Source organism: Chanos chanos, chromosome 8 (genome assembly GCF_902362185.1).
Source record: "Chanos chanos chromosome 8, fChaCha1.1, whole genome shotgun sequence".
Taxonomy (NCBI): Eukaryota; Metazoa; Chordata; class Actinopteri; order Gonorynchiformes; family Chanidae; genus Chanos; species Chanos chanos.
In genome coordinates, this window is record NC_044502.1 from 23,093,867 (window position 1) to 23,157,277 (window position 63,411).

General features: G+C 40.8%; 3 protein-coding genes, 1 non-coding gene and 1 pseudogene across 4 annotated transcripts; all 5 read left to right on the forward strand.

Moving 5' to 3' along the window:
• Positions 1-17,615: 17,615 nt before the first annotated feature.
• LOC115819476 (odorant receptor 131-2-like) lies at positions 17,616-18,557 on the forward strand. The gene has a single exon (XM_030782985.1). The coding sequence runs from the start codon at positions 17,616-17,618 to the stop codon at positions 18,555-18,557; it is 942 nt and encodes a 313-aa protein (XP_030638845.1).
• An 11,807-nt stretch (positions 18,558-30,364) lies between these two features.
• On the forward strand, positions 30,365-31,288 carry LOC115819477 (odorant receptor 131-2-like). Its single transcript, XM_030782986.1, has one exon. The coding sequence runs from the start codon at positions 30,365-30,367 to the stop codon at positions 31,286-31,288; it is 924 nt and encodes a 307-aa protein (XP_030638846.1).
• A 5,615-nt stretch (positions 31,289-36,903) lies between these two features.
• Positions 36,904-37,795, forward strand: LOC115817914 (uncharacterized; annotated as a pseudogene).
• A 2,746-nt stretch (positions 37,796-40,541) lies between these two features.
• Positions 40,542-40,701, forward strand: LOC115819878 (U1 spliceosomal RNA). The gene has a single exon (XR_004025552.1). It is a non-coding gene; the product is annotated as a U1 spliceosomal RNA (small nuclear RNA).
• A 2,204-nt stretch (positions 40,702-42,905) lies between these two features.
• b9d2 (B9 domain containing 2) lies at positions 42,906-43,683 on the forward strand. Its single transcript, XM_030783387.1, has 3 exons — positions 42,906-42,993; positions 43,153-43,278; positions 43,370-43,683. The coding sequence occupies exons 1-3, from the start codon at positions 42,906-42,908 to the stop codon at positions 43,681-43,683; spliced, it is 528 nt and encodes a 175-aa protein (XP_030639247.1).
• The last annotated feature ends 19,728 nt before the right edge of the window (positions 43,684-63,411 follow it).

Genomic DNA, 63,411 nt, shown 5'->3' on the forward strand with positions numbered 1-63,411 from the left:
CTGAGAATCACTGGTTCTTTACAAAAGGTGCAGAGCTTTTAATAGGGATATTGCTCTCGTTTTAAGTATTATGATTGTTGACTGGTGTTTGTTTGATCAGTCCACTGGTTTCCTTTTATTGCCGTTTTTAATCGCTTCTTTTCCCATTGAAATGAATGGGGAAAGTTTTACGGCTCTGGTACGACGAGGGTTTGCACACAGCGGCTGTCAAGACTGGGATTCGATGATCTTTTGCTCACGAAACGAGAAAGTATGTTTTAATTAGAGGTATTAATGTGATTGCTGAATGTAAGGAGTCTGACGATTGTCAGCAAAGCTGGTGATCTGCTGCTTAAACAAGTTGACTTAGCCAACGTGTCGCTGTCTGTGGCTGAGTATCATTGGTTCTTTGCAAAATGTACAGAGCTTTTAATAGGAATATTGCTCTCGTCCTTAAGCACTATGATTGTTGACTGTTGCTTGTTTCATCGGTCTACTCGGTTTTTTAAATTGCCAATTGAATCACTTATTTTTCCCGTTGGAAGTAAATGGAGAAAGTTTCACGGAAGAGTGCACTGCCTACGGTAGCGCAGCAAGTTACGCTGCCGCCTCACGGCAAGAGGGCTTCGGGTTCGATTATCGGCTGTGTGCCCAATTCTTTTCTGTGTGGATGATGCTGCAGCGCAATCACATTCGCATTTTCTCGTGGAAATGCATCTCTAGTTTGCACTGTTATCTCAGGATGTGTTGAAGAAACACACATCGTAGAATTACACTCTCCATTCGCAATGGATCGCTGTTTAATAGCTCTAGGATTCCCCTGGTTAAGTGGATGGAATACATATACAGGTAACATATAGTAGAAGACTGGGGGCTAAGTTTCAGGGGCAGTTGAATTCCTCCAAGTAGAATTTGAAACTCGCTCTACAAATGCTCACCAAGGTCCTCTCCCAAAAGCAGGAAAAGTAACTCGCCCTATTCAGGATTCAGTGTTCAGCTTTCCACAGTTGTATGTTATTGGAGTTTGTAATGAGATTCCATCTAGGCTGCTCTGTTTTTATCATCGTTTTTAACATGTTTCTTGACGACTATGATAACCTAAAGCAACAAAGACCTAGCTGTTACTACCTAAAATAACTTACAAGAATTATGTAATGTTTTCAAAATGACATGTATTACTGTTTAAAGGAATATTCATGTCTGATCATCTTTTTTGTACATAATTTAATTTTGGTTATTGTTTTTAACTAAAGTAATTTTCTTACAAGGTTTTCCCAGGGTCTATATCTAAGACAGATTGATTTGATGAAAGACTGTGTTGCCAAAACTTCAACAACATTGTCGAGAAGGAACAAATTGCTCAGAAAGGTAGCTCAATTTTTGCCATAAGCATAAAAGGCCAGCCTTTGCATAAGACTCTTCAGTACTACTCTATGCATGTGTCTCTGCATACTTTCCTTGCCGAGGCAGGCAGATTTCTCAGTAACAGGGAATATTGTGGCAAAATAATGACCTATTTCAGACATAAAATACATACATACATATTGTGCTACTTGGCGGAGAAGAAAAGGCTGGGTGTTTGGGATGATGGAGGTTAAAGGAGCTTGCCGTCTACCAGTCTTGAAGATGGTAAAGGACCGTTCCAGGACCACATTGATGCCAGTTGTCACAAACCACATCAGAAGGGGGTCAACTACTAACAGTGAAAATTGGAGAGCATGTCTCAATGTGCAACATCTACAAGAAGACAGACACCTTACTGTAAACCACAGTGAATATTTTGTTGATCCCCAAAATGGTTCCCACACACAACATTGAACAGGTATCAAGATTCAGGGGTAACAAGACCAGAAAACTTTTAAGAGAACACTTGCAATTCATCTAGTGGTACTACTGGCTGGGAAGAAGAAATCAAGGGGTGAGAACCAAAGGGGCGCAAGTGACATTTTGGGTGAAATATATATATATATATATATATATATATATATATATAGATATAGATATAGATATAATCAAATGACAGCTCTTGATGAGCTCTTTCTACTGCCAAAAGGACACAAGTGAATTCTTAATCAGTTTAGAGTTATTTATCAAAAACCAAAGGACTTAACACTGAACATATTGATCCAGTTGGCGCCAAAAGGGCATTGGCGCACTCACGCCCTTTTGACATTGAGAAACGTATTGTGGGTAAAGCTTGTGGATAGCTCATGAGTCAAAATCGCTGACACCACATGTAAGCTAGGTAGGTCAACCAACAGAAGAGAACGGTTTTTAACTGCTGAAGAATTGTTACTAAGCATATTTCAAAATAAGGAAGAGCTGATGGGACAATTTAATAAAAGTCTTTCTCTCCCCTACCCCCCGCGCTCTCTCTCTCGCAAACGCACACACTGACTTGTGTTTTTTTTAGATTTATATCGAGGAGATTACTGACATTGCTTTTGCCAGATCTGTACCCTCCCTCTTTGAGTTGGGTGCTGGGGAGCACCTCTCTCTCTCTCTCACTCACACACACACACACACACACCGTAGGAAGAAATAATGGAGGGAGGCTGAGTGTGTGCGTGCGCGCACGTGTGAGAGTGAGCACGCGTGTGTGCGTATACATGTATGTGTGTAAGTGTGTGTGAAAATCAAAGGGTTGCGCTACATGAAAGAGGATCCAAAAGGTATTCAGTTCAAATATGAACTGTCCAACCAAGTTGCTTGAAGTTGGAAAACAAGAGAAGATTTTCTCATGGAATGGAACCTAAAACGTAACACACATGACAACCTGGGATCACTGCTGTGAAAAAGAAAGACTTATTTAATCTGCGCACGAATGGCAGTATCCCTCACTCTTATGTGGACTTCAGCTAGACTTTACAAGTCAGCCATTCAGCATAGCCTACTATCTCATTTCCAATTCCATCTGAAACTTTCATGCTGTTGGAAAAATACTACTCTCCTTTAAGCTAACCACTGTAGTAACCATGATAAACAATGTAACCATAATGTATTCATTATTATAGGGGTGAATCAATGTAATCGTTTATATTAACAGCTATATAACTATACAATCCTTTGTATTGCAAGAAACATCATGTTCTCGTTGTTCAGAAAGAAAAGGCCTGTGCGGCCCTATAGAGGACAGCATGTGAGATAAGGTTGGCGCCTCTGCCAGAGTATTGTGGTCAGTCATAATATATGGAGAAGGTGAAATATTCCTGGTTTGTGCTATATCTCGCTCCACCGCTTAGCAGGGCAGTAAATATGGTAAACGTCAAGGAACTACACAATAATGACGATAAGTGGAGTCTTTGAAGATGGGCTGGCCGAGGTGCCCCACATACAAAGAGACAAAGTAATGTGTATCTTTTTTGAGAAAACGTGTATAAAGGCCGGTGCTTTGTGAGAAGGAGTCAGTCACTCCCCGGGACCTGACTCAGTTTGTTGTATGCCTTTTGAACTATACAATAAACTTACACTGCATCTGACTCATTGTTAGACTCCTATTGTTTTGTCTCAGAACAGGTATCGTGTGGCGTTGGGACTCAGTCTCATTTGGCCCAGGTTGAGAATTTCACCCATAATGCTCTCTGTTAAATACATTGTTTTGCTGTTATGTTGTTATATCCTCAAAATTCAGTAGCTTACTTCGTATTCCCAATGTTCTGTAACCTTTCTTTCAGTGGGTAATATGGCTAAATGTTCCTATTTAGTTATTACTCTTTAATTATTAGTTATTAAATGTCATTACTTCAGTGTCACTTGGTTAATGAAATTTACTATCATATTTTTTATTATTACAGAGGACATCACATCTGTAATGTCTTTTCAATTGCCCTTTTGCCCAAAAGGTTAAGTGGCTAGGATTGCGATTTTAGCAAAATTAGTAACATTCAGTGAAATAATTTGATGTAAGGATTTTTTTATGTGATATTTCATTTTATCACAATGGATTGTTGTGTATTTTAAACTCATTAATGTAATGCTTTGTTCATACTGTCATCAGATGCGCTCATATTTTATATTCGAAATGGAATGAAACATTGGTGCCAAAAAGGCGCATGTGACTTTTTTTCAACTTTAAAAAAGTAGAAAAAATATTTTTTATGAATAATGATGGTATACTTAATGAACAATATTTTGTCATTCATGTGTGTAAAAACTTTTATTATTGGAGATTGAAATCAGTATTCAAAGCCAGCTCAAACTATGATCATTTTTTGTTTGTGAAGTTGGTGAAATGTCACTTGCGCCCCTTTGGTTCTAAGCCCTCAAAATAGGAAAGGTGCCTTGGCACAGTTGATCCATGATATTAGAAAGGTGTCTGTGTTCTGACATTTTTTTCTCGGATACTGAAATTTGCCTTTGTCATGCTAGCTTCTTCTGCTTTGTTTTGTTATGTTGATCACTTAATCAAACTGCTTAGGAGTATATGCAAAACAGAAGGTGACAGAGCAGATAGTAAACTTTAAAATATGATTTAATGGGCCTTTGATGTATTGTCAGCTACTGTTATTTTATGATAGCTACAGAGGTGTCATAGACATTTAGTGCAGTTAAGTTGTATTAACCATTAGCTGAAGTCACATAGTGTTCCTTTAAGTCCTGCTGTGATTAATTAATCAACTGCTTTGCTAGCATTGAAAAGGTCACACTTTGGGCTTCACACACATTTTTGTTGATGTTATGCCCAGGCTAGGGGAAACTGAGCATAACATAAAGTGACTCCCCTTTTCCCCACTCCCAATGATGACCATTGCGCCAAAACGAATACTGTCCAAACAAAATTTGATTTATTTACAAAAAGGGTGGTAGTGTTAGCATCGGGGTGAGCATGGCCAAAACAGCAAACAAAGCAGTCTATAATATTACCTATTAAATGACCTATTCCCATCAAAGAAGACAAAAGAAAATACAAGTTGCTAATGCACATTGTTTATAATACATATAACGAATGTCAATCAGAAAGCACAGAAGTAGTGATCGCTTCACAGCGAGCATGGTCAGGTTGGGAACCTGGAAAACAGGAGGGGGAGCAGGCATCAGAAACAGCATCTTTTTAAAATTGGCGCCATCAGTCTGCAGACCAGTCCCCAGCCGCCACCTGTAATCCAACACATTAAAAGAAATACAAAAACATACAGGGGACAACACACCAGACAGGGGAAATAGCACCACCCGCAGACGGGGAGAAAATCAAAACCACACAAAAGCAATAACACACATTTATGACTTAGAGTCATAACAGTTGATTATAGTGACAGTGAAGATGGGTGGCAGTAAGGCAAGCAAAGGGTCATAGAAACCTTTAATACAACGTGGGTACTTTTCCTTTTGTGAAAATAGATATTGTGTGTTCTGCAAAGATGTGTGTTGCTAGACCTGGTCAACTTATAGGCCTATCCACTCTTATTTCTATCTCCTTTTCTGAACTACTTTAGTGAGAATTGTGAATACAATTGCAGTTGATTTTATTCTATGGACCAGGTAATACAGGACAATCCCATTAAATAGAACACTGATTCTATTTTTTTGAATTTGTATTTTTGGTTATCATGCTCTTAGCATGTACACACTTCCTTTTTCTACAGTGTGCTAATGTACAAGAATTGTAGTTAGTTCCTGTGATATTTCTATGCTTTGATAGATCCCGGGATATTACTACACTGTAAATTACAGTGCTGTATTTCTGTGTAAGTACAGTGTAACTGTGCAATTGCATACATTCATCCATCCATTTTATGCTGCTTATCCGGGACCGGGTCATGGTGGCAGCAGGCTGAGGAGGGTAGCCCAGACATCCCTTTCCCCGGCTACATCCACCAGCTCCTCCTGGGGGATCACAAGGCATTCCCAGGCCAGCCGAGATACATAATTCTCCCAACGTGTCCTGGGTCTTCCCCGGGGTCTCCTCCCAGTTGGTCGTGCCCAGAACACCTCCACAGAGAGGCGCCCAGGAGGCATCCTGACTAGGTGCCCACCTCAACTGGCTCCTTTCAATGTAGAGGAGGAGCGGCTCTACTCTAAGCCCCTCCCAGGTGTCTGAGCTCCTCACCCTATCCCTAAGGGTGCGCCCAGCCACCCTATGGAGGAAGCTCATTTCCGCTACTTGTATCCGCGATCTCATTCTTTCGGTCACTATCCAGAGCTCGTGACCATAGGTGAGGGTTGGAACAAAGATCGACAGGTAAATTGAGAGCCTTGTCTTCTGACTCAACTCCTTTACCATGACGGTCCGGTACAACAAATGCATGACTGCCGCCGCCGCCCCAATCCGCCTGTTGAATTCCTGCTCCATTTTACCCTCACGCGTGAACAAGACCCCGAGATACTTGAACTCCTCCACTTGAGGCAGAAACTCAGTCCCAACTCGGAGGGGGCAAGCCACCCTTTCCGGCATAGGACCATGGCCTCGGACTTGGAGGTGCTGATCCTCATCCCGACCGCTTCACACTCGGCTGCAAACCACCTCAATGCGTGCTGGAGGTCACAGTTTGATGAGGCCAACAGAGCCACATCATCTGCAAAAAGCAGAGACGCAATCCTGAGGCCACCATACTAGACACCCTCCTCACCCCAACTGCGCCTTGAGATCCTGTCCATGAAAATCAAGAACAAGATTGGAGACAAGGTACAGCCCTGACGGAGTCCAACACTCACTGGGAACAAGTTTGACTTTCTGCCGAGAATACGGACACAGGTCTCACTGCGGTTATACAGGGAACAAATGGCTCTCAGCAGTGAACCTGGCACCCCATACTCCTGCAGGACACCCAAGGGAACACGATCGTAAGCCTTCTCCAGACTCCCACGCAACATTGAGGAGGTGTGTCAGCCATGACAGCTGTGGGGCCTAGCTGAATACTTTAACCGTCACCAGACCTCTTTGGCCTCTTAGTGAGGTGTAGTGGTAAAATACAATCACAGGTATATATTTTGTTAAGTGAATGGAATGTGTGAACATACTTTTCATCTTGTGTTACACTTCTCTCACTCAAACACTGGTTTATCAACCAAGCTCTCACACACCTGCCCCACTGTTTTAGAGAGCTCTCATTATCTATGGGCGTCAAGGCCGAAGGCCCTTGGCTGCACGGGTATATCTGTGTGTGTGTGAGACCTTGTTGTCAGTCTTCCACCATCGAGACTCTGTCTTCCACCATCAAGACTCTGTCTGGGTGCCTCTGATGACCTGCTCTCTGCTTTTGCTGTATACTCTACCTTTTGCTCAATAAAGACAAAAGAGCTACCTTAAGTCATCGTCGTGCCTGTTTATTATTTTCAACACTTTTAAAAACATTGATGCCCAACACAGCCCAACAACATCCAAAGCCTTCAGCATTTCAGGTTGGATAATTCAGCCATATTTAACAATGTTTTGACCTATGATTGGCATGTGTGCACGTATATCTTAAATTATTCAATGTAAATATTAATAGGGATGCCCTCTGAAAATCAAAGAGTCAAATCATCTGTCAGAGACCCGGATTCAAGTCAAGCAGTCGTTTTTTTCTTTTAGTCTGTCAGTGTGCATTACCATAAGATAAAACAAACAGAAGTTTATAAAAATGCACAGGAACAACATTTCAATGAGAAATTATAAATAAGGGGAATCATACATTTATTTTTATATTCTAGCAGGGATAGCTGGCGTGCTTGCTAAAAAAAATCCATGTGACAACATGAGCTGGTGTTTAACTGATGAGAGAAGCTGAGGCCTGAGGTGGAGTGGTTTGTAAACTAGGTAGGCTATAACCATGTCTCAGAAGACGTCTAAAGTATGGCGTCATTTCGAACTGTTGAAGGACAGCCCTAACAAACTCGCTTATCATTCAACAACATTGAACAGGGCAAACCACTTGAAACAGGTTGCATATCTAGGTGGCCATCAGAAAAAGAGACTGAGGACTTTTTCATCTTAAAGATTTCAAATCTTAAAAAAGTGTTTAATTAGTTTATTTATTTGTTTACACTGTGGGGCCTAACAGAATGTTTTCTGTGGTATTAAGGACAAAAGAATGCACTATGTTGTCTGTGGTGTTAAGGTCAGAAGAATAGACACAGACGTAATTACGTCCCTTAGTCCTCATAAATTCTTTACCCTTAAACATAGCAAAGATGACCAGAAATCTATCATTTTCTCTCAGATATGGGTTAAATGTATTTGCTATCTGTGGCAGACAAGGTCAAAGGCCTTGTGGAGCATGGGTATATCTTTGAACGAGAAATTGTTTTCTTTAGTCAGTAACATGATGACTCAGTCTGGGTAACATCGTGTCCACAGTGTGCAGGAGAGTCTCCTCTCCTCTCCTCTGCTCCTGTTTTAGCTGTATCATCATTGAACTCTAACTGTACGTTCACACTAAGAGCAGCGAGAGTGTCAAAAGACGCTCAAACCTCCCTACCAACAACGCTGTTGAACACTGCGGACGCTCTGACGTTGATGAAATAGGCAGGTACAAGTTCCTTCGGAAAGCTTGGTTATGCAAATGTTTTTTAAAGGGGCCACAAAGCAAAACAAACAAACAGGTCGAGCGGTATCTTTGTGCTGACTGACCACCAGTAGGCTATAAGTTAACCTTATGAAATATTTTAAATGTGAAGGTGAGAAATCGATCGATGACAGAAATAAATTAACAATTCTAATTACATATTTCGTAACAAAATAAACTAATGAAATACACTACTTAAAAGCCATTTTTGCTGTGTGTCTTTTGTGTTAATGCTAGGCGAGGTCAAATTCCAGCATGGAGTTTATAGGACACATTTACTAGCCTTGGTCTTTAATTAACACTAACGTTTGTGCATAACCTACATTACAGTAACTGTGGTCCTGTTCCTGATTGAAGTTTGGTGACTAATTAGTGTAACTGGTCAAGTCTGTATTGTTTTGAGCCAATGAATTGCACTCCCGCTTAAAATCGAGCGTTCTGGAGCGAAAATGTTGCCTATAAAATGTGTTCAGCTTCATATCAAATTCATCTTATCACTGTGGACAACCGAGAGGTCGTTGTGTTCGGTGCTGCTTTGCTTTACCTGAGGCTAAGACGTCGGAGATCCGACTGGGTTCACCCGATTCTTCAGGCTCGTGAGCAGCTCGGGGAATATCACCGGCTGGTGCGGGAGTTACGGCTAGATGATGACAGGTTCCAGTCATACTTTAGGCTTGACAGGAGCCAGTTCGACAGCCTGCTCTCAAAAGTCGGGCCCCAGATTGCCAGACTGGACACCAACTGTCGGCGTGCTATTTGTCCGGCTGAGCGCCTGGCAATTTGTCTACAGTAAGTTTATAATTTTTTTTTTTTAATTTTTGTGTGTTTGTGCTTTAAATGGTCCTGCAATTTCGAATTTGGTTTTGTGTTTTCAATTGCCTGGACAGTAATTTCAGTGTTTTATGCCTATTTACTGTTTGGCAATATAGCATAATGCTGTATTTTTGCTAGTTCATTTTGCCTTACTGTAATTTTTTTTTTCCAGATACTTGGCCACTGGTGATTCCTACCACACCATAGCTTTCAGCTACCGTGTCGGAGTTAGCACCGTGGCAGGTATTGTTGTAGAGGTTGCCAGGGCCATATGGGACGCCTTAGTGTCAGAGTTCATGCCAGTCCCCACCATTGAGGACTGGCAGAGCATCGACACTGACTTTCTCCATCGGTGGAACTTCCCCAACTGCTTCGGGTCCATCGATGGGAAACATGTGGTGATCAGGGCTCCTGACAACTCAGGGTCCCTATTTCACAACTGCAAGGCTAACTCCACCTTCGGCCAGGCACTCCGAGATGGGACCCTTGGTCTGCCACAGGATGCTCTGCTGCCAGGTGCAGAGCATTTGGGACCACAGCCATTTGTGTTTGTGGCAGATGAGGCCTTTCCGCTCCGTCGAGACCTCATGCGGCCTTTTCCAGGAACCAACCTCTCCAGCAGGCACAGAGCTTTCAACTACAGGCTGTCACGTGCAAGGCTGATTGTTGAGAGTACCTTTGGTATTCTAACAGCTCAATGGCATATGTACAGAAGAGTCATTGGCATCAGCCCTGCCTGTGTGAAGGCTACCTGTGTCCTGCATAACTTCCTGAGGAGGACCGCAAGCACCACCAGGACGCCCATACCATCGGCTGGAGACAGAGAAGCTGCTGGCCTACAGGAGGTCACCTGAGTGGGCAGCAACAACTCCACACGGGAGGCCATCCGTGTCAGGGAGACATTTGTTTCCTATTTCTCTGCAGAAGGAGCTGTCCCCTGGCAACCAGCGGCATAATTCATGTCTACAAACGGTTCTTTTAAGAGCCACCAATAACTCAGAAAAAACATCATTTCCATTTTCAGCACAATATTTTTATGTGATTAATAATTCAATTGCACAATTTACTAATTGTTTTGCACTGAAATATCATGTGACAATGTAATGAACGTGATATATGTGTCCAAAATTAAGTGGTTCCGTTTAGTACAATATTTTCTACATTGACGTATTGTTAGAAAGTGACAACACCCGCTCACCCTACACCTTTTAAATTAGAATATGATAGATTTGAAAATAAAACACATATAACCAGAAATGTTTTCAAAAAATTTATTATAATAACCACAAAATGGAGACAGAAGAACTGTGAGGGAGAGCACAAGGTGCAGCTGACCAGACTGCGAGGGAAATAAGCTTACTAACACCCCTCACAGCCTTATCAGCTGCACCCCGTTACTCTCTCCTCACTGTTCGGTGTCTCCAGCCTCCAGACATTTTGCTTGATAAATTAATGTGTATATTTGATATTTTAAGTCCTGGCGCCTCCTCAAAGACAAGGTCCTAAAGTCCTCCAGCACACTTCTAAAGAAGAGGCTGTCACTGTCCTCTGGAGCAGGGCTGGGAGGGCGAGCTGTGCTGCTAACAGCCTCAAGAGCTGTTAGCAGCCTCTCCTCAAACTCGGCACTGTTTGACCTCCTCCAGCGTTTCTGGCCCCGGTCATTCAGCTCTCTCTCTTCCTCTCTCTCTCTCTCTCTCTCATTCCCTCTCTCTCACTCTCTATCTCTCTCTTCCTCTCTCTCTCTCTCTCTCTCTCTCACTCTCTCACTCGCCTCCCACTGATCTTCAGTCTGATTGTGCCCGGCCATGACATCCTCTCTCTCCTCTGGAGTCATGGTTCCCTCAACCCCCCCGTCATATTACTGGAAGTTGCTCTGTCTTCCAGGAAGGGGTTGAGGAAGCCCATGACCCCACTGTAGCGCCATGGCCGGGCACCGCTCGCCCCTGCTCCACTTCTCTTCCTCTCTGCCTCCTTTCTCCTCTCTTTCCTATAAGTGTCCCTCAGCGACTTCCAGCGCTTTTTACAATCTTCAACTAGTGAAAAACGATAGAAAACACATATTCCATGAATACCTCATTACCTAATTACTCATATTTCAGAATAGCTTGTCTGCATGCTATGTCTAAAATGGCATAGCTGTATGTGCTACTGTACATATTTAAGCCTAATGCCATGCATCGTTATTTTTGCCAGCTAAGCAAAGTCTGTGTGAACTCTTGGCAATCTATGATGTGCTGGTAAAAAAAATTGTTTAACTAGGTTCACATCAACGGTGCTCACGTAGCAAAAGTTTAAAATGTGCATTTCAGATTTACCGTAAATGACTCAGTGTATAACACTGACACATTGTTATGATAAAAACACATTTTAAAGCATGAAAAAAGCATGAAACTAGGCCACGTTATGCATGTATGATGGCTAATAAGGACACTTGCGCTAAATTTTTTATGGCAGGTTAAAGTAGGCTATTGTACAGCTCCGCTATTACCTCACGTTTAACAGCATCATCTATATACGTCGCATTTAAGTAAGTAGCCGTATAATGTTTGTTCTAGTTGTACATTTAATTATAAGAAGACAAAAACCGATGTTATAAATTAGTAAAGTAAACATTACTGACTGATTAGCATCAACCAACTTTTCTGCTTGCTATGGCGCTAAAATTAAGATGCAATTCCATTCAACCTTCACAAAATATATATATATATATATTATCCACTTCACCAACTTACCCGGAACACCAACAATTTCAGAGACCTTGACCCATGCCTCCTCTTTTTTATTTTTGTCCCTGTATGCAAACAGGGACACGTCGTAGAGCATGGGGAAACCCACCACAGATCTAATTAGTTTCTCCTCCATTTTGCCTTGGACCAAAAGTTTTGTGGGAACAAAGATTTATTTCTTATGTTGAAAGAGAAATACAGTAGCCTAATAAGTCTGTCCTGTTGAAGATGAGAAGTTATTATTTCATAGCAGACAGTGCCATGAATTTATTTTAAACTGTTTCATTTGTTTATTCATTTACACATTGTTTTTAGTGTTTAAAGTGAAGTTAAAAAAAAAAATAGGCTACAAGAGCTTGATTTAAACAGAAATACATGTGTGCTGCCTGTCTATTCTTCCGACAAATCCACATGGTAGCACGACATTACATGTTGGCAATTCAAATGGGCCACAGTTCAAATCTTGCATCACGTGCAGCTGTCTTTTATTGATTTTTAAATGCTCAAAAATATGTTCTCATGACTTTCTTGCATTTGACTATGTTAGTGTGTTTGAAATTATCACTGAAACTCACGCCAATGGAATTTCTGATCGCCAGATATGAATATATGAAAAAAAGGAACAAATAGTCGAATATTCATATTAAACAGCCAAATCCAGTTTGACTGACAAAATTCTTGGGTACAGCCCTATATACCAAACCTTATAATTTCCAGAATACCATTATTTTATGTTATGTCTGGTATAAAAACATTGATGTAAAGACATAAATACTATTACAGATGTGCATTGAACATTTTATTTTCATTGAACGTTGTAACATCTTGTTTTCTGCTGTTCACGCACTCTCATCTCTGAACTCTAGAGAGCGTCAGCCACCTTAACCTTTTTAACCTGATGATATGATCCTTTACTGTCATCACACAATTGGTCACGTGGCAAGCACATCAACACTACATTCAGTCAGAGCATGGAGTGCCCGTGGCCAAAGAGCATGGCAAAAAGATCGTCCTATTATTCTTGTATTAATTAACAAATAAAGAAAAAAAAATAAAGAACCCAGCTCTCAGATGGGAGCCGGCTCCCATCTTTCACAAAAAGGAACCAACTCACAGAGCCGACTTGTTCATGACGACACATCACTAAACCAAAGGACACTACTGTTTAACACCAGTGTACTTACATAGTAACTCCACAGGAACTGTCAATTTAATGTAAAATGTAAGACATCAGTTGTCACTGTGTAACCACTGTGTAAAATCAGTGTAACAGCATGGTAACTCCACAGGAACTGATCATTTAATATAGTCACCAACCACTGCGTAATATATAAAATCAATAACGTGCTACACTACAATGCTCTTATTCTACTGTAATTATTCATATAAATACAGTGTAGCAAGATTGTATATATTTATTATTACACTTTGTTTTGCTGCATTACAATGTTAACCCTAACCTTATTTCTAAATGCTCAGTCATTTTAATTCAGCACACACGGTATAGCAAGCACTGCAATTGCACACCCCTCCTGGAATCGCAACCTTATCATGGTGGAGGGGTTTGTGAGCCCCTGTGATCCTGGGAGCTATGCTGCCTGGAGCATGTAGCTCCTGGCAGGGTCACCCAAGGCAGAGAGGTCCCAGGTGAGGGGCCAGAAAAAAAGCGATTCTGAAAGCCCTTATGATCAGCACCCACATAGAAACAGGCATCTCGCCCGGAATAGGGAGACCGGGGCCCCCTCCTGGAGCCAGGCCTAGGAGGGGAGCCTGCCACAGGGTCCAGCCAGGCTCAGCCCGAATGAGCCACGTGGGGCCGCCCTCTCGTGGGCCCACCACCTGCGAGAGGAGAAATAGGGGCCGGGTGCGATGCCACACAGGTGGCGGGTTGGGGCGAGGGCCCTGGCGGACTGGACTTACGGTACAGAAACTGGCTTTTGGAGTGTCACCTCTCTGGGGGGGAAGGAGCCGGAATTTGTGCGGGAGGTGGAGCGATACCAACTAGATATAGTTGGGCTCACTTCTATGCACAGCCTTGGCTCTGGAACCAAACTCCTGGATGGGGGCTGGACTCTGTCCTGACCGCCACTGTGTTTGAGTTTGTCCCGGTGAACGAAAGGGTTGCCTCACTGCGCCTTCGGGTTACAGGGGGGAAAACTCTGACTGTCATGACGGCGTACGCGCCAAACGGCGGCTCAGAGTACCCAGCCTTCCTAGAGACACTGGAAAGTGTCCTAGTGAAGACACCATCTGGGGACTCTGCAGTTCTACTGGGAGACTTCAATGCTCACATTGGCAGTGATGGAGAGACTCAGAGGGGAGTGATTGGGAGGAATGGCCTACCAGATCTGAACCCGAGTGGTGCCTTGTTGTTGGACTTCTGTGGGAGTCATGGATTGTCCATAACGAACACCATGTTCGCGCATAAGGCGGCTTATAAGTGTACCTAGTACCAGAGCTCCTTAGGCCAACGGTCGATGATCAACTTTGTAGTCGTTTCATCAGATCTGCGGCAGTATGTGCTGGACACTCAGGTGAAGAGAGGGGCGGAGCTGTCAACTGATCACCACCTGGTGGTGAGTTGGATCAGATGGCGGGGGAGGCTGCCGGACAGACCTGGTAAACCCAAGCGCATAGTGAGGGTGAACTGGGAACAGCTGGCTGAAAGGTCTTCAACTCACACCTCCGGAGGAGCTTCTCCCTGATCCTGAGGGAGGCTGGGGACATGGAGTCTGAATGGACCCTGTTCAGAGCCTCCATTGTTGAAGCGGCAGCTTTGAGCGGTGGCCAGACTGTCGTCGGTGCCTGTCATGGAGGCAACCCAAGGACCCAGTGGTGGACGCCACCAGTAAGGGAAGCTGTCAGGCTGAAGAAGGAGGCCTTCCGGGCTTGGCTAGCATGGGGGAATCCGGAATTGGCTGAGAGGTACCGGCACGCCAAAAGGGCTGCAGCGACAGCTGTCGTGGAAGCATGGGAGGAGTTTGGGGAGGCCATGGAAAAGGACTTTCGGTTGGCCTCAAAGAGGTTCTGGCAAACCGTCAGACGACTCAGGAGGGGCAGGCAGGGCCTCATCCAGGCTACTCTTAGCAGGGATGGAGAAGTTCTGATCTCAACTGAGGATGTGGTCGGACGATGGAAGGAACACTTTGAGGAGCTTCTAAACCCGACAGACACGCCCTCCACAGAGGAGGCAGGGCCAGAATATTCAGGAGGCTCGTCACCCATCTCTCTGGCAGAGGTCACTGAGGCAGTTGGAAAACTCCGCAGTGGCAAGGTTGCCTCAACACTGGCCAGTAGTACTGCTTAAACATAAGTTTTGCTCAACTTTCCTTGTGGTAAGCAAATTTCTCAATTACTCTGGTTAAAGTCAGTCATCTCAGTCTCTTCCCAGTCTCTTTTCCATTGACAGTATGGCCAATGCATTCAGTCTCTCCTGGGTCATGATGTTTCTGAGAAAATTTTTAATTCTTTTCAAGCTCTCACTCTCACTATGTCCACGCAAGGCCAACTCAAAGGCTCGACAAAATTTTACATTGTCTGTTATTCACAACAGAATCATTTTTACGTGAACCAAGCAATCTGCCAAAAGTATTACCATGAACAGGTGAGCTTTTTTTAGATTAACCGTAACATTTCCTTTGTACACACGCAGGCGTAAATGAAAAGGCTTAAAAGCATAGTGAAAGGCACTGGCTGAACAAACTCCACAACCTGAAGCGGGATTTCCTTGCACCACGTCCAATATTTCCGTATCTGGACAGTTCGTCAACCTTCATCCCTGACAATCACCAAATTAACACAATACCACAATTTACAGAGGCAACAAAATACGATGTTGTGGTGTTTTTACATTTGCCTTTTTTTTTTTTTTTTTTTGGCTGAGCTATGAAGTACTTCAGCCCCCCCCCAAAAAAACGACTATGCTCCCCAAAAATGTTTAGCACCAGCCGCCACTGGTTGTGGCAGTTCATCACACACTCATTCATGACAGTTAAACTGCACACAATGTTTAGAATTTGAGCATTATGACTTGCATGCCAAAACTGTGTCCTTGTTTTTTTCCTTTTTAGCACACAAATGTTAAGTAAAGGCAATGTCTGACAATGAGAGATAACATGCAGTTCAGCGTCATACATGGAAATAAAGAAAATTTGTAGATGCATATTTACACAGCACATACAATGGGTTGTAGAACTATTGCAGGTTACATGACTAGGTGTTGTGTAAAGAAGTATTAGTGTATGCAGTCATTGAGCATAATGACATTTACATGTCAAAAGGTTTTTTTTGTAGTTTTATTTAGAATCATGACACTGGTGTCTATATTGACACACATGAACATTCAATTGACAGTAGTATTTGTTTTTGTTTGCCAATACCTCAGCAGTTGGGTTGGGCATATTATGTGGTTTTGTCGTTTTGAGCCCAAATCCTTTTAGCTGTTGCTATGACCATGTAATCTGACACACACATCAGATGTGAGAGCATAGCTGGATGACGAAATGTCATGGGTCTTGAATCGTCAGAGGTGCAAGGGCCCGCCAGCGCTGCTTGCGGCTATATTGTATTTGTTGGCTTTTTTGTGGCAGCTGAAGGCAATGTTTAATTAAAATGGAGGATAACATACTTCTGCAATATTTAATTAAAATGGAGGATAACGTACTTCTGCAATATTTAATTAAAATGGAGGATAACATACTTCTACGTGGAAATTTTACTTTTGTTTGAGAAGTCTGAGGTTTGGCCAGTGCAGTCTGCTTCTTTGGTTTGTATTTAAAGTTTTGGTAAACATGTCTTAGTCATCTTGAAAAAAATATAATGTGTGTAAGATGTAGAATATTCTACATTAATCATATGTGTAGTCCTTTCTCAGAATACTCAGCTGGCCCAAATCTATATATTTGTGCATTCTTCTATTTTGAAAAAGTACACATCCTGAGGACATTCAGAATACACGAAGTATCATGTATATGGGAAGACTCAAAATAAGTGCATGCCACTGCGTATTTAGAACAGGAGCATAATTTGAATGAGCTATAAGAGCTATAGTGTGTCATCATGAACATGTCTGATGTCAGAATTGGGTGTTCAGAACAAAAATGTTCCTGTATTACTGAGTACACATACACTCACACACACACACACAGACACACACACACACACACACACACACACAGGTAATGGCGGAGTCAAGCTTGAAATGACGTAGATGCCTAAATAAAGACAAGCACTTGTCAGGTTGTGATCACTGATTCTTTTCCTTCAGACAGATCATCAGACACCATTAGACCATCTCCACACAGCCTGACTGTAAGTACTTTGTCTGATAGTAAGTACTGACTCCTTGCATGTATTAGTGTTTTTGACTAGCCCGGAGGTTTTTAAAGGATGTTTATGATTACATTTTAAGGATGTTTATTATAACATTACAAAGATGTTTATGATCACATTTTAAGGATGCTTATTATAACATTACAAGGATGTTTATGTTAAGCCCTTGCAGTGCTCTCTGTCCAGCTGCAAAGCCAGAGCCTGACTCTCAGCTCAGTTGAAACTGAGATGCTTTTTATATTCAATCACTGTTTCATTCATCTGAATGTCTCCCCTTAGAACAATGAGGAACACAACAGAATTTCAAAATGCAACTTCTCTGAAATTCAGTGGAACACCAGCAAAAGCTTTTTTGTCCATGACACCATGTTTTTTCTTCCTGTATGTGAACATTGTGATGCTGTTCACACTGAGGTGCAAGGCAATCTTTCAGGACACTTCCCGTTATATCCTCTTTGGCCACCTGTTGTTTTCTGACTCACTCCATCTCTCACTGAGCATTCTTTACTATATGTTTGCTGTGTCTAAATTATACTTTGTTAGTTACGTCTGCCTGATTTTTGTCATATGTGGGGAGATTGTTACCACAATATCACCTCTCAACTTGGCTGTGATGGCACTAGAAAGATATGTGGCTATCTGTTTCCCTCTAAGCCACGCAGAGATTGCCACCTCCAGCAGAACTGGCATTGCCATCATTATAGTATGGATCCTGGGTTCACTAAATGCTGTTTCAGAACTGCTGGTGTATTTGATTTATGAGGTCCCCTCTGTTTCCATGAGGGTTTTTTGCTCCAGATACACCCTGTTTCAGTTGGTAATATATATTAATATCAATACAGCATTCATTGTGTTTTATTTTGTAACTGTGGGTATCATTATAGTGTACACTTATATTGGCATAATTATGGCAGCCAAGTCTGCTTCCTGTGATAGTGTCTCATTAAAGAGAGCAAACGGCACAGTGCTATTACATCTGATCCAGTTAGGTCTCTGTCTCACATCCACACTGTTTAGCATGATTAACACAACAATCACTTGGCACATGGATCCTTTTGCTGTTATACAGGTGCAGTACGTTTTGTTTCTTAGTCTCATCATCTTCCCTAGATGTCTGAGCTCTCTAATATATGGACTCAGGGACCAAGCTTTCAGTGGCCTTTTTAAATACTATTTCTGCTTTGGTCTCAGGAGCACAATGAAGCCTACTGTCATTGTAAATTAGCTTTTGATTCAAATAGTTGTATTCCTGAGGAAATGCAAGGACCAAATAATGGTCATTATATTTTTTCATCCTGCTCATTTTAAACCGAGATTTTGACAGTTTGTTAGTTTCAACAACAACAAAAAAAAATTTTTGCGTAAGAATTCTGGAACAAAGAAACCTCTCAAAAAGATCCTGTGTCTACGTTAGTTTGTAAATGTGTGTTTTTGTGACCTATGTTAATTTCAGCTGAAAGTTTAAAACAACACCATCAGTATTTGCAGAGGTATGTTTTTTGACTAATCACTAGCCTTGGTGTGTTCTAATGTGCTAATTCTTCCCTTAAACCAGCTTTAGGTATGTGTATTATAACTTGAGTTATAACATTCCTAATTTTGCAGACAGAAAAAATGCAAACTCAGGATGGCCTAGAGCCTAAAATGTATTTTCTTAATGAAAAAGAACTGTATAAAATGGAAGAGATGTGTAGGACGTTTCCTAAGCTAAACATGCCTGTTCTTTATACTGTAAACCCCAATGCCTGGGGACATCCCTGTCTTACTTGTCAACAGTCATCTCTGCTACAGACATCTCTGTTACAGTCATCTGTCTTTAGCTTCTGTGGATTGCTATCAGACTAGCATATGTAAGGGGGGGGGTTTAAAAAAGAAAATATCAGGACAGTTTATAATGACTATTTTGATTTGTCCACTTGTGAGCTGCTGTAATCAGTGCATCCCAAAGTAAACTCTTAAATTTTACTTTGCCTTATAAAAGGAGTAACAATTCATTGGTTGTTTTGGGGAGAAAAGCAGGAACTGTGAGGGGTAACTAGAAAAACATAGCTGGACATAGCATGCATAGCATAACTAAGGCAAAATACAAAATGTGCAGTTACTGCATTCTGTTTTAGTTTACTCATGCAAGTTATTGTATTACTTTGTATTGCCTTGAAACACAGACACAGATGCTTGCAAGAATTTTAAGTGGCCTGTTTGGTCCTCTCAGGCACTTAAAGAAATAAATAGATTGCTATAGTAGATTGAACACTTAATAAAAGATTCACGAGTGTATACATGTTGTAGCTGCCCCATTTTGCTAGCCTCCCAGATTTTTCCCAGAATTATGAAATCCAGAAGTCCGATCTGCAATACACATACGCACTTGATTTTGAGCACTGCCCGATTTTGCCGGAAGTACGAAAGTCCAGAAGTCCAGACTGCAATATACATGTGCAGTATCCGAAGCATGCGCACACTATATGACATGTTCCAGCAGTGCCAGATCTGTACTGCTAATGCGTAAACATTTTACGGCACAAAGAACGCGTAGTGTTTTAGCCTTTACAGACAGCTGAGATAAGTTCAGAACTCTACTATAAATAATGTGAATCAGGTGATGAGTTATGCCTTATACCCTGTACCCCTATGCTTTTTCAGTACAGCAGCTGTAAATATTGCTCATTGTAACATACTTACTATAATCTATGTGCAAAGTAGCTACAGATAATACAATACAAAACATCAAAAATCACAAAAATTTATCTTCGGAATTTTGGAAGCATTCCTATGTGATCAAACAAAATATGGTGTATACTATACTATATGAGGATAATCACACTTGATGAGGAGACTTGTGTGTGGAGCTTTGCAAAAGTGGTGTTACAATTCTGTGAGAAGCAATTGTTCTGTATAAACAATTTGTGTGAACAAACATGAAAAGTGCTTAGTTTTATAGATAGAGCCTTTCTTTTGAAAGTTAAGTAATGGTTTTAGAAGTTTAGTTCCCAGAGCCAGTTTCAGTGTGTGAGTGACTGAAAAACTGTAAAGATACCACATTTATTAAAATCACTTTTTGAATACCAACAGCTGATCCACCTGCTATTTTATGGCTAGACCATAAAACATTTTAAAGTCATTTTTCTCAGTTTCACTCAGTTTGCTGTGATCATCTCTGCTAAAATATTTTAACAAGCTTACAGTGCAAATGACATCAGTGGATAATGGACATCAGTACCACCTGACCCTGGTAAACATTTATGGATGCAGGAAACTCATTGAATTTTTCCATTGAATCAAAGCTTTACCTCTGTAAAACAAATACGTTTACATTTCTGTAAGAATAGGTTTAGGACAGTGGTAAGCCATGCTCGCTGTTTTTCCTTAGTTTATTGAATGACACCAGCTTATCTCCAAAGTTATCTAATACAAAAACAGACGAACGTGCAGCAAAACCAAATTGCTGTGTGTAAATAATTGATGTGATTTCTAATAATGAGACTGATTTCTTACCAGAGATCTTGCTAATGATGCCCGGGAGGTTTATAGCCTGATAGTCCTTGCAGTCTGCCCATAAATTCTACTGGGACTGCAGAGCAGGGTATCAGTTAAGTCTACTCCAACCTCTACTTTCCTATGCCATCCGACTCTTCTTTGTCATAAAGCCATGTTAATTCACTACTAAACCTAACCATGCAGTTGTAACAATCAGCTATATAAATATTGATTATTACCAAAACACACACATTAAATTGGATTATCCTTTAAGATATTATTGATGTGTTTCTGTGTCTTATTCAGCTCGGTAAACAAGAAACATACAAAGATAAAGCACTAAGGATAGCGTTTTCATAGTCTATATTATATAATCAAACACAAGCATATATTCAACCCTTCCCATTCACACACAGCAGCCAGTCACAGTTCTTAATGTCCCAGCCGCTGTACTGTTGACCTGTCCTATTAATAAAGTGAATCCTATATCAACTTGTGTAGCAGTGCTACACAGTATGCCAATGGTTTAGAAAAGTTCTAGTTAATGGTTCACAGTCTAACACTAATATTACTTAGCTACGACTGTAACCCTGCTGGACAATCAGAATTTGGCCACACATGATTGTTACCTTGAACACCTCAATTTATTGCCCAGTGTTCTGAACAGCACCATATTCAGTAGCCTAAGCAATAATTCAAGTACCCAAATTTTGGAAAAGGAAATGTCACTGTTTTTTCAAAAAACAAACAAACAAACAAAAAGCAGCTTTAGATAGAATGGACAAAATGCTGTTTTTGAATACAGTAAGCCAGATGTATGAAACATAAGCTGCTTTCCACTGCGGAAAGTTCAGGACGCAGAATTTTTTTCAGAAATTCAGGAACTTTACCCCCTTTTCGACTGCAGCAACCCAGGACAATTTTAGTTCCTGAACCATAGTTCTTAAACCTTGAATTGAGTTCTTGAAGTTCTTTTTTCAGTACCTACTCCAGAGTTGATACTTTTCAACAGCTCGGACAGAATTGTGTTTTTTGCCTCAATTAGTCCTACTTTACATAATCTTTATACTTCCTGTAGTTTGATGGCAGAGCAAAATACAAGTGCGTTCTGAGTAGCTCCGGAAAAGTTCCTGAAGTTCTGTGGAAAAGTGCCCTCTCTGGAGCTGAAGCTTACATACTACTGCAAATTAAAAAAAAACTTGGACATCTGTATTTTTGAAAAAACAGTACCATGAAAGGTTAGAAAATAATTAAGCATGATCCTTAAAGTTAGGCTGCCAGTTATGGTGACAGCAACCAAAATGTCTGTACTGAACTGTGTCAGCAACAGATATGATGGCCCAGACTTGGTGAATAGGTAGGTCTCTCAAGGTCAGTCCTAAAATAGTTTCAAAAAGGTAGTTTTATGTTAGCTTTGTGTAACAGGGAGAAGGTTTCCCCCTAATGGCATGCTCTGTGTATCCTTCCAAATACTGTTACTTAGGGAAACACCTACTCAATTATCCATTTTAACTCCGTCTTATAAATAGCCATACCTCATCCAGTTTTATAAATGTTCCTTCCGGTGTTGCGCTGTGTATGATGTCTCAGCAAACAAGTTGTTTAGCTAAAACCTCCAACATCTAACTTCATGTTCTGGGTCGAGTGTGAGTTTTAACGTAGGTGAGCGCAGTATAGCCATCACTTTCTTTAAATGGGGTTTATGCCTTGAGCTGACCACCAATGTTTTACAGGATCTGTGATTTCATTCACATCTTGGTTTTTGCCGGTAGTCCTGTTGGATCAGGTATGTTTTAAGGTTTATTGAGGTACCTCATGTTGGTCCAACTCATTGCTCACCCTCGTCTTGTTTTAGCCAACCTAGTTCTATCAAACATATGCTCAGAGCAGAGTAGCATCTGCTACCCTCCGGGACCCAGGTAATGGTTTTACCCCCATATTAGTGTTTTTGTATTTTATCGGGACTGATTTATAAACTCTTAATCAGCTTTGTGTTGTCTTCTAAGGTCATAGCCACAGCTATTTTGCCTCTTAATTGTTTTGCCTATTAATTGCTCACTGTTTTGCCACTAGCGTACTGTTTTGCCCCTAGCTATTGTTTTGCCTCTTGCTCACTATTCGTTCTTAGCTTCCTGTGTCATCTTGAGTTTGTTTCTTTACGTTTTTTCCGTTTTGGCTTTTTTTTTTGTTACGTTTTGTTCATGGTGTATTGTTTGACCTGATCAGGCATTGCTTTGCCTGCTTGACTGGTTATTGTCTTGCATGCTCTGCTGTTTACTGCTTTGCCTGAGATTTGTTGTAAACCTGCTTGTTTGGTAAACCAGCTGCTCTTGTTTTCAGTATTTGTTCCTTCCTCTCCAATAGAAGTGATCAGTGATGTGTCTGGCGGTCGTGCTGAGGGGGGAGGTCTCATAGCTGGGTTCCCTACTATTAACTCTTGCCACTGTGAGCTTAATTGATGTGCTTTTCTTGCACCTAACCCCTTCTTCCACCTCTTTTGCAGTGTGTGTGCCATGTGTGTGCCATGTATGTGTGAATGCGTGCATGTTCACAATCATGTGTGGCAGTGTTAAGTATTCCCCTCCTAAACTAGGTAAACCCCCATTAGTCCCCACTGCAGTCGGCATGCCTCACTCTTTCTTGACACCCCCTTGAGGCATCCTAGTAATCTTAGTGGTAGTTGTTGGTACGGAAACACTTTGTTTAGACCCCTCCTTTATGCTCGTATTAGGTAGTAAATTAAATTCTTTAGTATCTAAATAAAGTGCTGTTTCTTGTGCATTAACATTTCTTGCAGCTCCTTGTCTCCCATTACAGCAAATTTAATAAATTTTACTCTTATGACATTAGAAAACCACGTCTCTGCTCTTGTTTTACACTAAAGGACCTGGGCAATACTTGCTGTTTACTGAGGGATCAGGTACAAAGCTATCTCTTCGGGCGAAATTCCCGGAATGACGTTGTCGGTATATACATTGTACGAGGGGGACCCTTTAACTACCCTCCTACCTGCCCAACCCCTCCTGCGCCCCCCCCCCCCCCCATCACTCTTGGAAATCACATATGAAATAAAATTGAAATCACTTGTGGTGTTACACAAGGATATATCGTAGGACCAGTACTTACCCATTGCAAATGTTATCACAAAGCATGGGATTAGTTTTCATAGTTATCTTGATGACATGTAACTGTGTGTATCTGTTCCATCTGATGATCACTAACCCATATACAAACTAATCACTTGTTTGGAAGACATATCTTATGGGATTTACAACTGAATCATGGCAAATGGAGACATCATCAGTCATAAGGAATACTTTTACAGAAATCTACTCTTTCCTTCTATACCGGCTAAAAATAGTTTAATAGAGAATTTGGGTGTGTTGAAATGCACAAGGGATTCTTTTGGATGGATGAGAACATATAACGATAAACACCGTCAATATTATCAGGCTAAAAGCCAGCACTGGAGGTGGAAGAAAAAGGCTCCGCGGATTTTCCAAACCCACAATAATTATAAACTTTACATCGGATCTCATTCATACCACATCCTGTAATGAATGATACGCCCAACAGGTAAGCAACAAGATGCGCAAAGCATTGTGTATTGAAGAATGAACTTATAAATCACACAGAACATAAAACACTCAACCCTTAAACCCCCTTTTGGTGATCCCAAAATTAAACTAATAGTCTGTGTAAAATGAAATATCTTCAGCAATTTACTCTCTCCAAGCGGGACGCCCAACTGCCGGAGACACGTGGCTTGGGTGCTTCATGGCCAGAGATAGAGCCACACAAACTCGTGCACAATTCTGGTGCTTCTAAACTTGGCATGCACACTCTCCACCAACAGGGGATGATATGCACCAAAAATCAAGACCATCCTCTTCTCTGGTGAATTTATATGAATTTTTGAAATCTTTATTGTAGGCAACGTTAGGCAAATGGAAGGCCTTGACATGATATTTGACCCCACAGTCACAGAAAGCTGATGAGCCAGGGCTTAAAAACTTGCTATGCATTCTCTCCACCAACAGGATATGACATGCACCAAAAATCAAGACCATCCTCTTCTCTGATGAATTTATATGAATTTTTGAAATCTTTCGAAATCTTTACCTGAGAGGGGCTGCGGGTAGGCACGGGTTAGGATTAGGATTAGGGTTAGGGTTACAATTATGGTTACGGTTACAGCTAGATGTTTAATGTCTCAACTCCTATGACGACAGGGGGCTGCAGAATACTTTACTGGACTTATGCAAGATGGAGGGGTTTTTTTTAGCCTAAATGAGAAGGGCAGCTACTAGGCAAGGGAAACTTTAGGGCCTGGGCAAGGGCTAGGGCTAGAGCCAGAGCTAGGGTTAGGGTTAGGGTTAGGGTTACGTTATGGTCAGGGTTACAGCTAGATGTTTAATATTTCAACTCTTATGATAACGGGGGGCCGCAGAATACTTTACTGGACTTGTGCACGTTGGAATTTTTTAGCTTACCCAGTGGGGCTAGGGCTAGGGCTAGGGTTAGGGTTGGGGTTAGAGCTAGGCGTTTAATGTCTAAGCTCCTATGACAATAGTGGGCTGCAGAATACTTTACTGGACTGATGGAATTTTTTAGTTTATTTGGTGGGGCTAGGGTTAGGGTTAGGGTTTGCTCGTGTTTAAATCAGGTATGTTCAGGGTTGGGTTGGGGAAATCTCTCTCTGTTAATTATGGTACCCATTTTATTTATTGACTTTAATGTATTTTCATCTTATCTTCCACAACAGTTTCAGAAACAAAAAGGAACTAAACAAAAACTATGTATACCACTATGTATACAGGATAAACATAACAAATAATGGTGAATATCTTAGTTGAGTGTATTTCATGGAACTGTAGAGGCTTACATAAACTGACCAAAGTAAAGCAGGTTATGAACAGGATAAAACAGCTAAAAGCCAGGTGTAACAAAAGACTTTCAGTATCGTCTCCGGTTTCCAGCAGCGACCAATAGCGCAAGCAGTCACTCACTATTAGTTGGCCTTCTCCATCAGATTAGCCAATCGTAGCCGCACGAGTCTCCCTAAATACCACTGCAACAGCCGCCATCTTTGTTGGCGTGAAATTCAAAAGGGAGAAGACTTGTGGGGAGACTGCGATTGTTTATACACTTTTGGAGAGACTGCTGCTGTTGTTCATCCTGGAGTGCTGTTGTATTCTGCGTTTATCAGAATCTTTGTGTGCGTTCAGATACCAGTAAGTAAACTCTGCATTGGTGAAATATGCACGCATCTGAGTTTACTTTGTGTCCGATCGTTCGGTGATCATGCCCGCCATTATGTAGTTAAGTTTGTAAGATCCTCTGTTCTCGTAATGGCGGCATGTAGTAGTTTGTTTGTATGTCTGCTGTGTTTTCAGTCATTTCTATACATAGTATTACCTTTTACCATGTCTTATGTTGGTAAATGTAGCGTACCGTGAGTAATACATGCTTTATAATGCGGATATTATGTCTGTCGGTATCCGCAGTGACGTATGTTCGGTTTACTCGCTATGCAGATGCTAGTTTTGCCGTAGGCATGTGTATATTCGCACAAAACACAACAAACAAAACATATAAAACGATTACAAACACACCAATACATACACCCCCAAACAACAGCGCTGTACACATGTGCAATAGTTAGAGCTGTATGAATGCTGGAGTCCAACTGAGTTCACTCCAATCCTCTGTTAGAAGGATGATTAGGCGGAGATTGGGGGTACGTGAAATCCACCCTTTATTATAAATTCAAACGACAATCGAAGTGGAGTATGATAGGCGTGTGGGTGTGGTATCTGTACAAGGAAACACAGAGGAGTATAGACATTACAAATACGGTACACATTTCTAATATGAGCCGCTAGATGGCGACAAACCATAACAAATTAACTTTCTGGCTCAGGATGAGTCAGCAAGAACTGCATCGTAAACATCGTAGATAGGCACTCAGCGAAATATCAACATAATTTACTAAATTATAAAGGACGATTATATACAATGTCAAACATTTGTACGGGTAAGAAGAACAACATCGTTCACGGAGTTTGGCTTACTTATTCATTCTATCACTATACACATATTGCCGCGTGATTAACATTCCCGTTAATACTTTAAGAAATACTTCGCGGCAGGTCATCCCAAAAACAACATGCAATACATACACACAAAATGAACTGTAAGTCTCTTACTTCGCATTCACGCACACGAAGTTGGTAGAGAAATGAACTGCCGAACTACACATCACCGAGAAGCACAAAACCGAACTTGAAAACAGTGCAAAAAACATGGGAGGAGGGTTTCACAATGACGCAACGCACGTCATCGCCCCTTTCAGTTTCCTACTCTACTAATTCTAGAGGTATAATGATATTAATACACAAGTCTGTTACATTACAAATTGAAGGGGTAACTGAACATCCCAACAGTAGATTTTTAATCATACAAGGTCGTCTTTTCTCTACATAATTTAATTAATGTTTGGACCAAATAATGATGTTAATTTTTATAACAGTTTATTTCTGAGAATTTCAGCATTGCCAGGCAAGTGCATTATGGCTGGGGACTTTAATTGTGTCCTAGGTCCAAGAAAAGATAGATCTTTTGGAGTGGATAACACTCACATGAGATCTAGGAAAGCATTACACTGCTTTATAAAAGAACTGAACTTAACGGACATATGGAGACACCTGAACCCATCAAAGACAGATTTTTCCTGTTATTCTAGTGCTTACAAAAGTTATTATAGAATAGATGGCTTTCTGGTATCAGCAGAACTCCTCTCTAATATTAAAGGCTGCCATTACAACAGCATAGTCATCTCGGACCATGCAGCTGCATCTATGGTCTTTGTGGAGCCAAAGTTGATAAGTCAGTCCCCTAAGTGGAGATTTCAAGTAAAATGGATGCAAAGTTTCTACATTTTTAGGAGAACAAATTGATATTTATTTTGAGATTAGCACATCCCAGACTTCTACCACAACTAGGTGGGAAGCTTTCAAGGCATTTATTAGAGGTCAAATTATAAGTTATATGAGCAGAGGAAGCAGAGTTTTGGGGAAGGGCAGAATAAACATGACATCTGCAAGCAATCATTATTACGTAGAACTCAATACAATGAGTTAGCATCTGATAAGGCTGCTGTAAATTTAATGAGGCTTAAACAAACGTATTACGATCAAGGAGAAAAGCCTGGTAGACTCCTTGCATGGCACATCAAGCAACAGCAAACAGAACTGTCAATCATCACTATTGAGGATGCAAACAGGAATATTATAGTTGATCTGTTGGAAATTAATGCAACATGTAAACATTTCCATGAAAACCTCTACAGATCTGAGTACGCTATTAGTGTTGATATCCAGACTAAATTCCTAAACTTAACACTCTCAAGATTTCTGAAGAAAGTAAGAAAACTCGATAACTGGATAAACACTAAGCATCACTGAGATATCAGAAGCCACAGGTGCACTGAAAGCTGGAAAAACAGCGGGGCCGGGTGGCTTTCCAATTGACTTATATAATCATTTTCAAGATAAATTCATAACTCCTCTTTATGAGATGTACTTGGAATCTTACATTAATGGTCAGCTATCTATATAATGAGAGAGGCTTTGATTATCCTGCTTCCAAAACGAGGTAAGACTAATACTAAATGTGAGAATATGCATCCTGTAAGTCTAATAAATGCAGAAACAAAAATCCTCTGTAAAATCTTGGCAAAGAGGCTAGAGGTATTTCAGGTATTGTGGGGGATGATCAAAATGGGTTCATAAAGGGAAGACAGGGTTTTCATAATGTAAAATGGGTTCACAATATCCTATTTAACCAAAACGGAGAGAGGAATACGATTCTTCGAAGGCCTTCGATAGGGTTGAGTGGACCTGTCTTTTTGACGTTATCACTCGGTTTGGATTTGGAGACACTAATTGGACTGAATTATTCCAGCTTTTAACTGGAAGAAAACCGTTGCACCTACAATTGGTGCTTGGATCAAGACTATGGCACAATGTATGTCAATGGAGAGAATAACATATACCTTGGAAAACATGCTGGGTGTTCATGGGGGAATATGGAAACTATTTAATAATTTTATAAAATGTGGAGATATAGGAGGGCTTCTACAGGAGGAAAACTCAGAACAGGATACTTAAAGAATCATAGTTGTAAACCCCAGAAGAGGATGGAGGCATGTTTTGAAAATGTGTTGCAATGATGTAACTTTTTGTTATGTATATCCTTACTTTGTTAGAGGCGCCATTGAATTGTATGAGTGATACTGATATATATGCCTTATATTGATTTTGGCTCTAAATGCAAGGGAGATGTTAAGAGAGAGTGAGTGTGTATGTGTGAGTGAGTGTGTGTGTGTGTGAGAGAGGAGGGTTGTTGATGTAAAAATTTGTAATGCAATATATTGCATAATGATGCTAGCATTTGTATAATGAAAAATTAATAAAGAAATTGTTAAAAAAAAAATAGTAATCACGTGTATGTTATACTGACAATTCACTTTCTACTAGTTAATCAATTAATTTTCCAATCAATTAATTATTCAATTAATCTCATAGAATTATTTAATATTCACAAATTGTGTGCCCTAGTAAAGTACACACATGTACCATGTACTACTTGGAGAGACATGGGAGTGTGAGGTTTCATGGCATAACATTTTTCTTATTGTAACGACCTTATCTCCTCCCATGACAGTCTCAGCCATTGAGCACTCAGTGTCACTTGTTTACTAATCACCGGTCTGATCACTCTCATCCCTCACACCTACCCTCACTGTGATTCACTCTGATACCCTTCTCTATTTAATTTCCTCCGTTGGTGCATTTCCCCGCGAAGTCCACACTCCTGTGTGTCCTAAGCCGATTCTCACTCCAAGCCATTGTATTCAACTTGGTCCCCTGGTAATCCCATACCTTTACCGAGTGTTTTGTGTGTTTGCTATTTTGTGTATCCCATCCATATCCTGTTTGTACACCCACCATCTTGTGATTAAAGAACCTTCTGTTACTCCGCACTTGTGTTCTGCTCTATGGTCCTTCCTGACACTTATCCGTAGACTGTCACCTTGGGTGGTAATACAGCTTAGTCTTTCTCTCCAGTGACCCTGAGCTGGGAGGAGTATATTCATGCTATTAAATGAGGGGGTCACACAAACATCTAAAACTCTTTCAACCCAAGGAAGGCCAGACATTGTGAATTTATTTGGAAATGAGAGAACTGTTGTGTTTATTTGTGGAGCCATTCAGCTCAAGGAAGGTTGTTTGAACATTTCCAGGTAAAAGAGTTTTTCAGTTTTACATTTTCAGTGGTGTAGTTATTGTGTGTTTTAATTGTTTTATTTTATTAACATCTTTATTACTGAAGTGTCTCATTATGCAAACTCAGTTAGCAATCCTTTGGCACATAAACAAATGTCGTACTTATCTTCACAATATATTTTCATTATCTCTCATACTGACAGCATTTGTGTCTCCACAGCAGTCAAAAATGTCTAACATATCTGAGCCAATAAGTGTGGTAGACATGCAGGCCCATCGATTGCCCTTCACAGAAGATAGAATTTTCAAGATGTTCCTGGTACTCTCTACACATGTGCTTTTCATCTACATCAACATGGTAATGCTGGTTATAGTATGGAGCAAGTCTGTCTTCCGTGGCACAGCCCGCTACATCCTCTTTGCACACATGCTTTTCAATGATACACTCCACTTGGGCATCGGACTGGTGCTATATCTACTGGGGGCTTACTACCTGACTGTAGTTCGCGCTGCCTGTGCCTTTATTGTGTTACTGTCAGCCTGCACCTTCACCAATGCACCACTTAACCTGGCTGTCATGTCTTTGGAGAGGTACACAGCCATCTGCTTTCCACTGCACCACAGTGAGCTGGCTACGCCTAGACGTACACAGGTTGCCGTGCTGCTGGTATGGGCACTTGGTTGCATCAATGTGATAACTGATGTTGTCACTCTCTTCCTCGCAGAGCCATCCTTCTTTTTGTCACCTGCAGTGTGCACCATCGAGCAGCTGCAGATGAAGCCATGGCAGAGGCATAAAGGTGTGGTGCTCAATGTGCTGTTGTTTATCACGGTGGCTGCTGTCTTGCTCTACACGTATGTGGCAATCATGTTAGAGGCGCGCTCAGCCTTGTCTGACAGCTCCTCTGCCCGCCGTGCCCTGCATACTGTGCTGCTGCATGCCATACAGCTAGGACTGTCACTCATGTCCTTCCTTTACGTGCTACTTGAGTTTCTCCTGGCCATGCTCCCCATTGGCCTCTACGCACACCTGCGCTTTGTCAATTTCTTTGTGGTTCTTATCTTGCCACGCTGTCTGAGCTCACTTATCTATGGTGTAAGAGATGAGGCATTTAGACCCATTTTCAGAAAGCATTTTTTGTGTGGTGGTTTAAAAAAGGTTGGACCAGGGATTCCCATGAAAACCTGATATGCAGGACACTCTGTTGAACTAAACTGTTCTCAGTGCTGATGTAGGTGTCTTTTATGGGTTTGTTTATGTAAGAGCATATGTACCTGTGTGCACTCTTTGTTATGATGTAAGCTATTCTCACTGTCCTGTTTGTATGGCATGTGCATGCTTTCAGGATTGCTGTGATTGTTTTTGTACAACACTGCTGTCAGTTTGCATGTCACTTCATATTTAGCTGGTTACAAAAGAATTTTTTTTAGGCCTATTCCACAATATACAGATGTTGTCCGACAAGTGCATTTGGATAATCCTGCAAATTGGTTTCCACCTAAAAACAGTGCTATCGCAGTATGTTCAAATTCCAATATTTCTGACTATCTATATTAGGGTTTGCCCAATTAGCTGATTATTAAAGGTTCCTCAGGCAAGAAAATTATCAAAAAATTGCACAATTTTGCAAAAATCAGGAGTGCATCAGAACAAAACTGTAAATCCTAGAAAATTTAAAAGCTCTGTAAAAGCTCTGTGTGTGGCATGTATGATGGAGATGCTAATGAGTGTCAATGTCATTCTGAGTCTGTGACAAGCCTACTGAGTCTGAGACAATGTCGTCTCGCTGTTCCCCATAGCCACAAACCAGTGCATCAGAGAATAAGTAAATAAATAAACAATTAAATAAATGAACATTCCTGTCTCCCATAATTTGTGGCCCTTCTCAACACCTACACAACCATATTTACTATATGTGTGCAGTTCAGTAAGAGAAACATACCCAATTCAAATTACCAGCAAAGATTGCTCTTTTAATGCTCTACTAAAACATTAAGTGGTAATGTTATGAAAAAATTAAACAAACAGTGTACTGGAATAATTGGTGCATATTCAGTTGTGTCTGTCTGTTTAGGCTGTTAACCTGCTTTAGTTTTCTGCCAATTTGCCTGTTTGAACCCTGCCAGTTTTTTGGATTGTGATTTTTCTGCCTGCTGATTTGGATAGTTTGCCTGCCTTTGCCTGCTCCTTGATTTCTTTTGAACCGTTTTCGGGTTTGCCAATTTTTGCATTTTTTCCTTTGTTTTTTGGTCTACAGTGCTGGTTTTTGTTTTTTTTCCTGGCAAGACTGGAGTTTTTTGTGTTACTTGTGGAGTGAGATCTTTTCTTCATTAAATAACTGAACTAAATCTGCTTTTGGGTCCAGTTCTCCATTCAAACCTGACAAAGAACATCTGCAATCTCCCATTGATTTTAGAGTCAAAGGATACACAATGTACTCTCCTCATATTTGGTTCCACTACAAATGAAACATATAGCTAGTTATAAAAATGTACCTGAAATGCTATAGTTTCAGTTATACAATAGCTGTCACCTGGCATTTATAGTATATCCCAAGAAAGATGCTACATTAAAAATTCATCTGTTTCTATATTTGTCAGTGGTTCTTAGACTTTGTGTGTCTTTTAGGATCTACAACACACTATTTTTCTCTTACCTAGCTTGCTAAATTGTCTTAATGTCATCACTTGTCTGACCAGGTCTGACACTGTGGCTAAGTTGTTTTTAAACAAAGGTTTTCCATTATGCATGTTAAATATTCTTTGCGATGATATAATAAGAAATTAAGCATTTTTTCCGACGCGATCTCTTATACATATTCTGTATCAGATAGTGAGATAGTGGTAAATGTTTTAAGCTCTAATAGCGGCTTATAATCATAAGAAACAATAATGTTGTCCTGTATGGAATATTCATATATTTGAAAATATCTGACTACCTGCATGCCACCAATGATTTGTTTGGGGCCAAAAAAAAATTATACACACATTTAGTGTTATTGTTTTACTCACTGAAAAGGTCTATAAATATTACACTTAAAAGAACAAATAATCTGCATTTTGTTCCTTCTAATTCCCCTCTAGCCAATGAGAGAAAAAGAGGATTTAACACTTTGAACGCAGGACCTTCTTGCTGTGAGGCAACAGTGCTAACCACCATATCCTCTCTTTATATCTGACACGCCTAAACCCATTAAGTATGGACCACTAGTGGAGAACACACTTCAGCCAACACATCCACTGCGTCAGCTTTCCATTCAGACCTCTTATTTTGGGTCTATGTTTAAACTGGACAAATGTCTTTCCGACTTTTGCATGATGTTCTGAAATACAAAGCTGGATTGATGGTATGGTTTCAAGCATCAGAAGAATCATGTAGAACAGGTGGAGCAGACAACAATCTCTCAGACACAACACTATGAGGGCCACCTAAATGACATGTCGAATGAAGATACAACAAACCACTGCTGTCTAACCGTAACTCTAACTCTAAGGTAAAAGGAGAAAGGGGAATAAAAAAAATGTAAAAGGAGAAAGTGGAATTTTGATTTGCAGTTAAAATATTTTATTTATATATATATATATATATATATATATATATATATATATATATATATATATATATGGTTGTTTGGAATATTCTTTGTGATGAGGTGAAATAAAGCATCCCATTTCATATTATCTTTGTCAACTGTAAATCCAAATATAATAATTCACACTGAATTGGACTTAATGAATTCCCAGCCTCAAACCCACCTCAAAAGAAGAAATGCATCATATACTGTGCTCACAATCAAGTAATTACCACATTGTAGAGTGTTTCATATATTTTTAAGAGAGGATATAAGACACACAAGATCAGGTCAAATGCATTTATTTCTCTTTTTAACAGAAAAGGTAGAGAGGGAACACAGTTTATATGTGCATACACTGCAAGTGTACATGTTTGTACATATGTGTTTATGTGTAAACATGTATGATCGTAAGTAACAATTTCTCACATTCTATGAACAGAGGGCAGTGGGTCTGGCATGGCATGTATGCTAGGCTGTGTGTTGTCATTATGAGGTTAGTGGCAGGCTGAGTATTGATGGCCTGCTAGTCCTCTCACTGGTATGCTTCCTCCTCCTCCTCTTCAGTAAATGTAGTCACAGTGCCTCTGACTCTTTCACTGTCCTCGGCCTTACAGAGTTCCTTCTCTGCCTCCACAGAGAGCTGCTGCACATGCTGTACCTGGGACTTGAGACTGCTCTGCACTGCCACAGAGGCCTGGTCTGCTCCTACATGAGACCTCCGAACCATGGCAACCATACAACCACAAAATTTCTTCATTTCTAAAATCTGCACCCGAGAATTACTTGGCTTTTTCAGGCTTAAACACTAGCCCTCTACTGCTAGTTTTATATCCATGGGTGATTCAAGCAAAACTAGCAGATCTGGGAAACTCATGTGCTATTATACAAATACAATAAACAAAATGATCCTAAACAATAAATAACATGAACCAGCTCATCTGCATTTAATGCTGCTTCAGCGGCTAGCTCAGGGAGAGATACGGCAGTCATCCAGTGGAATTCATAGCCCTTGCATACCTCCCTTTGTTTAATCACCTACTCAAACACAACCGAAATATTAAGACCTCAAAATGGTAGCATCAAATTACATTTGTATACTCTAAGACTTCTACAAAACATCCTAAAAATCCTTAAAATATCAATTAATTTATGATATAATGAAATTTATACAATTACTTCGCATGTATCACACCTCCACAGTTGTTCATTAATTTATTCCATTATTGGGAGGGAAGAAAACAGAAAAATGTTGATTTTCAAATCCCCAGATGGCCTGTATTTATTCTACCTCTTGCCTTTGCTGAATGATCACTTGCCAAATGGCATTCTCTTCTGAATGGGTCAGTTTGGCGGCAGAGGCCACATAGCTCCTCTGGAGATCCATGAGACACTGCATTGCCTGCACATAAGAATACCCATGCATGCATATGGACAGATGACAATAACATGTATATGTAACCTGAGTTAGCAGCTTTCAAAAAAGCTTTAAAGGGCACTGTTGAAAAAAGCTGAAGGAGCAGGAGGCATTGCCACTGTTCTAAATATTAACAACACATCTTAATGAAACCAGCACTGAGTTTGTCTAGTGGGTCATAATGTTTGGGCATTTGTGCTCTAGTGTCTGTGTTGGCATTAATGTACAAACCTTCATTGGCTTCATCTTTGGTCACAGACAGTGTCAACACATATCTCTCACAGACCACTTTAGCACTGGTTGACACCCATACAAGCCGTGGTCTAAAGGTCAGAGAACTGGGCTTATGACTGGAGGGTTGGCAGTTCGATTCCCAGGCCCAACATCCACGGCTGTGTGCCCTTGCCCTTGACCAAGGTACTTAACCCCAATGCTTCCCGGGTCTAAGGAATGCTACTGCGTCTGGTGCGTGTGTGTTCACTACTGGTGTGTTGGATGGGTTAAATGCAGAGGACAAATTCATTGCTCTATGGATGTCACAGTGTGTGTGCAATCATGGAAACTTAAACTATACACAGTTACTCAAAAAGTGTTGTTGAGTAAAATCCATCAGTGACACTGAACCTGTTTTTCTCTGGAAAACAGGAAAATCTAACCCATTGAGCAAATGAAGGAGACACTGGGTTCAATATTTGTTAACTTGATGTCATTTAAAGATTTACTCACGACACTTTTTGAGTAACTGTCAACACACTGATACTGACAGGCAATTTTTAATCTCCAACTTTCAAGACTTTCAGTTTCATTTGGCAGTAGTATCGGTAATGTGTATGTGCATGTAAATATACTGTATGCTAAAATAAAAACTTTAAACATACATCTATCTAACTTCCTGTGAGCTGACTGAGCTAATAATCAAGAACCCCTGACCCAAACCTGCTGGAAAGGAACAGCACACAGGCCGTTGATGAACGCGAGGGAGATCCAGCTTTGCCACGTCGCTGGCGGGCTTCCGAGTCTCTCGCGCCGCACTGTTGTGCTGCTTCTCAGAGTTTTCGCTGTGTAGCTGCGCTGGAGGAAACATATTACTTAATCTGTCAAACAATGAATAAAACAACAACTGAGACAACACCATCTATCTCAGTCAACGAAATGTTTGAGCAATTTTCGAACTTCTGAGCAAGCTGAATGGACAGTATCAACAACTTGTGACCTCTGTTTTGTGTTATTACAATTGGTTCCAATTCTCTTAATGAGGAGGTAACATACCTATTCCTCACAATCGCACTTTTCATACAGGATGCCATATTGGTGCAGACAACAGGACGTGGAACCCGCTTGACTGTACTCTTGTTTTGGAATGAGTCTGATTTGAACACCGCCGTCTGTCAATTATCTTCTTCTAATCTCCCATTTCTTTCAAAAATACTTCAAAAAATTATAGCTGCGCAGCTGAAAGCCCATGTGTCCTCTAACACTCTGTTTGAAATATTTCAGTCAGGCTTCAGGTGTTTTCACTCTACTGAAACCACGCTTACTAGAGTAACTAATGATCTTTTATTAGCCATGGATGCTGGTGCTACTTCTATTCTCATTCTGCTTGATCTGAGTGCAGCATTTGACACAGTCGATCACACTATATTGTTAAAGCGCCTCGAAAACCAAATTGGCATTCATGGCCTGGCACTCTCTTGCTTTATATCTTATCTCTCTGAGAGAAAGCAGTGTGTCCACTATAATAACGTGACCTCTGAATACCGTGAGCTTAACTATGGTGTTCCTCAGGGATCAGTCCTTGCTCCTCTTCTCTCTATTTACATGCTCCCTTTAGGTGACATTATTCATAGTTACAACCTTCCATTGTTACGCTGACGATACTCAGATTTTCTTACCTATCCAGCACAATGGTCGCTCTGAATTGGCTAACCTTGAGGCGTGTCTTTGCGCTATTAAGGTTTGGATGTCTTCAAATTTCCTGATACTTAACGCAGGCAAGACTGAAATGCTGGTCATTGGTCCCCTTACGCATAAGCATCTTTTTAGCGATCTTACCCTAAATTTTGACAACTGCATCATCACTCAAAACTCTTCAGCTAAGAACCTTGGTGTGATTTTTGACTCTAGTCTCTCGCTAGTCACTAATATCAAAAACACAACCAAAACTGCTTTTTATCACCTCTGTAACATTTCTAAAATTAGGCCCTTTCTAAGTATGGCTGATGCAGAAACCATTGTTCACGCATTCATCACGTCTCGCCTCAATTACTGCAATGTTCTGTACTCTGGCCTGCCCGCTTCTAGTACCAAAAGTCTTCCGCTGGTCCAGAAAGCTGCTGCTAGAATTCTGACCAGAACGAGGAAGCTTGATCACATTACACCTGTCCTGGCTTCCCTTCATTGGCTTCCAATTCATGCAAGGGCAGATTTTAAGGTCCTCTTATTAACATATAAAATTTTACATGGGCTTGTGCCTTCCTACCTGTCTGACTTAATTACACCCTATAATCCACCTCGCACCCTGCCCTCTCAAGACTCTGGACTATTAGTCATTCCAAGAGTTAAAAAGAAGTCCGCTGGCAACCGAGCATTTCCCTACCATTCTCCCTTCCTCTGGAATGGTTTACCTACAGAAGTTAGGAAGGCAAACTCTCTCCGTACCTGTAAAACCAGACTAAAGACTTATCTATTTTCTCGAACTTATGCATAATATAATTTTGATTTGACTTTGTTATAGACATGTAAAGCCCTTTGCGACTATTCATAGTGATATATACTTATTATTATTATTATTATTATTATTATTATTATTATTATTATTATATTTGTCCTAGGGGTTTGAAGTCGAAGCAGATGCCTCAGCTTTCATGTCCTCCAACTTTTGCACGAGTCCTCCCAAAGTTCCGAAACAGAGCAGAGCAACAGCTGGTATATAGTCATGATCCCACTCCCCTACACGTGTGCTTAAAAGAAATTCAAATTAAGTTTTGTGCACCCATGGAAATCCATTACTAAACTCTGTAAGACCCCTAACTTTAACCAAACTACTGTCCAAGCACACTAAAATAATCTTTCACCAAACTATTCTTGACATTAACATGTTCAAAAAAGCATTTGCCACGCTCATGATTTCCCGTAATAACACAGTGATGAATTTCATACTGTATGTCAAAACCATAACTTATTTAGCATTCTAATTCTTCACATAAAGTGTCTCCATGTCACCACTTCCACTGTATCTCCTTATGCATTTCTCCTGCCACTTATGAACTTTCTTTCTTTTACTTTCTTTCACCTCACTCCCTCTAAATTTTATCTCATTGTTCAGAATATCAACTTGTGCAGGGATCCAACAGAATTTGACCATCACACCCACTATTATCAGTGTATACAAAATGGAAAACAGCTCCATCAGCATCCCCTCTCAGCCATCTTGACAAGATGACCAAGAAGACAACCTCTTTAGAGCAGAAGAAGAATCAGAACATAACACTGTTTTATCCAGGCTTACCTGTTCTGTCCATCGCAGTCCAATAAATAACATAGTTATTTCTGTGGAGCAGACTGCTAGATAAGCTGTTAGCTTCAGAGTCAGCCTCATATCAAACATAGAACTAAAAACCCCCAGCCCCACACAGTCAGTCAGAGGCTCTTTAGAACCAACTGAGTATAATATTAAAGATGAATGAAACAAGACAGCTAGCTTAACTTCCATTCAGTATGTTTCATTTTGGCATTTCCTTGTTTCCATTAAACAAAACACCAATACAGGGTAAAATGTGGCTGATTTGTTGTCCTTCCATGCCAAACCTTTGCAAACTGTCCAATCTTTCACCCAAAACTATTTCCATCAAGATCCATACCCTCCCAAAAATGTAATAGCGTGATGCCCCTACCACACAACCCTGTAAATCAGGGGTGTCCAAACTTTTTGCAAAGAGGGCCTAATTTGATAAAGTGAAGATGCCCGGGGGCCAATAGCTCCTTCTGACATTTTTTTCACCACAAAAGTTACATGAAAATACATACTGTTATAAAACAATTTTCATTGTCACAATTATCTTTATTTTTCAAATGGCAATGTAACCAAATATCAGCCACTCAGGCAGGCGTGAACAACTCTAAAGACACAATTCTGCCTTTCATTTATATCTGGAGAGTCAGATAACATTGAACAAACTGTATAGAATACCTTAAATTTCCATGAGTTTGATAAATAACTTTGCCTCATGAACATTTTAAACAGGAGTTATAAGTAATGCAAAGTGGTCAGTTATCATTAAAGTTTAAAACAAGTGAATTTTGCCCTTGTGTTTTACAAGATCTTTCAGGAAGCCAAAGTTTGTGTCACATCTACAGGAAGATTATACTTTATTAATCCCACAACTGGGAAATTCACTTGCCGCAACAAGAAATAAACACCTATGTAAATATACATTGAGGTCAAGCAGCTCCTCTGTCACGTTCATGTTGTCAACTCCTCTTAAAAATATCAGTAGTTGTGCAGTGTCAGATGCATCGGTACTTTCATCGCAGGCTAATGAGAAATCATCAAAAGCCACTCCTCTGTCCCCCAGCTGTCTCTGAATATCTGACGATATGTCCTCAACTCTCCGTGCCACAGTGTTGCGTGCCAGGCAAACATTCATAAATTCTTGCTTCCTCTCGGGGCAAATGTTCTCCACCATTTTCATGACACAGTCTTTGACAAACGTACCTTCAGTAAAAGGTTTGCCATGTTAAGCTATTAACATGGCCACTTCGTAGCTGGCTTTGGAGATATTTTCATTTGACTCACAGACCCGCGTGAAGAATCGCTGTTGCGATGCCAGAGCAGCTTGGAGTAGCTTCACTTTTTCAGCGCGGTCACTCCCTGTTAGCTTGCTATATGTTGTAGCATGTTTAGTCTCGTAGTGTCTCTTAACGTTGAAATCCTTAAGCAAACACAAACACAGACAAACACAATTGCCTCGATTTTCAGTGAAAAAGTATTGTAATTCCCACTGCTCCTGAAAGCGGCGGCCCTCACTGTCAACTTTTGTCTCTTTTTTTTTTTTTTTTTGCAGTCGCCATGGCAGAAATGAGCGGTGAAGGGTTGGCGGCACAGATGCAGAGGTAGATAGCATTAGAAAGGAGGAATTACATTTTTAAAGTTTTATGATTCTGACAGAGCTAGCGAGCCATAAATAACACATAGTAAGACTGAAGCTGCGGGCCCGCGGGCCGGACTTTGGACATGCCTGCTGTAAATGAACCCAATAAGCCAGTGGTTCTGATTAATATGCTAATATTCTGGGAAATGGTAGGCTCCTAGTTTATGCCTCTTGGCAAGAGCAGTGATCAATTATAAAAAAAATGTTTAAGTTGAGCAGAGTAATGTCTAGCAGAAACCATGGAGGAACTAAGTACAAGGTGCTTAGAAAAAGAGACAACATGTTGTTTTTAAAGATGACATGATACCTGGCAGGGGAGACACCATGATCACGAAGGTGGTTCACCCAGGGTGAGGCTTAGCCATTGCACTTGGGCTATGCTGACCTCTGCGAATTCTCCAAATGCGGGAATCTCGACTGCATAATTTGTGGTAGTGGGGGACTGCAGTCGCGCTCTCCCCTGATCTTGGGGCAGCCATGGCCTAAAGGCTAGAGAAGCGGGCTTTGACTGAGAGGTCGCTGGTTTTACTCCCCGGACCAGCAGGAAAATGTGGGTGGGGGGAGTGAATATGCAGCGCTCTCCCCCTTGAACAAGGCACCTAACCTCCAACTGCTCCCTGGGCTGCAGCTGTGTGGCTACCCACTGCTCCGGGTGTGTGTGCTCACTGCCTCAATGTGTGTGTGTGTGTTCACTACTCGGATGGGTTAAATGCAGAGATTGAATTTTCCATGGGATTAATAAAGTATATATAATTAAATAAATGAAAATGGAGCCTGTGGCAAAAAAGCAGAAAGTAGGAGCTGAAACTGTGGGAGGGATTCAAGGGTGTGAGTCTCAGAGACAGGCATGAGAACGCCTAAGATATAAGATCTTAAGAACTAATTAAGGGCAGAGATGAGTAAATTTAACACCAATGTAGTTATCAGGTGTGGTCAAGAATCAAGACTTAGCAGTAACAGTCAGTGAAAAGCAGATGTTCTCAAAGATTCAAGGGGCAAAAGACAGAGGAGTGGCACTTGCTAAAATAGATTTTAATTGTTGTCGTTTGATCAGACCCGGGCTGTCGCATAGGCAGTAAAGGCAAATGCTAATGCCGCTGCCCATCCATAGGGACGCTCTAAATGAAGGAAGAAAAAATCCAAAATATTTAACTTTTACTATTTTTTACTAATACTATTTTAATATCACTTTTTCAAAAAATTTTATGAAAAAAGCCAACAACAATATGATTACATAGTCTAGTCTATTAGTATAAATCATGTGGTTACACAACGACTGTCTTATGATGATGTCATAGATGACTTTGCTGCAAGAAAGGCAAGGTGAGCAAGGCTGTATGTTTGTGTGTGTGTGTGTGTGTGTGTGTGTGTGTGCAATACTCTTATTTATATTATATTTATAAATATTTTTATGTCTGCACTGGTTTCTTTAATATTTTATGTTGTGCAGTACCTTATTTGTATTGTATTTATAATTTGTATATGTCACTTGTTTCTTTAGTACTTTTTTTTTGTCTAAAATAAAGAAAATCTCAAAGACACAAAGCTATGCAGTTTTTGTGTATGACCACAATGGTTGGTGGTGGAATTGGCTGCGATGCAAGGGGCACCAGCTAAAATCTTGCCTAGGGCAACAAATTGGTCAGGGTCGGCTCTGCATCCGATTGTTGTTACAGCTAAGGAACGTAAGAAAGCAACATGTGTTTAACATGCAGGGTACCTAAGACTCCAGATGATGTGACTTTATTCAGTAAGAAAGATAGGGGAGAATAGCACTTCTTTGACAGCGTAGTTAAAGAGGTATTCTACGCATGTGGACTATTTTGAAAGAGTCAAAAGTGCGAGTTGGATAAGAGAATCAAACGTCATTACGTACCAGGAATGCTCCGTATGCCAGTACAGTAGGCGGCGGCATACAACTTTGTCGTCAGGCGGTAAACGGCAAAATCCAAACAGAAACAGAGAGGAAGAAGTGTTGCTAAGGACGGCAGGATCGCGGCTACGGCAAGGCATTGTAAACAACGAGATTAGTGGCCTGGCAAGTTATAGGTATGTTCTCTAAAATACACTTTCTTCGCTGATCCACCTTGGTATTATTCAAGGTTAAACATGAGGTATCTTAAACTATCTGGCGCAAAGTAATTTATGGAAAAGGGTAGTTAATAGCGTAGCATTTAGTTGCATGGTTAAACAGATTTGGTGATTTAGATGATTTAGTTTATTTGTTCTTGCTGTTTAGGCATGTTCCAACGACTGCTTTTTGTGAACGCAGCTGGTCTGCTCCCAGTCAGTATCTGTTAAGGAGACACCATAAAGCTGACTCACTACCTCTGCTTTATTATAAATCGCGTGTCATGTTTAATATGCCAGGAACTAAACAGCCTGTCACGTATTTACTAATCAGCGTTCGGCTAGGTTTTTATTTAGTCTTGTGTGTTTTGCTCTGAGCTATGTTTTAAATTAGGCTGTTATTTAGGCTAGTCATAAGAACTGAACATAAAGAGAATTTCATTTTGTCACTTTGCTTTGGTCTTAGAGCAACAGCTTAATTTAGTTGCAAAAATGTATATGCACAAAAATAGTGTACATCTGTAACAAACTCATTTGCTTGTCTATGGTGTTTATTTCAACTAAAATTTTGTCTTACAGCGGCACAAAACTCACCTTATGGCCGAGCTGCATATCATAGGCCAGATTGTTGGGGCCAGTGGTTTTCCTCAGAGCAGTCTTTTCTGCAAGTGGGGCATCCATACAGGTATTCAGTCTTACTGCATCCATACAGGTATTCAGTCTTGCTGCATCCATACAGGTATTCAGTCTTACTGCATCTTGTCTAACATCTTTGTCCGACTGCCTTAGGTCAGGGTGACTACAAATATAAAATGATTTAATTTTTTTAATGTTTATGAACAAGGAGGGGCATGGAGACTTCTCTCTGGTGTGAAGGAGGGACAGACTCAAGTCGATTTACCTGAGATGGGGGACATGGCATTCTGGAGTCATCCTGTTGACCTACATTACACCACGAAAGGCATTCAAGGTATTTGTTCAACCTTTGACATTTACCAGAATGAAAACTGCTATGGTGTTGAGGAACATCATCAGACTGTATTCTCTTTTCTTCTTTAAAGGTTGGCCGAAGTTCCATCTCCAGGTTTGGCATCAGGATTCGTTTGGACGTTGCCAGCTCTATGGTTATGGTTACTGTCATGTGCCTTCCAGCCCAGGACAGCATCGCTTGCAGTGTGTCACTTGGCGGCCACTGGGGTCTTGGCAGGAGCAACTTGCTCAGGAGTTTGTCGGTGGAGGTTCCCAGCTGCGTTTTCCAGACTTAATTTATAGTGGAGCAGATCGATACAGGTTGCACACGGTTGCCATGGGAATAGTGGAACTGGAGCTTTGCATCATTCTAAGGCACTTTGACAAATATGGCATAGAGAGCTGAAAAGTTGTCGAGAGAAGAACAGAAGGTGATGCTTCTCCTGAAAGTACTGGTTGTAGAATATGATGGTAGAGAAACTTATATGATATATACTTATATCTTTTTTGTGAATGCCTAACATACAAAATTTCTGTTCTTACTTGCACTACAAAGAGTGCATTTGAACTACCACAATATATGTTGTTTTTTTCTATTTGATAAATAATTTTGTATGCATGTATTCACTTTTTTTTCCTTTAAAGCTGAACCGTTTTATGTTAAAGTTTTTGAATGGGTGGTATATAATGTGTCCTTTTCCCAAGACAAACTGTCCTTAAATTAAGGAGCTGTGCTCACATTCATAACTGCCTTTAAAAAAAATATTACTGGTTCTTATAGAAGGAGTTATGTACTGGTTGAATGTAGTGGTAAAATAGTCTGCACTGTACCAATTCTGGGCCATCTTCTCAGCTGGGCCAGTTCTTCTCTGGCTTTTCTTCTGTCCTTTTCAACTTCAAGTTCATGTTTATTTGTATATTGCTTTTTACAGTAAACAATTGTCTCAAAACAGTTTTACAGCGATCAGTGTCTAAACCCCCAGTCAGTGAGCCCAAGGTGACAAGGTGCAGGAGTTCCGGGCAGGAGGGACAGAAGTATATAGACCTCATTCTGGGAGCAGATGCTTGGGACTGGAACCTTGTAGACTTCAGCATGGATATCCCAGTGTTGGGGCAGAAAAGTGAAAATAAAGGAAAAGAAGGAGCAAGATTATTAAGCAACTGAACCACGTGGTAGAATATTTTGAGATATTTTAGAATGATTTTGATTCTGATTCAAGTGCAGCACTAGTGCTTTGGCAGTCCTAATTAATGCATTGTTGACCCCAAAAAACAAAAAGATGGGGGGAAGCAGTGGGCCAAGTGGCCATTTGGGGTCCTTGAGACATCAACAACTTCCCATTCCATCACTAACAAACTTGAGTGATTGGATGTGATTAGAGAGGAGACAGCCTTGACATCTTAGTTTACTAAAACATTCCATTACCACGGTCCAACACCTCAACCCCTTTGGCTAAGATGATTAGCTATATGCTAGGCTGAATAGGTAGGTCTTTAGACTTAAACTGAGTGAGTGTGTCAGAATCCTGGACTTTGGTTGGAAGACTGTACCATGTAGGGGAGAGACCTGCCACCAACTGTAGATTTTGTTATTCTCACAAGGAAAGGTTTGCGTCTTGTGATCAAAAAGGATGGCGTGGGCTATAAATCTTTAAGAGGTCACTTAGGTCCAGGGAGGCTAGACTTTTCTTTTATGATAAAAGTTTTCAGTCATCCCAATAAAGTAACACCATAATATTTTAGTGTGTTATTGCTTTATCTGGAAATTCATTATGTTTTTTATGTACCTTATCAATTTATCCATAATTTATAATATATAATTTCTCATTACTTCAGTTTAGTGCCATGCATTACATTACATTATTATTGTATGTTAAAAGTACAGCGTTATGTACTTTTATGAGAAAATGTCCAAAAGTAGGCCATGCAGCTGCCATATTTTGCTTGCTCAGTCACTTTACAGTATACGATTTGTTCACAGTATAAAAGAGTTAACATACAAAGTTCTAGGAGTTCAAGGTGGGGCAGCCATGGGGCAGCTGTAGCCTTACAGTTAGAGAAGTGGGCTTGCGACCAGATGGTCACCAGTTCAATCCCCGGGACCAGGAAAAATGTGGGTGGGGGGAGTGGGTGCACAGCGTTCTCCCCTCCCACATCCACCACTGAACCGCCCTTGTGCAAGGCACTTAACCCCCAGCTGCCCCCTGGGCGCAGGCGTGCTGCCCACTGCTCCTCCTCGTGGTGTGTCTGTGCTCACTACTGGTGTGTACAGGATGGGTTAACTGCTCACAGTGTGTGTGTGTGTGTGATCACAGAGATTCTAAATTATTTGCTAATGTACAAACAAAGCATTACTTGTCCGTTTGTTCATCCAGTAACAAACACATTGAGAAATGTCGAGCTGGCTTTGTTCATTTACCACTGCAAAACCTGATTATTATAATAACTGAAAAAAGTGCAAATTAATTATCCCAATAAATAAATGAATAAAATAAGTAAATAAATACACAAACAAAAAATTAAGCAAACACACAGTAGGCTGAACTTACTGAAATAAAGTAACTGATTGAAAACTGATTTTCACATTTGAAAACAAGCATGAAAACAGTTAACCCTAGGGGCTGTGCTACATTTCACTGAAAAGAAGTCTTGGTTCTGCACTATGCATTACAGTTTTGTGTGAGCACACATACAGGTTATACTTACCTTATAGGCCTGTTTTAACAGAAGTTCTGCTACAATGATGGCATCCACAGGTACTTAAATAAAAGAAAAGAAACTAAACAAACCCTGGTAACTGACTGTGATCTTTTATTTGATGTTCAAACTATTCAGTCTGGTCTTTGATTTGCTGTTCATATCAGAGGCATTAGAAAGACTTAAGGAGCTTAAGGAACTCAAACTTATGAAACTGCTCTTTTTTTTATTACAGACACAGATTCAAGTTTATTTAGAGCCCAAAGGGCTTTACATGCCCACAACAAACAAAACAGGATGGCACCCCCTGACTTAATCCTCATAGCGGGCCAGAAAAAACTCCACAAAAACCCAGATGTAACAGTGAAAAAATGGAAGAAATCTTGAGAAGGACCACAGAGAGAGGATACCCCATCCTGGCCAGACAGGTGTGCAATAGGTGCCGACCCAGTGGACAATTACAAGTAATACAATAATAATGCTGAAAAGTAACAGTTATATGTTGTTGCCTAATACTTTACTTAAGATAAACTGTCTTCTCCTGTTGGCAGTATATTCAAAGGAGCAGGGCTGTAAGGTGATCAGTGACAGAAGAGATTCCATGCCATTTAAGGGTTGCAGTAATGACAGTACAGGTCGCCGAAAAATTCTGTCATTTGAGCATGTGTTAGTGTGTGTTAATTGACTGGATTGGTGGGGTCTAGGTATATGTCAGCTGACTTTGGGTTGGGTGCTGTGTGTGTTAGTTGACCATGTGTTGGTTGGGTGTTGGTGTCTGTTAGTTGGCTGTGTGTTGGTTGGTTGTTGGTCTCCTTTTAGCTGACTGTGTTTTCTGCTGGCCCTCCTTTTTCCTCTTTTCTTCTTTCTCATGATCCAGCTCCTCCTCACTGTTTCCCTGATGTACAGTCTCTCATGACAGTTCCTGACTAGATGCAGTGTTCTTGTCTATGTGCTTCCCTCGATCGTGGAACTGCTGTCCTGCATCCATGTCTCCATAACTGTAACTCTCTGTGAATCCATGCTGTCCATATCACCAGACTCTAGTATTAGAAATGTGTTACATGAGCACTAATGTCACTCTCTCTCCCTTTACACACCAGGGCTCCAAGGCGTTGAGCCCCAGACACATGTAAAACTCAATTCTTTGTTAATAATGAATCTTACCATAATTAAACATCACCAGTCATTACAAGCTATTTAGGAGTCTCCTGAGGTGCACTGCATATCTTTAGATCTGTTCTTTTGTCCCTTTAGAACCTGCCTGTACCATGAGCAAAGCACGCATATGCTTGCTGATAGGTAAGTCAAACTTTGAAATATTGTATGCTACATTTCACTGTTTTCATGAAAATAAAGGTCATCTTAACTTGTATTCTAAAGTACAGTTCATAAGGCAATAAGCTTTTCATATGAATACAATGTGTAATATGGCCTGGGAAGTCCGTTATATTTGCTAAGTAAACATTCCATAAATCCCAGTCATTTCATTCTGCTCTGCTGGAGATGTAATTGTAGAATTTTTTAAATTTTTTTTTAATTTTCTATGTGCAGGTATAGCATTAGCGGACACCACATTGCCAACTGTGTCTGTGTTTGTGTGATTATGTTATTTATATGTGATTCTGTTTGTTTCCTATAATGCAGACTGTGGTAGTTTTCTTGCACTCCAATAGAATGTGGTAGTTGTATGGCTGATATATTTCATATATTAACATGCTTATTTGATGTGTTGAATGTATAAGCTGAATGTATTTTCTTTTAAAACATAAAAAAAGAAAAGAGCTTGCTGAGAGGTCTAACATTGGCAGTCACCATAGTGTCCACAGTTTCTGTGTTTGGGTGCTATAATGTAACAGGGTCTGCTATTATAACGTCAAAAAGCATCACGTCTTCCCTGTGTTTGACCAACTAACCCCCTTTACACATGCACAGTGAACAATGTGACAGACATAGCTTGAGCCATCTACCAACATGATCTTTGGCTAGAACTGTGGAGTGATTTCTGTGACCCTGTGTGCCCTCTAACCTTCCCACTTGCTGGCCTGCACCTCTTCTTGGCCAGTTTCCCCCAGCCTTTCCTTGACTGAACGACCATTGAGACATCCCTGATAAAGAGTATGTCCCCACTGCCTTCATAATGTCCTCTGATGTGTCTAATCCCTCTAGATCATGTCTCATTCCTCAAAGAGTTTTACTTGTTCTCACACTATTTATAATCTAACCACCCATGTGCCAGTCGAAGCAGGACAGACTCCCTCTTTGGAATCTTGGTTCCTCCAATTACTCCAATACTAAGTCACTTTCATAGATCTACCTCACTTTCATGGATCTACCCCAGCTGTATTTTTCTCTTGTTTTTTTTATCTCTTGTTTTCTTTATAAGATTCTTTTACTTATTTATATTGTCTTCCATATAAGATTTTTCTACTTATTTATATATTGTCTTTATTCACACTCGTCTGGTAACGGAGGATTAGCAAAGTAAGAATTTCATTGTACAGTGTAACTGCCTGTTTTGCTGTGCACGTGACAATAAAACTCTTGAATCTTTAGTTTGTAGTGCACAAGCGATCATTGAGCGTGGTAATGGACTGATGGTAGAAAAATGGCTAGGCTGTATAAACAATGGTGTTCAAGCAACCATACCCTAAACCAGGCATGTCCAAAGTCCGGCCCGCGGTCAGATTTCATACGGCCCGCAGCTTCAGTCTTACTATGTGTTATTTATGGCTCGCTAGCTCTGTCAGAATAAATAAATCATAAAACTTTAAAAATGTAATTCCTCCTTTCACCACATGGTGGCAGGACCATTCTAATGCTATCTGCCTCTGCATCTGTGCCGCCAACCCTTCACCGCTCATTTCTGCCATGGCGACTGCAAAAAAAAAAAAAAAGAGAGAGAAAAGTTGACAGTGAGGGCCGCCGCTTTCAGGAGTAGTGGGAATTACAGTACTTTTTCCCTGAAAATCGAGGCAATTGTGTTTGTGTTTGCTTAAGGATTTCAACGTTAAGACACACTACGAGACTAAACATGCTACAACATATAGCAAGCTAACAGGGAGTGACCGCGCTGAAAAAGTGAAGCTACTCCAAGCTGCTGGAGAACATTTGCCCCGAGAGGAAGCAAGAATTTATGAATGTTTGCCTGGCACGCAACACTGTGGCACGGAGAGTTGAGGACATATCGTCAGATATTCAGAGACAGCTGGGGGACAGAGGAGTGGCTTTTGATGATTTCTCATTAGCCTGCGATGAAAGTACCGATGCATCTGACACTGCACAACTACTGATATTTTTAAGAGGAGTTGACAACATGAACGTGACAGAGGAGCTGCTTGACCTCAATGTATATTTACATAGGTGTTTATTTCTTGTTGCGGCAAGTGAATTTCCCAGTTGTGGGATTAATAAAGTATAATCTTCCTGTAGATGTGACACAAACTTTGGCTTCCTGAAAGATCTTGTAAAAGACAAGGGCAAAATTCACTTGTTTTAACTTTAATGATAACAGACCACTTTGCATTACTTATAACTCCTGTTTAAAATGTTCATGAGGCAAAGTTATTTATCAAACTCATGGAAATTTAAGGTATTCTATACAGTTTGTTCAATGTTATCTGACTCTCCAGATATAAATGAAAGGCAGAATTGTGTCTTTAGAGTTGTTCACGCCTGCCTGAGTGGCTAATATTTGGTTACATTGCCATTTGAAAAATAAAGATAATTGTGACAATGAAAATTGTTTTATAACAGTGTGTATTTTCATGTAACTTTTGTGGTGAAAAAAATGTCAGAAGGAACTATTGGCCCCCGGGCATCTTCACTTTATCAAATTTGGCCCTCTTTGCAAAAAGTTTGGACAGCCCTGGTCTAGATGGAAACAGTCAAGAGGCTAGGACAATCTGACAAACAGGGACGAGCAGAGGAAGACATAAGTAGGCTGAGTGATTCAAACAAAATGAGAAACAGGTGAACTCAGAAGGCAGGAAACAAACAATGGCAGAAGTAGAACACAGGTGAGGGGTGGGGTCAGAAGCACAAGGAAAACCAAAACAAACAAAAGCACATGGTAAAAGAAAACACAGAATGACCAGCAGGAGGCCACAGAGTGACTGAGTGCAAGCAGTGGTGCTGACAGTTCTTAATTGTTCGGCACCAGGATGGGTGACGTGGTGCCAACCTGGCAACAGTTGGTCATCCCAGCCACAGAACTATGGCTTGTAATATAAACCAACAAGATTCCAATTTTAATTTCAATGTCATAAAAACAAGTTTTACAGATATAATTAAATTGAGATAAGTGTCCACAACATTCTTTAAACTCAAATCAGAAGTTTTCTGGGTCAAAAAATAGCTATTTACAGTTAATTACAACCAGTGAATAATTATGAGGGGTTAAAGTTATGAATATTCATTAAAAGGAAAATGATGACAGTAAAATACAGTTTTTAGTTGTATTAGGTAGGTAGTAATTATAAGGACTGAATTAAAACAATGAAAATGAACCTGGATTTCATTAAAATAAAAATATGCCTTTTGAAAATGCAGCCGTGCTTTTAAACATTTCAGTCTGATGGTTAATTAAATGTGATTATTGTTTAAATCTTTACACTGTGGTCACTGTGTTTTCATTCACCACCATTTTTTCCCTCTCCTGTCATTCAGTGGTGTGACTACTTTTTATCTCAGTGCCTTGCAATTCCATTCAACACCTGCCTATAGACAAGTGTTCATTCTTGTCGATCAAGTGTTTCTCCCCATCAGTTACATGCTTGCCACCACTGATAGCTGCCTGGCACCACATAGACCAGCATGAATGGGATCATCGTCTGAGATTAGCTAGCCATTGGAGAGTGTATTGTATCTTATCTTTTATTGTCTCAACACTTTCTTCCTAGTCAACTGGTTTGCCCTCCCTGAAAGAGGTCTCTCACTCTTTAGTTCACATCCAAGCTTTATTTTCACAGAGCAATTCATGCAAAAACCGAGATGGCCCGACACAAAAGCGAACTAGGCGGCTGCTTAGGGCCCCCGTGGCTATCAGAGGGCCCCCAGGAGTGCTTGAAATGTCCCACAAGACAGCTTGAACATTTTTGGGGGTTTTTTTTGTTTGTTTGTTTGTTGGTCTGTTTTTGTTTTTTGGCCTTTTTTGTGATACATCAATGGTAATCATACAAAAACGAAATATTATGTTAATGGACTGGCTAGCTAATACTACTGGTTTAATCAATTCCTGTTGCCTCTGTTAGAGCTTGTGTCATGTTCATGTGTATGCACACTGTAATGGACATTAACTGAATTCTGATGCAAGCACAGTCAGTCAGACTAACGTTAGGTTAGAGTCCTCTCCTCTGCGTTGATGGAAAAAAGCAAAAAAGTAATGTTGCAAAAAGTACATATCCTTCTTTTTATCTAAGTTATTTGATTTTAATTGTAGTTGTCTGTTCTTACGACGGAGTATTAGGGCTACATTAAGGGGGGAAAAAATCTGAGATTTTGACAAAAAGATTATAATTTTATGAGAAAAATGTCATAATATTACTAGAATAAAGTTGTAATTTTAGTCTACATGTTATTTTAGAGGGGAAATATCACAAAAGCAGGCTGCCGCCTGTGTTAAAATGAGGAACAAAACTGTAAACCTGTGTTTGCTCATCAAGCAAACTACATTTATCAAACATTTAAAGATAAGATGATTAAATTAACTTACCTGTTGACTGATGTGTGTGGCACGGCACGAAGCTTGAGACAAAAATGGAGTTGCAAGAAGCAGGCTCAGACGGGACCGTCTAAATGCTTAATGTGAAAAATGCTTAAATACCAAATATGACAGGTAGACACTCCAAACTGCTCACATTTATAGCTATTCCACTGTACTATATATATCCAAAAGCTTGAGATTGTAGTCAGAAGGGATATATTTTAAATACTGATCATGCGTTTTCTCTGCACATCCGTAAAAAAGTTTAACGAGCTAGAACCTTCCTAAAATGATAGCTAGAGACTCAACCTTCCATGATTATAGTGTTCCTTCAGCACTAACTATATCCAAAAGCTTGAGAATGTAGTCGGAAGGGAAGTATTTTAAATATTGATTGTGTTTTCTCTGCGCATGTGTAAAAAAGGTTAACATGGTACTGAAAGACAGCCCTGATCTGGACAGTCTAAAACACTTAATGTGGAAAGCACTTAAGCCTAACACGCTTTAAAGTACCAAATGTGACACCCCAAACTGCTTACATTGATAGCTATTCCATAGTACTAAACATATCCAAAAGATTGTATGGACATTCTCAGGGAGACTGGAATACTTCACTGCGGCCATTCTCTACACAGAGGATCTGGCTGCATGTTTACATATTACACCTCGTCTCCATATTCAATTCCATCCCTATCGTCCTGTCGTGCACCAACTTCCACATTACATCATCACAACAAACAACACGTGAATCTGGCCAATCTTCGTCCCCTTCCCCGGTCCTCACAACCACCTTCAAAGCAATGCCACCTGAAAATGGCTTTGCTGAACATTGGTTTGCTCAACAAAAAAGCCTTATCTTGCACGAATTTATAACTGACAATAATCTGGGTTTCCTCTGTCTCACTGAAACCTGGCACAAACCCCTGGACTATTTCTCATTAAACCAGACAACACCAACAGGATTCACTTACATTGACCAACCCCGCACTGATGGGCGGGGAGGTGGCGTCGCTGCTGTATTCAGGGAGGACATCAAAACAACCACCATCTCCACTCCTGTTGCTCGTTTGAACATATTGCCTTCAAACTCTCAGGCCCCACTCCTCTGGTCACTGGCGTTATTTACTGTCCCCTAAGCCAAACGCTTCCTTTCTCTCTGAGTTTCTGACCCAGTTATGTGCCATCTCATCTTCTATTCTCCTCCTGGGTGATTTTAATGTCCACATTGATGACACTGACTGTAAATTCGCCACAGAATTCCTAGAACTATTACAATGCTTTAACTTCACACAACATATCAACTTCCCCACTCACAGCCATGGTCACATTTTGGATTTGGTCTGCTCCACTGGACTCTCAATTCATCACCTCTCCAGCCTCAAACTTGACGTCTCTGACCACCTGGCAGTCATTTTGGACATCGACATCCCTATCCCCATTCCAAAAGACAAATGAAATATATCCTTCAGAAACCTCAAATCTGTCTCTCCCTCGGCTCTATCTGCTCTTCTTGCTAGTAAACTGTCCACCTCCTCTCCCCCTCTGTCTGATAATCCCTCTGATCTCGTTAATTATTACAACAACATACTCTCCTGCTGTCTTGATCAGATGGCTCCTGATAAAACCAAAACCGTTTCATTCACACACTCAGCTCCCTGGTACACTCCTGAACTCCACCAAATGAAAACCCGCGACCGCCAGCTCAAGAGACTCTACAAGAAAACTGGCCTCACAGTGCATCTTCAGGCTTATTCAGACTACCTCCAATAATACAAAGAAGCTCTCACCACGGCTCGGTCCACCTATTACTCAGATCTCATACACTCTGGCTCCAACAACTCCAAGGCTCTCTTCTCCACAATAAACAATCTTCTCAAGCCCACTGACAACACTCTCAAAACCTTTACTGTCAATAAGTGTAACTCGTTCCTTTCATTTTTCCAAACTAAAATTGATACCATCTACAATAATCTGATCACCTCCCTTGCCCTCCTCAGCTCCCAAAGTGCATCTCTCCAATTCACCACTCAGCCCCATGTCTCAGTTCTCCTCCATTTCCCCAATGGAACTGGCCAACATCATGGCGGGAATGAAAAGCTCCAACTGCATTCTGAATCCCATCCCATCCAACTTCATCAAGGACTGTCTCCCGGTTCTCTCCTCACTCATCACACTGATCATAAACTCCTCCCTCAGTTCTGGTTCAGTCCCCCAAACGCTCAAACTGGCTGCTGTCACCCCCATTCTCAAAAAACCTGGACTCAACCCCATGTGCAATTTCCGTCTCATCTCCAATCTCCCCTTTCTCTCAAAAATACTGGAACATGTTGTCGCCTCCCAAATTAAAGCCCGCATCAGCTCAAACGACTTGTTCGAAACATTTCAATCTGGTTTCCGTTCACAGTACAGCACCGAATCGGCTCTGCTCAAAGTCACCAATGAGCTACTCCTCTCCTCAGACTCTGGCCACCTCAGCATTCTCATCCTCCTCGACCTCACCGCAGCTTTTGACACCATCAACCACACCATTCTTCTTTCCCGTCTGGAATCCCATGTCAACAAACTAGGAAAAATCAGATATGATCATTATCGGTCCCAAATCCCTCACAAAAATGCTCACAATGTCTGCCTCACTTTCAATAACTCCACATTGTCTCCCTCCCCACACATCCGCAATCTCGGAGTCATTTTTGACAGCAACCTCCCTTTTGAACACCATGTTAACCACATCACCAGAACTGCTTTCTTCCACCTAAAGAACATAGCACGTCTCCATTCATCACTCTCCTTTTCTGCGGCAGAAACTCTGATCCATGCTTTCATTACATCCAGGATTGACTACTGAAACAGCAATCTTCACGGCTCATCAACCAAAGTCCTAAATATACTTCAATACATCCAGAACTCTGCTGCTCGCCTGCTCACTCACTCCCGTTCCCATGATCACATCACCCCGGTCCTTCAGAAACTCCACTGGCTTCCTGTCCCTCAACGGATCCAATTCAAAGTTCTCCTTTTCACCTTCAAAGCCCTCCATAACCAGGCCCCCTCCTATCTCACCGACCTGCTCCATCTCCACGCTCCTTCCCGGAGCCTCCGTTCCTCTGATGCGAAACTCCTGTCTGTACCATGCAGGACCAAGCACTGGACCTGGGGCGATAGAGCCTTCTCCATTGCTGCCCCCTCCCTCTGGAACTCCCTCCCCCAACACATCCGAGACTGCACTGAACTAACATTATTCAAATCCCTCCTTAAAACCCACCTCTTTCGAACTGCTTTCAATCTATGATTAACACTGTCTTATACTCTTTTATTGCATTGATTTCACGACTTTTCTCTCCTTAGTCAAGTGCCTCTGACTCTTATTTCTTATTTTATTGTTTCTTATGTTCTCTTATTATTTTTCTTTGATTATGATTCTTTTACTGATCATTTCATGCTTGTTAAACGTCTTTGAGTATCATGAAAAGCGCTCTACAAATAAAATGTATTATTATTATTATTATTCAGTGTTGTGTAAGGAATATTACTGAGTGCTGCCCCTAGATGCAATGTATTTGGGCATCTGTATGACTGACGTGTTGGTGTTCACATGAGATTTCTGAGATGTGCTTGAGTAAGAGACATACAAGTAATGAGAACTCTGGGACGAATCTTCTTTAACACACACACAGTCTACCGATGACATAACATAGTGTCAGAGTACTCCGTTTGAGTTTAAGGCAGAAATTAGTTAAACCCAGCAAAAAGGGAAAAACTTCAACCTCAATCAACCAAACTAGACAGAACTCACATCGGCTACAGAAGGGGAACAGTTGAGAGTAGCCTACTGCTAGCTAGAACACTGAGAGAGAGAGAGACAAAAAGCAGCAACATGGAGCAGTTTCAAATTCCACCACCACAAAAATTTGACTTTTCAAAACCTGAGGAATGGCCCAAATGGGTCAGGCAGTTTGAAAGATACAGGATAGCATCAGGACAGCCAGACGCAAAACAGGCAAATACCCTGATTTATACGACGGGAGATGATGCCGAGGACATCTTAACTTCCCTCCGGCTTACTGATGATGAAGCCAAGGCATATGATACCGTAGTACAAAGACTTGAGGCACATTTTGTGGTAAGATGGAATATAATTTTTGGACGAGCCAAATTCAACCAACGGCAGCAAGAAGCAGGAGAGACAGTGGATAATTTTATCACTGCACTTTATTGTCTAGCCGAGCACTGTGGTTATGAAGCTTTACATAATGAGATGATACAAGACAGACTGGTAGCGGGTTTCCATAACAAGAAACTGTCTGAGCAGTTTCAGATGGTTGCCGAGTTAACGTTGAAGAAAGCAGTCAGGCGCGTACGACAAAGCAAGCAAGTAAAAAAAACAGCAGGAGTTAACGAAAAGTAACTTTAAAGCCGATACTACTGCAAATCTGGACAGTGTCCGTTTCCATCAAAAAACATACAGCAAAAACAAAAGGGCAGCAGCAAATTAAAATGCAAAGGAACACACCAAACAAATAGCATCCAGCTGAGGAGGACTTACCTTGTGTAACGACTTCGTCTCCTCCTACACTGATTCCAGCCATTCAGCGATCGGCATCACCAGTTTACTAATCATCGGCCTGTCCTTTCATCATTCTCCACACCTGTGTTCACTTTGTTTTCCCTGATTCCCCCCTTTATAAACCTTGGTATTTCCCAAAATCATCACGAAGTATACACTTTACAATGTGTATTCTGAGCGCTCCGTAGCTGCCTAGTGTTATTTGTAGTCTTATTCCAAGTTTGATTCTGAGTCTTTGTCCTGATTTATATTCCAGTTTCAGTTTGCCATTTTGCTTTTCTGTTTGTTTTCTACTTAGTTTTGGAAGACCTGATTTGTGTTTCAGTTTGTATTCACCTGGTTCTGATTAAAACACAAACTCTGCGCTTGCGTCCGATTTTCTGGTGACTCTCTGACACCTTGCAAGCGATGTGGGAGAACACCAGCCCATAGTAAACAGTGTCCAGCACGTAAATTGCAACAATTGTCACAAGAAAGGACATTATGCAAAAGTTTGTAGGAGCAGTAAGAGAAATTGAAACTACCTCTGTAAATTACAGTGGGGGAAGTAGCATTTTTAGGCTCATTTTTAGTGCCTGATTCACTGAAATAAAACTGAATGGCTATTCAACACAGCTGAAGATAGATACTGGAGCTGATGTTACAGTGTTTCCTGAGACAGAGTATACAGAGTATACGAAATTGAATAAGTCAGTGAAAAGAGAGAAACACATGCTGCCATCAGTAGAACACATCTTAGGCCAGCTGGAAGTTGTGGAAGTGTTTTCCAAACTTGATGCAAACTCAGAGTTTTGGCATATACCCCTGTCAGATGAATCCAGACTCCTCACCACATTCATCACCCCCTTTGGGCAATACTGTTTTAACTGACTATGCTTTGGTATCTCCTCAGCACCAGAGCATTTTCAGAGAAGAATGTCTCGCATCCTAGAAGGCTTAGAGGGAGTGCTATTTCAGGTGGATGATGTGCTAGTGTATGCAGAAACACAGGCACTCCATGATGCTCATCTGCTTAAAGTGCTTAACAGACTAGGAGAGAACGTGGTCACACTAAAAAATGAGAAGTGTGAATTTTCAAAAAACTCAGTAAAATTTCTGGGGCAGATCAACGAGACAAACTGGGTCAAAGCAGATCCAGACAAACTGAAAGCAGTAACTGACATGGAAGAACCAACAGACATCAGTAGAGTAAGACGATTCGTAGGAATGGTTAATCATCTAGAGAAACACCTCCCCCATTTAGCTGAAAAGACGCAGCCACTGCGGGATCTTCTATGTGCTAGAAATATGTGGATCTGGGGAGAGGCCCTGCAAAATGTTTGCGACACCATCAAGGGAGAGCTGAGCACTCCACCTGTCTTGCCACTCTACAATGCCAATGCTTACACAGTACTTCCTGCTGACTCATCTTCATGTGCACTGGGAGCAGTGTTACTTCAAAAACAGGAGGACCGCATTTTGAAACCTGTAGCATATGCATCCCAAGCCTTCAGTGACACTGAGCGGAGATATGCCCAGGCCGAGAAAGAAGCCTTAGCAATAACATGGGTGTGTGATTTCCTGGTAGGTATAGACTTCCATATTGAAACTGATCATAAACCACTTGCACCTTTATTGGGCTCAAAAGACTTGAATGAGCTTCCCCCACAAATTCAAAAACTAAGGATGAGACTAATGCGGTACACATACACAATCGCACAAGTTCCAGGAAAGAACATAGCCACTGCCAGTGTCTTGTCAAGAGCACCTCAGAAGGACAGAGCTGATACTCACCTAGAAATAGAGCTCAACCTGTATGTAATCATGGTCCTTTCCAGCCTACCTGCCACAGAAAAGAGGTTACAGGAGATGAAGGATCACCAAGACAGAGATGAGATACTGAAACAGGTGTAGACATTCTGTCGTGAGGGGTAGCCAGAAAGATTTACAATAGAGGGGAGATTTCAACCATACTTACAGATTGCTGGAGAGATGACAGTAGAGAACGACCTCCTTCTGAAAACTAAACTACCTAGCACAACATCAGCAGTTGTCATTGAACACCTCAAGTCAATATTTGCTAGACACGGCATTGCTTCAGAAGTAAGGACAGATAATGGTCCCCAATTCGCATCTGATAGTTTCTGCCAGTTTGCAGAGAAGTGGGCATTTAAACATGTAACATTGAGTCTAAAATTTCCACAAAGCAATGGAGAGTCAGAGCACGCAGTAAGAACGATTTAAAAGCTGCTACAGAAGGAAACAGACCCTTACTTAGCACTTATGGTCTACCATGCCACCTCTCTTTCTAATGGCCATAGTCCAGCTGAATTACTTGTGGGTAGACAGATCAGAACCATTGTCCCTGGCATTCCATCTTCTCTTAAGCTAGGATGGACTAGCTTGCATAAGCTGAGACAGAAAGAGCAAAGAGAGAAAGAGAGACAACAGCAGAATTTCAACAGGAGACAGAGCTCACCACCTCCCAGGCTTTAATGTGGATGACTACGTCTGGATATCAGACACCAGAGAGAGAGGAACAGTGCTGAAAACAGCCAACACACCAACATCCTAGATGGTGGAGACCCCCACGGGAGTGCTGCGTCGTAATCGTTACCACCATGTCAGCCCACCTGTGGCTCCAGAAAACACTGTCACCTTACCAGAGACATCACAAGACATCACAACAACAAATCAACGGATCCCTGCACAGCCCTGCAGTCCTGAGCCAGCTCAACGATACCTGACAAGGGAGAAAAATAGCCAGGGTACCTGAGGGACTTTGACATTACTTAGTAGGTCCTCTAGGTTGCCTGAGTTATCTACATGGGACAGAATAAACGCTTCACTCAGCTGAAGGATTGGGCAGTCTACCCCACCTTCATAGGTCAAAGAAAAAAAAAAAACATACAGAGGTTAGGTTATGTAATAGAACAGAAATGTATTCCATGTGTTATCTTAGCTCCGTAGGGAGGACTGAAACATTACTGTTGAATAAGGTAACATTTTATTTTGCAGTGAGAAATGCTGAAGTGTCAGTACATTTCTCAAAAAGGGGGATGTTGTGTTAGGAATATTACTGAGTGCGCCCCCTAGGTGCAATGTGTTTGGGCATCTGTATGACTGACGTATTGGTGTTCACATGAGATTTTTGAGACATGTTTGAGTAAGAGACATACAAGTAACGAGAGCTCCGGGTCGAATCTTCTTTAACCCAAACACACACAGTCTACCACTGACATAACATTGAGAACGCTGTCAGAAATATTATTGATCAAGCGTTCTCTCTGTGCATAGGTAAAATGCTTAACGAGCAAAAACATACCTAAAATGATAACTACAGACTCAAAATCTTCCAAGATTATAGCCTTCCTTCAGCACCTACTACATCCAAATGCTTGAGAATGTAGCCAGAAGGGAAATACTTCAAATATTCATTAAGAGTTTTCTTTGCCCACATCTCATTAATGAGCAACAGTCTACCTAAAATAATAGCCAGAGACTCAAAACCTTCCGCCATTATAGCTGTCCTTCAGCACTAACTATATCCAAAAGCTTGAGAATGTAGTCAGAGGGGAAATGTTTTAAATACTCATTAAGCGTTTTCTTTGCACATATCCACTTAACAAGCTGCAGCCTGCCTAGGACAATAACTAGAGACTCCAAAGCTTTCACAATTATAGCTAATATAGAGAGAGAGGAATTTAACAGTTGATCATATGGAAAAATTAAGGGTGCAGCAACAACGGAATGAAAATATCAACGGTTAAATATAAAGTGAAAGATACACGTCCACAAATAGCCATAATACAAGTGGATATTTATTAAATGCAGTTCTTAGTTCCAGTTTCAGATTTTTGCCCCTTTTGCCTGCTCTGGCTTCCTTTTAATGTGAGTTTTAATGTGAAAAACACATGATACAGACACTGTCTTGATGCCTTCACGTGGTCCATTATGTAAATCACTTTTTGTTTGGTAAGCATTTTTTGTTAATACATATTAATGAAAAAGTACTCATACTTGTTTTTTATTAGTACATATTACAATACTATTTATTTTTGATATTGTGTACTGCAGACTTTTTATTGTATTAGAACGGAACTTCGGGGGACCCAGTGTATGATGGGTAGGGTTTGGGGGAAAGTAAATGTCAGAAATTAATACTGTTGTGCAGTATACTGTTAATGCAGTATAAAATCTTTCAGAAACTTTAAGTACAATGGTTGACAAACACTATTGCATGAACACAGCAGATTAGCTAAATTGACATCCCTCAGTATTTAAATAAACAAAGCCTAAATTAAATTGCTACTTTTACAGTCGTTATAAACAAATGAATACTTTAAAGAACAATAGCTTCATGAATATCTTTCATAGGCAGCGGTGGCACTTATAGTATAACATCTGAAGGCTGCTTGAATTGTCAGCTGACATCACACACTGCTGGTGGAACCAAGATCTGCAAACAACACAGGGGACTTGATTGTCTCTGTGTTATCATGATTTAGTGCCAACTGGAGCCTCTGCAGAATTCCACCTGCGTGTCTTACATTTACATGAATGTTTGACATAAGACTTTCAGAAGACTTGACTTTTTCTCTGAAATTCTGAAGCTGCTGTCCTTTAAGATCAGGGGGGTATTTCAAGAAGCGGGTTTAACAAACTCCGAGTTTAATTCTGAACTCTGAGTTGATGAACCCTGAGATGGGAAACTCTGAGTTTTCGGTTCCAGAAAAGCTGATCTGAGTTGGCTCGATCGACTCTGAGTATGTTAACTCCGAGTTAAGCGCGTGCATGACAATTATAAAAAGCCATCATCAATGGAGCTCCGATACTACGATTCACCATGGCAACCAGCGAAAACAAAAGTCGTTTTACTTCACCCCACGGCAGTTAGAAATTCTCATACGTATTTATGGCGAGTATGAGCAAAATTTGGGGCGGCACGGTGACGCAGCAGGTAGCACTGTCGCCTCACAACAAAAAGGTGTTTGGTTCGGTTCCCACCTGCATCGGCAAAGGCGAGATAATCGGGGTGGGAGAGAATTGCTGCCCTAGTCAATGCGTAGGTTTGAATGCAGAAGTCTATTCATTTAACATGTAAGCACACTTTCTTTTAATATTACAGGTGGAAGTGGTGGAATGTAATTGAATAAAATTCTATTTTCTTTTAGGAGTAATCCTACGGGCACAAAGCACATTTGGTAGCCGCTGAAAATGAAATATAAAAACATAGTTCAAACAGGTAATACACATTTTGCTTAGGCCTATAGGCCCATGATTAAAACCAAAATGAGGTACAATCATATTTGACATATTAAACCAAGTAAATGTCATTCAGTGGCTATTTCAACTTGGAGTAGCTTTAACCCCCAACAGAATGCTGTTTTAAGACACACAAATGTCCTCTCACCTAATATCCTGCTTAGCAGATTAACATTTGGGCTGTAAATACTCCCAAAGATTTTGCCAATTATAGTAGTTTAAAGTATACTGAAACAGAAAGCTCTTCATCACAGGATGATGATGAAGACACGTTGTCTGCTGCCACAGAGGGATTCAGAAAGGCCTACTGTGGTTTACATTAATATTATGTATGGTAGCTACTGATATTTCTCTCCCTATTAAAATGTTTTTACATTCTTGTGTGGAATTCTGAGTTTAAAATGCACATTGAAGGGATGACAAGTTCTTATCCTTTTTAACAGAGCATGACTGGGCATTACCAGGAGGAGAGTCCATCAACCTCCACAGCACAGACTGACACAGTGAGATGTTCAATAAATGCCAGGTTAATTCTGCATGTAGATCTGTAGAATTTAATGTCATCCTTATGTTTTCTCAGTTATGAATTAAGGAGGAAAATGGCTAAAACTGACTGAGAAATGATACACTTGCAGTGGCAGATTAAATGGCCTATCTTGAAATTCAATTACTGGAACAGCAGTTAGAGGTGGGTACATGGTCACAGGTGAATTGTTAATTGTTGGAAAAATCTAAATATAGTAATTGTTGCATTTGTAGGAAACAAAGAAGACCAAATAAAATGTGACTGATTTTTCTTTATTTGACTGCTGGGGGTGGTGGTATCTTAATCTGTGAAATGTTTTTGGCAAATTCTCTCGGATGGCTCCTCCATCCAGGACATCTGCAGGGTGGATGGGACTGTCTTCCTCAGGGTGGTTCATTTGTGCAGCAGGGTGCTGCTCTCCTCTAATTGTGGCAATATTATTATGGAGAACAACACATGGCAAAATAATGTCACACGCCGTCTCTGGGGTTACCCTGAGTTTACGCAGACGCTGGAGCCAGGCTTTGAGCATGCCTATTGTCATCTCAACCCAGGCTCTAGTCCTGCAGTGGGCCAAACTGGAACATTGTTGGGGGCCCAGCTCAGGGTCAGGTAAGGGCTCAACAGAGAGGGATGGCATGGGTGCTCTCTGTCACCAAGCAGGTGGCCATCAAACTCTCCTGTAATTATATAGTGGATATATTTTAAGGGTGTTAAAAGAGGGAGACAAGGAATGGTATTTGTGCAAAGGTTTACTTACCATGTGCAAATCTGTTACTCAGGGTACACTAATGATACATTCGTATATCATGCACAGAGCTGGGCCACTGGCTTCAACATTTGTGATAAAGTGCACTGCATCACATATGATCTTGACAGTGCAGAGAATGAGATATATTAGTTGCAGTATATTGTGATGTATAGTCTTTGTTATTGTAAGACAATAGTCAGTGTACCTGCACATTAATGCTGTGGAAAGACTTCCTATTCACATAGTCAACTTCATTAACTGAAGGAGCAGTGATAGGGATCTGTGTACCATCGATGCAGCCCATGACACTGGGAAACGCTGCAACATAAAAACTAACGATTGATCCCAGTCTGAGGTCGCAGCAGAATGTCATGAACACGACATAATTTAAAATATCGTTACCTTTAACTGAATGATTCTATATCAGTCACCTGCAATCCTGTGTAACTCCTCTTTGATGGTCCTTAGAGGTCTGACACTAGGAAAATGTGCAGTAGCCGTTTAAGTACAAGGGACACTTTTTTACGGCTCTACAAACAGTTGCTTTCCCGATATACTCGGCGTCGCCAGTGTTATAAAGGAAACTCCCGTCGGCAAAAAAAAAAAAAAAAAAAAAAAAAAAAAAGAAGAGCAAAGAACCTGCTACAATCT

Coding starts and splice junctions, on each gene's coding strand:
- b9d2 (XM_030783387.1), top strand. CDS start 42,906: ATGGCCGAGCTGCATATCATAGGCCAGATTGTTGGGGCCAGTGGTTTT. Junction 42,994..43,152: donor CAAGTGGGGCATCCATACAG/GTATTCAGTCTT, acceptor TTTATGAACAAG/GAGGGGCATGGAGACTTCTC. Junction 43,279..43,369: donor CACCACGAAAGGCATTCAAG/GTATTTGTTCAA, acceptor TCTTCTTTAAAG/GTTGGCCGAAGTTCCATCTC.
- LOC115819477 (XM_030782986.1), top strand. CDS start 30,365: ATGCAGGCCCATCGATTGCCCTTCACAGAAGATAGAATTTTCAAGATG.
- LOC115819476 (XM_030782985.1), top strand. CDS start 17,616: ATGAGGAACACAACAGAATTTCAAAATGCAACTTCTCTGAAATTCAGT.